Genomic DNA, 72,089 nt, shown 5'->3' on the forward strand with positions numbered 1-72,089 from the left:
CGAGTTGGGACCCATTAGCTTTTCCTATTTATGACATAATCAATGCCCGTGCCAAATTTCACGTTTCTATGACATTGGGAAGCGAGAAAATTCGATTCCGTACGTAAAATTTGGACGCTAATTCTTTGGCGCATAGAATTGAATAATCGAGTTGGGACCCATTAGCTTTTCCTATTTATGACATAATCAATGCTCCTGCCAAATTTCACGTTTCTATGACATTGGGAAGCGAGAAAATTAGATTACGTACGTAAAATTTGAACGCTAATTCTTTGGCGCTTACAATTGAATAATCGAGTTGGGACCCATTAGCTTTTCCTATTTATGACATAATCAATGCTCGTGCCAAATTTCATGTTTCTACGACATTGGGAAGTGAGAGAATTAGTGGCAGTGATGGAAATCGAATGATCTACGTGGGGGGGGCGTAACTGTCGACGATGCTCGCACGCGCGCCATTTATCGTAGGATAGTTGTACTATGCCTATAATCTTCCCAGGAGTGTACTCAACAACTTCCCAAAGTTTCATGGCAATCGGATGAATGGTGTAGTAGCGCATAAAGGACAAACAGACAGACACGCACGCACGCACACAGACATACATTCATTTTTATATATATAGATTCAATGCTCGTGCCAAATTTCGAGTTTCTATGACATTGGGAAGCGAGAAAATTACTTTCCGTACGTAAAATTTGGACACTAATTCTTTGGCGCATAGAATTGAATAATCGAGTTGGGACCCATTAGCGTTTCCTATTTGTGACATATTCAATGCTCGTGCCAAATTTCAAGTTTCTATGTGTGAAAATTACATAGAAACTTGCTCCTGCCAAATTTCACGTTTCTATTACATTGGGAAGCAAGAAACGTAAAATTTGGACGCTAATTCTTTTGTGCATTGAATTGAATAATCGAGTCGGGACCCATTAGCTTTTCCTATTTATGACATAATCAATGCTCCTGCCAAATTTCACGTTTCTATTACATTGGGAAGCGAGAAAATTCGATTCCGTACGTAAAATTTGGACGCTAATTCTTTTGCGCATAGAATTGAATAATCGAGTTGGGACCGATTAGCGTTTCCTATTTATGACATAATCAATGCCGGTGCCAAATTTCACGTTTCTATGACATTGGGAAGCGAGAAAATTCGATTCCGTACGTAAAATTTGGACGCTAATTCTTTGGCGCATAGAATTGAATAATCGAGTTGGGACCCATTAGCTTTTCCTATTTATGACATAATCAATGCTCGTGCCAAATTTCACGTTTCTATGACATTGGAAGCGAGAAAATTAGATTACGTACGTAAAATTTGGACGCTAATTCTTTGGCGCTTACAATTGAATAATCGAGTTGGGACCCATTAGCTTTTCCTATTTATGACATAATCAATGCTCGTGCCAAATTTCATGTTTCTACGACATTGGGTAGTGAGAGAATTAGTGGCAGTGATGGAAATCGAACGATCTACGTGGGGGGGGCGTAACTGTCGACGACGCTCGCACGCGCGCCATTTATCGTAGGATAGTTGTACTATGCCTATAATCTTCCCAGGAGTGTACTCAACAACTTCCCAAAGTTTCATGGCGATCGGATGAATGGTGTAGTATCGCATAAAGGACAAACAGACAGACACGCACGCACGCACACAGACATACATTCATTTTTATATATATAGAAGAAGATAATATCCTTCCTCTCCAGAAAGACATCAAGTCTCCTTTTAAACTCCTCCATGGATTTTGCCATCACCACTTCCTCAGGCAGAGAGTTCCACAGTCTAACTGCTCTAACAGTAAAGAACCCCTTTCTATGTTGGTGATGAAACCTGCTTTCCTCTAAATGTAGCGGATGTCCTCTTGTTACCTTTGCAGTCCTGGGTATTAACAGATCACGGGAGAGATCCTTGTATCGTCCCCTTATGTACTTATACATGGTTATTTGGTCGCCTCTTAACCTTCTTTTTTCTAGAGTAAATAATCCCAATTTTGATAGCCTCTCTGGGTATTCCAGTCCCGTCATTCCATGTATTAGTTTAGTTGCCCTTCTTTGAACCCACTCCAATACCGTAACATCTTTCCTGAGCACCGGTGACCAGAACTGTACGCAGTATTCCATGTGAGGCCTGACAAGTGCCTTATATAATGGAAGGATAATGTTCTCGTCCTTCGCCCCTATACCTCTTTTAATGCATCCCAAAACTTTATTTGCCTTTGCAGCATCTGTCTGGCATTGGTTACTCCAGTTTAGTCTACAATCCACTAGTACTCTCAGGTCTTTTTCCATTTCGCTTTTCCCTAGCGGTACCCCATTAAGTGGATATTGGTAACATCCATTCTTGCTGCCCATGTGCATAACCTTACATTTATCAACATTGAACTTCATTTGCCATTTTCCTGCCCAAGCCCCCAGCTTATCCAGGTCAGTTTGTAGCCGCACATTGTCCTCCATTGCATTAATTATATTGAATAATTTTGTGTCATCTGCAAATATTGATATTTTACTGTGCAGCCCCTCTATCAGGTCGTTGATAAATATATTAAACAGAATGGGGCCCAATACTGAACCCTGTGGCACCCCACTAGTGACTGTGGCCCAATCAGAGTATGAACCATTTATTACCACTCTCTGCTTTCTATCATTGAGCCAATTTTTAACCCAATTACACACGTTTTCACCCAATCCGAGCTGTCTCTTTTTGTATATTAGCCTATTATGTGGCACGGTGTCAAACGCTTTAGAGAAGTCCAGATATACGAGATCAATAGACTCTCCCAGGTCCAGCTTAAAGCTTACTTCATCGTAGAAACTAATCAGATTTGTCTGACATGAGCGACCCTTCATGAATCCATGCTGGTGAGGAGTGATACCCTTGTTCTCCTTGAGGTGCTCATCGATGGCGTCTCTCAGAATCCCCTCGAAAATTTTTCCTGTTACTGAGGTGAGACTTACCAGCCTGTAGTTACCAGACTCACTTTTGGTCCCCTTTTTATAAATTGGAACCACGTTGGCAATGCGCCAATCCAATGGTACAACACCGGTCTTGATAGTGTCTAGAAATATTAGGTATAGCAGCCTAGCTATTTCATCACTTAGTTCCCTTAGTATCCTTGGGTGTATTCCATCTGGGCCTGGCGATTTATCGATTTTAATCTTCTTTAACCTGTTCCGCACTTCCTCCTGCGTTAGGTATGACATATTTTGCGAGGGGTTTATTTTATTCCCCTGTATCTCGTGTGGCATTTCTTTTTCGTTTGTGAATACGCTTGAAAAGAAACTATTTAATAGATTTGCCTTCCCTCCATCATCTTCAATGATTCCTCCTGCATTATTTGTTAAAGGGCCAGTGCTCTCCCTGCAAATCCTTTTGCTGTTAATATAGTTGAAAAATAGTTTTGGGTTGTTTTTGCTCTCTTTGGCGATCACTCTTTCCGCCTCCTCCTTAGCTTGGTGGGTAGCTCGATATCGGGCTGTGAATCATGGCCCGATATTGCCCTCGCCAGTGTGAAGGAGCTCTTAGACCCATGATGGCGAACCTATGACACGCGTGTCAGCACTGACACGCGGCCGCTCACCCCGTTAATGAATACTGGCAGGGGCCGTGGCTCCCCTGCTGGTATTCATTAACCAGCACTACTAGCAGCGCTGATCCCGGCGCACACTGTGATGTCAGTGTGCAGCCAGGATCCTCCTCACCCCATCCCCCGACGTCTCCTACCTGTTGATTCCGCGAGAGCATCCGGGGGAGGAGGTGTCCTGCAACACACTGACGTCACAGTGTGCGCCAGAGATCATTGCTGGTGGTGGCGCGCCGGGCACAGTAGGAGCGGAGCTTCCACAAGGTAAGTACAGGACTCTCGTGGGGGGGGGGCAGTCACCGCTGGGGGGCCTCTGTGGGGGCAGGTAATGCTGGGGGGCCTCTGTGGGGGGCAGGTAATGCTGGGGGCCTCTGTGCGGGGCAGATACTGCCTGGGGGGCCTCTGTGCGGGGCAGATACTGCCTGGGGGGCCTCTGTGCAGGGCAGATATTGCTGGGCGGCCTCTGTGCGGGGCAGATACTGCTGGACGGCCTCTGTGCGGGGCAGATACTGCTGGGGGGCCTCTGTGCGGGGCAGATACTGCTGGAGGGCCTCTGTGCGAGGCAGATACTGCTGGGGGCCTCTGTGGGGGGCAGATACTGCTGGGGGCCTCTGTGGGGGGGCAGATACTGCTGGGGGGCCTCTGTGCGGGGAAGATACTGCTGGGGGCCTCTGTGGGGGGCAGATACTGCTGGGGGCCTCTGTGGGGGGCAGATACTGCTGGGGGGCCTCTGTGGGGGGCAGATAATGCTGGGGGCCTCTGTGGGGGTCGCTGTCGCTGCTGGCAGCCGCTGTGGGGGGTGCTGTCGCCGCTGCGGGTTCATCATTACTGAGATAAGTGAGGGAGAGGCTGGGAGAGGCGAGGGCCTGTGCTATGGGTGTTATGGGTTTATTAAATATAGTTATGCATTACAATTATACATATTTGTTATTTAAACTATAAATATTGCAAGTTTATGGATTTTTTCTCAAAGTGACACACCACCTAAGTTATGCTCGGTTTTTGGGCGAATTTTGACGCACCAAACTCAAAAGGTTGCCCATCACTGTCTTAGACCAAGAAACTTGATCCAATATCGCGCTCACCAGCGTGTTTTTTTACGCAGTTTGCAAGTTGTTTTTCTGGCAAACCGCCCCATCCCTTCTGTGAAGTAGCAATCCTCCGGCACATTAGAGGATTGGCAAGTGTTTCCGATTGTTTTCAATGGGAACCTCGCATCTCGCTCGCATGCAGCTCGCACGGTGTACGATGTCTTTTACTATCCTCTTGAAAACAATGGGCGCTGCGTTTTGAGGAACGTGGATACAGCATGTCGCGCGCTCATGTATGTTCGCGCATGTTTTGTGCAACACACCAAACTTGCGTGAGATTCTCAGCCGTGTGAAACCAGCCTCAGGGTGCATTTACACGAATGTATATCGGCTCGGTTTTCACGCGGAGCCGATATACATTGTCTCTCTCTGCAGGGGAGAGGAGGATGGAAGAGCCAGCAGTAGGAACTGAGCTCCCGCCCCCTCTCTGCCTCCTATCCGCCCCTCTGCACTATTTGCAATGAGAGGAGGCAGGGCAGGGGCGGGGCTAAGTGGCGCAAATTGGTACCATTTTTGAATACACATGACGCTCGTGTGAATCCGGCCCAACATCCAGGACTGGTAGGACCACAATGTAGCCCGCTGTGTTCTTGCCCTGAACAATGTGCTGCTCCACATGAGGAACCTTCCAGAAGCTTGCACAATAGAGGTTAGTGGATACAAATTCGCTGAGTAAATAAAGAGGCAGCAGTAAAAGACAGCAAGCGGAGCAAAGGTGACCCGGAGTAAGTGCTGACCAGCCAGGGGGCGTGGCTTTGAGTGGGGGGGGGGCGTGGCTTTGAGTGGGGGGGGGGCAGGGCTAGCTCTTATAAGGTTTGCGGCTCTTCCCGGAGTCTCCACAGCAGTACTCAGCTCCTGCACCATGGTGGAGGTGGCGCTCTACCTGGACCTCGTCTCCCCGCCCTGCTGCGCTGTCTACTTCTTCGCCAAGGCCAGCAAGATCCCCTTCAAGAACAATGTGGTGCAGCTAGCCAAAGGTCAGTCTGAGGGGGGAGCTGGAGGGGCAGTGGGGGTCCTGTGGTCGGAGTATGTCAGCTGGCAGCTCTAACAAGCAGATTGCGACATACGCGCTCCGGTGCAACTTTTTTGCTAGCGAACGAGGGTACTTTATATCTGTATTTGTGCAAGCAGATGGGTGGGTGAATCACCCTTGTCCTGATTTAAATGGCTATTAACACTTTCAAATCCAATTTCCCTGCCACCCACACGCTCCCCAGCTCTTATTTATTTGGGTCTGGAATGCGTACTGTAGATTCCTTGGAATAATGCTGCCTGTCCATGGGCGAGTTTTCATTGTGAGGTCCGTGGTGATAAATCGCCCGCAGACCTTGCATGACATGCTAACCATGGAAAGTGTAGCCCAACATCCACAAGCGGAGAATGACTGCGATTCTCCACTTGTGGGATTGAAATCGTGGCATGCTGGGATTATCTGCGATGAGCGTATATATTAGGCTCATCATGGAGACCTGTCAGTGTTTCCATCAACCTAATTGTGCGAGGGCTCATTTTGTGCGTTACATCCTGTAGTTTCCATTGGTATCATTTTTGAATACACATGACATTTTGATCACATTTTATTAGATTTTTTTTTTTTTTTTTCTTGGCAACATGGTGACCCAAAAAGAGTGCATTTCTAGCGTTCTTTATTTATTTTTGGACGATCTACACAGTGTGCAATAAATAATGCATTACTTTGATTGGACTTTTACAGATGCAGTTTGTTATTTAGATATATATTGTGAGACAGTGACCGGCAAAGTGGCTTGGACAGATACGTGTCACCGAGCAGCCTGGGCTTGGTGGAGGAAGCCAGCATTTGGGTGTCAGTAACACTAGGTTACTGACACATTGTAGTATAATGCAGTGGCTCCAAGCTGCATAGTCCGGGCTGGCTTTTCCTGGAGTGGTCAAAGCGAAGGGTGGGATGGCCACTCCCACGTACCAGGTGAGGCTGGTAGCAGGCCTTATAAAGCCTGGGCCTGCAGGTCTTGGGGAGATGTTGGCTGAGAGAGCCAGAGAGACGGCTCAGTGGAGCTAGGAGCCTGGCTAGCCCAGTGTGGGGCTGAGAAGGTCAGAGGTTAACAGGAAGACACCCCTAACCTCCACACCTAGGAGAGGTGTGTGCTGAGACCGCTGCAGGTCTGAGGACCGGACTGGCTGTGCGCAGCAACTACTATTTTCAAGTGAAAGTGAGTAGTCAGGGCCGGTCTATGTATAGTAAGTGCTCAGACGAGCAGGTGTTCATTTCTGTTGGCCAGGAGTTAAGGGCTGTGTTGTTTTTTTTTTTTTTTTCTGCAATAAACCCAGGTGGAGCCTGGACTAAAGAGCGTTATTTCCTGGTGTCTCTGGCCATGGTCGCCCCGGTTGCTACCTTATCCTGACGCTAGCCATATATATATATATATATATATATATATATATATATATATATCTATATATATATATATATATATAATTTTTTTTAAATAAAACTTTATTCTTACCTTTTTCTTTTAGTCCCCAGGAGGGACCACAACTAGCGATGCTTTGATCGCTCCTGCAGTATGATGTAATGCTATAGCATTTAGACCTTCTGACAGGAAGTCTGTAAAGCCACCCCACAGGGATGGCTTGATGGGCATTCTGCCATGACAGCCCTGGAGCCTTTCAGAAGGACCCTGGCTGCCATGACACCAGCCTGGCTCTCCCTATCTTACCGCGGGGGGCTGTATGGGACCCCTGAACATCATTTGGGGGATTTAAATGCCGCTGTCAGGTTTGACAGCGGCATTTAAAGGGTTAACAGCCACAATCTGCCAAGTGGCTTGTCGGGGCTGTTGACCGCGGGTGTCAGCTGTAAGAAATAGCTGACACCCATGATGTATGGAGGGAGATTGCATCGCGATCTCCCTACAGCGGCAGGATGTAAAAACATGACAGGGTGGTCACTAAGGGGTTAAATGAGTTGCTATTTATATTCCACCGTGCAGGAGATATCTGACATCGGACCGCTCCTGCATTCTGTAATATACAGAAGAGAATTCCGAGGACGGCCCCCCTCCTGCATCGTGTTCAAAACGCGTCAGACCTCGTCTGACATGGGATATATGCAGAGAAATCTCAGTGTATGGCCGGCTGCACACAGCAGAGCAGGATTCTGCATGCATAATTCGGCTGTGGAATCCGGCTCTGCCAGCAGCGGCGCCCGCCATACCTGCTGTGTTCTCTTTTCATCTGTACTGCGGCTGGTCTGTACGGCGAGCCGTCAAATGTGCGAAGTACAAATTAATTTATTTTAAAACTCCTGCTTTTCCTGCAGAAACCACGGCCTTTCCACAATTACACTGCAGAAGGGCCGTGGATCGGACGGCTTCATTGGTTTCCACAAGTGTGGAGGAAGAATCCACTTCCGGTGCTATTTGCTGCAGATCCGCGGTACGGACGCCCGCAGTGGATTCCACAGCAAATATCAGTTTGTGGGCAGGAGCCTTTAGATGAGGTCTGACACTGGATTGGAAGGGGTTAAGCCAAAAGAGGTGCCAGTGTGCACGGATTTATGCAGCGTATTGTGCATACTTGCGTACCTCCCATAGACTGCTAAAATAGGTCTGCAAAATAAAAGTAGTGAGTGAAATCGTGAGCCGTGCCTGCAGTAACAAGCGCCGGCCACTACACAGATTCTGCAGAAATACAGGAGTTTAAAAAAAAACTGTACTGCGCATATGGTGCCGATGCGCCGACCGCCTCTTCCGCACATGTCCGCAATACAGAAAAAGAAGACCCGGACAGGTGGACAGGGTTTCTGGCCACGGGCAGGGTCTGATTCCACTGCTGGCTCCCACATGCAGAATCCGACCTGCCCCTTGGACATGAGGCCTTAGGGCTCCTCATCGTAGATGTATGGGAATCACCTGCCAACGTCTAAAAGCTGTGAATATGCATAAAGCTATTTGTTGTCTGACTCCATAGACTGCAGTGGACCGCTTCAGACATTGGACCTGGTGTGATAAAAACAATGTCTGAATAATCCAATGCAAATCAATGTGGCCTAGGCCTCACACACACCAGCTGATTTTTGCTGCAGAATCCGGAGAGGGCATTCCGCTCAGGATTCCGCAGCAATAACCCACCATAGCATGCTATGGAAAAATGACTGTTCATGCACACGAGCGGAAACCAATCGCAGCATGCTCCATTTTTACTGCACTTCCTGCATGGATTGCTTCTATTGAAGTCAATGGAAGCCGTCCGCAATTAGCATAGCAGACGGGCTGCAAATACTGCAGGAAAAAAAAAAACAACTAAAATCTGTACTGCACCTGTCCAAATGCGAGGGGTGCGGACCATCCACAGTACAGAGAATTGTGTTCTTTAGCGTCCGGGTCTTTTCCCATGGATCTGTCCAAGCATTGCAGATTTTTCCCTGTTGATATATCTGGTCTTGTACAATTCAGGACTTTTGCGGTCCAGGGTATACGCAGCAGCTCTCGCCAGCACCACGGCTCAAAAGCATCAATTCCCCCCACACACACACACACACACACACACACACACACACACACACACCCAGCATGTCCCCTCATCACTGGACACTGTGACAATGGGACAGTGCTGTCACATCAGTGATCTGGATAATATTTTCCTCCAGCAGATTTCAGGGTATTCTGTAGCTTCCTAATTGTATAGTGTGCACACATAATGAAAGAAACCAATCGGACACAAGTCATCAGCCTTGAATCTCAACCAGCTCTTCCTTGAGTTACAAGAGCCTCGGGTCTTTTATTGAAAAACATAATACCTGCCCTTTTATGGGCATTTAACAGATTACATCAGTAACGTATACATTTTCTTATTCGCTGGGTCATATAGAATTCCCAGCCTCCTTCTCCTCCTTCTCTCAAGTCCAGTGTAGTGTGGACTTTGTCCCCTCAGCATGCGGTCAAGCTGAAGGAATTTCAGTGTATGTGGCAGTCATTGTTTAAGAAGTTTCTGTGTGGGGGCAGGGCTGGGGAAAATCCAAGATGAACACAAGCAATACATACAGCACTGTGATTTAACTCTTTCCTTATGCAGCAGAGCTCCACATTGAGCTGAAGTCACAAAACACACATCTTTCACCATGCCATTGTCCAGCAACTACCATAATGAAATTATGCAGTCATTAGCCTCTATAGAGTCAAATCACTACAGCTGCGTAATACTTCCAGTTCATTACAAATCAATAGACGTTTTACGCTGACTAATCATCATGTCTACTACACCAGTGTCCAGTGATGAGGGGACATGCCGGGGAGATGAAGAGAACTCCTGCTACAGCTGTCAGAGCAGAAGCAGGAGACTGCACTGCTCTTCCATTGCTTTAAATGGGGCCGGGCGGCTGCTGGCTCCATTCAAAGCAGTGAAGGGACTCGCAGAGGGAGAGAGCTATATTGGGCCGTCGCTCACAGCCCGATATCGCTCTCACCATGTCAGTGTGCGTCTCTCATAATGACGCTGGTTTTCCAGTCATGTGACCAGCATCATCGGGAGCGTGCACGCTGAGGAGAGGGAGAAAGCAGTGCATCATGGGAACTACCCAGCGGCGCCATCTTTGAAAAATTTTTCAGGCCAGCTTTATAAGGGGAAGAAAAGGAATAAAAAGGTTAGCAGAATATTGTGTTTTATGTGTAATGCTGTAGTGTGTGTGTGTGATGCTTTTACTCTACAAGGCAATAATGGGGGGTAGGGGGGCATTCAGTTTGGGCTGCGGGACAACCCCTTTAACTGATCTATCTGTATTAACCATTTGGACATTTCCCTTCTTTTGTCACCTTCCACCATTTAGTGCTTGCTTCATTTTGTTTATATTGCGGTTTTAGTGCTGCGGAATAAGTTGGCGCTATACAAATAAAGATTTATTATTACTGTCTTTCTATATATTGTCAAACATTGTAATTCTTTAGACTTCCAAAAAAAGTTTGTGGGGTTTTTCTTGCACACGGTGACCCTTCAGGGTGGTATTTCTGGTAACATTCATGATTGCAGATAATATTTGTCCTCTTTCTTTAGGAGAACACTTGAGTGAAGAGTTTGGCAAGGTGAATCCACTTCGTAAGGTACCAGCTCTCAAGGATGGAGACTTCACAATGGGGGAGAGGTAAAGGACCTAATACTCTGAAGGGAATGTGTGATCTGAATATGGTCCACTCTACTTCAGGTGGGATTTACCAAACTGACCACTAATGGTGCATTTAGGTGGAATGATTATTCACAAAATCGTCTGAATGAAGGTCAACACTAATAGTTCAGTTTAAGCCAACGACTGAACAAGAATCGTGAGGATCTCGTTTGCGTAGTTTAGCCACCATACAAAGTCTGCCAGATCATACAGTTTATACACTGATCATTCAGTATTTCACCCATGAATGGTGAACGAGAAGTGAACGATTCTCAACAAGAGCTGCACAGTCTAAACAGGCTGCAGGAGCTGGTGGGGGCGTCACCAGCTTGTTTGCTCAAGCAATTGATGATCATGTACTTGTCGTTATGCTTAATAGGCGCTTAAGCCTAATGCCTCCCTCACGCAGGGCGTTGGCAGAAACGCAACGTTTTTCAACGCTGCGTTTACTGCAGATTCCGCCCTGTTTCAGCAGCGTTGGCACACTTTATGCCAGCATTTTGGCTGCAGTTTCAGCACAGCTGGGGGAAAAAAGCAATGCTCACCTAGCCGCTGGTCTCTGCCGCTGATCCCGGCTTTCCCTGCACTCCCAAGTCTATTGCCGTAGGCCAGGTTTGAGAACCCCGCCTCCAGCAATAGAGGTTGGTTGTCGGCGCTGGCTCGATGCCCAATCACAGCCCTTCATTGACTGTCTCAGCCAATCAGAGCACGCCTTTAAAAGAAAAGTAAAAAAACATCAATAAAGTTGTATTAATTGAAAAAAAAAAAAAAGGGACAGTAATAAAAGTTTAAATTAACCCCCCTTTTGCCATATCTATAATTAAAAAAATCTAAACCATAAAATAAAAATACATATTTTGGTATCACCGCGTCCGTAAAAGTCCGATCTATCAAATCAGCACATTATTTACCCCGCACGGTGAACGTCGTCCAAAAAAAGGAGAAAAAATACCTCGCCAGAAATGCACTTTTTCAGTCACCCTGCCTCACAGAAAAAAACCCAATAAAAAGCGATCAACAAGTTGTATGTATTCCAAATTGGTACTAATGGAAACTACAGGACATCCTGCAAAAAAATGAGCCCTTGCTTAACTACGTCGACGGAAAAATAAAGTTATTGCGCGCACAAAATGACGGCAGAAAATGTATTTGGAAAAAAAAAAATAGTAATATAGTAAATAAAACTATACAAGTTTTTGCTATCGTAGTATTCATACTGACCCATAGAATAAAGTTATGTCATTTTTGCTGCAGTTTGTGCACCGTAGAAACAAGACTTACTGAAAGATGGCGGAATGTCGTTTCTTCTTCACTTTACTCTACTTAGAATTTTTTTAAAAGTTTTTTTAGTACATTATATGGTACGTTAAATGGCACCACTGAAAACAACTCGTCCCGCAAAAACCAAGCCCTCATGAAGCAACGTTGATGAATGAATAAATAAAGGAGTTATGATTTTTTTTTTTTTTAAAGGGGAGAGGAAAAAATTAAAATTTGGGGGGGGGGGGGAGGGTCTGCGTCATTAAGGGGTTAAGGAACCCCTGGTAAAAAGGGGATGTGGCTGAGGCATGACCTGTCACGATATGACTGGCATAGCAGCCTCTAGTGAGTGCAGCACCGCTGACCACTTCTGTATCAACTGACCAGCGGTGTTACCTTCACTAGAGGGTGCCTGGTGAAGGAGGTGCCAAGAGCACAAACACTTCAGAGGTGAGAGCATCGTATCTTCTGAAATTCACTGCTAATTTTGAGTCAAAATAAACCCCAATGGTGCATAATTAGGTTCTTTGTCTCTTCTAGAAATGCTGTGAATTATGTTGCAGAACTTTTTCCTACTCAGAATCTGCAGCGCTTCCGCTACGTGTGAACCTACCCTGAAGCTGGGTCCACACGGGGCTGACTTGCTGTGAAATGTCCGTAGCGGATAGTCTGCCTCCAAAACCCATTTGGTGCAGAATTGAGAAGAGGTGAATTTTGCCATGGAAATGGCAATAAAATTGACAATGCGCAGAATTCAATTCCACATGTCAATTTCCACACTGGTTTTGTGTGGATTTTCTTCTGCAGTTTGTGGATGAGCTATTTGAAATCTCATCCCCTTTACTGCTACAGTAAATGCCGTGGAATATCTGTATGGAGGGTCCGCACATAAATTCCATGGCAAATCCACCCTGTGTGTACCAAGTCCAAAGGGGTTTTCCAGCCAGCGCCTGCTGACATGCACCAAGATCTGAGTGGAAGCATTGCTCCGGCCCCTGTGTAGAGGCCTGTACTTGCAAGCGCAGCTCTTGCTGAAATCAATGGGAGCTGTGCTTGTTATTGCAGGTGCAATTTTTGCACAGGTAATATGCAGTGAATAGAGCCCTTTATTCTATGTGGGTTTGTTTACATGAGCATAGTTTTTGCCTGACTGAAATGCGCTTATGCTTATGTGAGCAAGCCTCAGTAGTAATAATGTCCCCCATAATAGTCCCAAGAATGCTGCCCGGCCAGAGGCCAATAGCAGCCCCCCTATTGGCGTCTGGCTGGGCAGCATCACTACAGACTACACTCACCCCACCTGCAGCTCTGGTCCAGTGGCAACCGCTGCAGAGTCTGACCTCTCCCTTCAGCGCAGATGTCAGCAGACACAGACTGCTCTGCGCCATCGGAGCTTCAGGCGGAGTGAGTAGAGGCAGTGCCAGCCGGGATACACCAGGGTTGGAGCAGCAGCGCTGTGTAGTGGCTGGCACTCGTAACCACAAGTGCAGGTCTCGTTGAAATTGATGGGATCCCAGGCTGCAATTACAAGCGCAGCTCCCACTGATTTCAATGCAGTGTGTTGGCCCCTAGGGGTCGGAACAGTGCTTCTACTCCGACCCCCTGGTGTATCTGAACAGGAGCTGTCTGGATAACCCTGTCGGCTTAGTGATTCCCAGCATATTGATTGATTATCGCTGCTGTAGACCGTATTGTTGCCCCTTGAAAGTAGTGTTTTCCCAGTTGTCTCCGCGACAGCACCAATTGAGATGGCCTCCTCCTGGTTGGATAGGAACACACCGAGAGCTTAAAAGGCTCCCCCCTTCCCCACTTTCCTCAGTGTCTTCCTGTCCTGCCAGGAGGCAGGATCCCTGAGAGGTGCTGGTAGAGACGCCAGCATGAAGAACTCACCGTGCGTATCGGAGGGCAGTGGGTCAGCCTGTCCTCCCTTCCTGATGAGCGGCTCCAGGGACGCCACATGGGGTGGTTCCCCTGGGCCAGGTTCCTCCCGCGGCGGCCCATAGGGGGTACAAAGCGGGGGCCTTAGCTCTCCTCCTCTGTCTGCGCAGACCTCTTCTTTGGCTGCAAAGGGCCAGGCACGGTGCTCTCAGAAACCCTTTGCCGGAGGGGGGGGGCGCCGCGTCACGTCGCCGGACGTGAGAAGCCGGTGGGGCTTGGCATGGAGGCGCCAAATTTAAAGATTAAAGGAGCCTGAGAGAAGATCTACAGGACAGGTAAGCCATAAGACTGGCATGTATTGCTTCAAAGTGACTGCTGCAGTGGTTGTTAGATGAGTGCACTGGACATAGCTGAATCGTCAGCTACAGCGAGGGCCGTAAGTAGCCCATGGGGCAAAATGTACATGTAAGGTCCATTTGTAGCATGTTGAAATATTGCATCCTTACCGTCCCAGACCAAAACTCAAAAAAATGCGCAGTGTGTGGAAAAAGGCTGACAGCCACGTATGAGAGGACTCTATGCAAGGCACGCGTAGCCAGACTGGTTAAAGAGGAATCAGGGGGATTCCTAGAAGATGTCAGAAAGCTGGTCAAGGAGGAAGTGCGGTCAGCTCTGACATCGCAAATAGCGCCGCCGGCAGGGGCATCCAGGGCTAAGCGCCAGAAAAGGTCGTATAGCCTAGAAGGATATTCAGACTCTGAAAGAAGCTTGATCAGGACAGAGCTGGAAGAACCAGCACCCAAAGAGTCCTCAGATGAAGAGGATTACAAAAAATATCTATTTCATCAGGAGGATTTAGCAGAGCTCATTAAATCAGTGAGGGCCACCCTCAAAATGGAGGAACCCAGAGAGCCGCGTACAATCCAGGATGAGATTTTCGGGGGATTAGGGGAAAGACGCAGACATACCTTCCCAGTCCATAGTAACATTTCCAAGCTAATACAAAAGGAATGGAAAAAACCTGACGTGGGATCCTTCTCCTCTAGGGGCGTTAAAAGGCGATACCCGTTCGAGGAGGTGTGAGCAAGCTGGGAGGAGATACCCAGAGTGGATGTCCCGATGGCCAAGGTGACAAAAAGAACAACCCTGCCCTAGAGTAGCTGGAGCTCCATATATCTAACAATACACCAAGTGAGCAGATTATAAATTCTCTCCCTATTCTGAAGATGGCCACAAATTTTCTGGCAGACACGTCAGCGGAGACGGTAAAGCTCTCAGCAAAGGCGACAGCCCTGTCCAATTCAGCCAGAAGAGTTTTATGGCTAAAATTCTGGTTGGGCGATCTAGCCTCAAGAAAGAAATTGTGCTCGCTCCCATTCTATGGCCAATTTCTCTTTGGCCCAGATCTCGACAAAATTCTCAAGAAGGCATCCGACGGGAAGAAGGGGTTTCCAGAGATGAAAATAATAATGGATCCCAGAGGTCCTACAGCAGGGATACCAAATAGAACTGGGGTCCCTCCCCAAAATGAAATGTTACCACAGCAGGCTCAGCACAACTACACCTACTCCAACAGAGCGTCCGGGACTTGCTACATTCAAACGCAGTATCTTTTGTACCTCCGAATGAAGAGACCCAGGGTCACTACTCCAGACTCTTTCTGATAAGGAAACCATGCGGAAAGTCACGAACGATAATTAACTTAAAACCCCTGAATGCCTTTATCAGATATCGGAAGTTCAAGATGGAGTCAATCTCCTCAACAGTGAAGCTGATACCAAAGGGAGCCTATATGGCGTCTGTAGATCTAAAGGATGCGTACTTTCATCTGCGGATCCACCGGGATTCTCAGAAGTACCTGAGATTCACACTAGACATGGGCAGAAGAACAACTCATCTTCAGTTCAGATGCCTTCCCTTTGGGATTTCCTCAGCGCCACAAATTTTTACAAAGATCATGGCAGAGGTAGCAGCCTACCTAAGGCAAAGATCAATCCTAATAATGCCTTATCTGGACGACATTCTGATCGTAGCAGGGTCCAGAGAGCTCTTAGCGGAACACCTGGTGATGGTTCTCGATCTGCTCTAATTCCTAAGTTGGATAGTAAACTGGGAGAAATACAGCTTAGATCCCAGCAGAGAAAAGGCTTTCTTGGGTGTAGGTAGGGATGAAGGTATTCTTGGGCATAACACTCGACTCAGACTCAATGCTTCTCTCTTTCTGAGATAAAAATACAGAAGATCCTTCAGCTAGTCAGGACTTTTCTACAGAGGAGGTCATGTACAGTCTGTGAGGCCATGGCCCTCCTAGGGAGCCTGACATCCTGCATCCCTGGGGTAGCATGGGCCCAAGCACATACCAGACCCCTGCAGAATGCAGTTTTTCCAGTCTGGGACAGAAGACAGTCCTCACTAGGAACAAAAATACGAATCAAGAACTCGGTGAAGATATCCCTGCTCTGGTGGACGTCCCCAGTGAACCTGCGAAGGGGAGTCCACTGGATTCAGAACCCAGCCACATACATCACGACAGACGCAAGTGCCTGGGGGAGGGGGGGGCGCACGTGGGAGACCAACTTCTACAAGGTCTCTGGCCGCAGGAGATAAGAGGTCAGTCATCAAATTACAGAGAACTCCAGGCAGTTTGGAAGGCCCTCCAACAGCTGGGGGACTCGGTAAACAACACGTAAAAATCCTGTCGGACAATACCACAGCGGTTGCCCACATCTGGCACCAAGGGGGAACAAGGTCACCAGCCCTACAGGGCATCTCACAAAAAATCTTCCGCTGGGCAGAGGGCAGAGGCCTCTCAATCTCGGCAACACATCTAAAAGGGTCGCTGAACCAGAGGGCAATTTCCTCAGCAGAAGGCGTATAGACCTAGGAGAGTGGTCTCTATCTGAGGAGGCGTTCCGAGTCCTGACGGACAGGTGGGGACCCCCACAACTAGATCTGTTTGCAACCAAAGAGGACGCCAAGGTGAAGAACTTCTTCTCCCTCAGACCAGGGGACCAGCCAACAGCGGTAGACACCCTGAGTCAGAATTGGAGCAGAAAGCTTGTTTATGCCTTTCCTCCAATACCGTTGATTCCAAGAGTGTTGCAATACTTCAGATCCCAGAGATGCACGCTGAGTCTAGTGGCCCCCTTCTGGCTGAGGAGGAGCTGGTTCGGTCTTCTAAGAGCAATAAGCATCCAGGACCCAGTCCTCTTCCCTGCTCAGGCAGATCTACTGACGCAGGGACCTCTGAGCTACCCGAATATAGACAAACTCCACCTAAACACCATGGATCTTGAAGAATCCACACTGAGAGGAAGAGGGTTCTCTGAGAAAGTAATCCGGACCCTAATGTCGAGTAGGAAGAGAACAACCAACCTTATTTACCAAAAAGTCTGGAGGAAGTTTATCTCGTGGTGGAGGCAGAGAAGAGAATCCCGGGGTTCCTTTTCGGACACCCCCTTAATCCTGGAGTTCTTGCAGGAGGGCCTGGATATGGGACTCTCTCCAAGCACCTTAAGAGTTCAGATAGCAGCCCTTAGTGCTCTATTCGACACCAAGTTATCAGAGAGCAGGTGGATTAGCAGATTCCTGACAGCAGCAGATAGGTTACGACCCAGGCCCACAAATATATTTCCGGACTGGAATCTAAATTGGGTCCTGAAAGCTATGTCAGCAGAACCAGTCAAATCGCTTTCAATAAGAATGTTCACAATCAAGACAGTCTTCCTGGTGGCCATTACCTCAGCAAGACGGGTTAGTGAACTACAGGCCCTCTCTATCTGCCACCCGTTCCTTAAAATCACCGACACAAATTTAGTCTTCAAATCAGACCCTGCCTTTATGCCAAAGGTGGTGTCACCCTTCCATAGAGCTCAGAATGTAGTGATCCCCTCATTCTTCGCTAAACCTAAGGACAAGGGGGGGAAAAGCCCTAAATTTTCTGGATGTCAGAGTGGTCCTGAGTTATATTAACACCACAAGTCACTGGAGACGAGGCGACAATTTGTTCGTCCAGTTCTTTGGCCCAACTAAAGGGAACAAAGCGTTAAAAAGCTCCATAGCCAGGTAGATTCGCCTGGCCATTGCAGAACCCTATAGGGCCCTAGGAAACGAAGTCCCCTCTGTTCTTAAAGCCCACTCCACAAGGGCAGTAGTGTCTTCATGGGCTGAGCATAGTTCAGCATCTGTTGAACAAATATGCAAGGCTGCAGTTTGGAAGAAGCCGCACACTTGTTAAGCATTGTAGGGTACAGGTGCAGCTGGACGAGGACATGGCGTTTTGGAGATAAGGTCCTCTCGGCAGCAATCCGACCCTAAAAAATTTTAGTTGGTACGTCCCAAGTATTGCTGTCGTGGAGATGACTGGGGAAAAAGGTGTTTTTTTTTTTTTGTTTTTTTTTTTTTCTTTTTATACCTATCTGATCGGGTTTTCAGGAGTCTCCATGACAGCACCTGTAAACCCCCCCCCCCCCAAAAAAAAAGATATAGATTTAAAGAAGTACTAGGAAAAAGTTACGAAATATAATTTCCATTAGGGAAGGTAAAGGGTTAAATACCAGTTAAGTTAAGCAAACCCCCCCCCAAGCAATTTGTTAGAAACCACTGAGGAAGGTGGGAGAGGGGGGAGCTTTTAATCTCTGTGTTCCTGTCCAACCAGGAGGAGGCTATCAAGTGGTGCTGTCGCGGAGATAACCCGATAATCGGGTTGGTATAATCACCTTTTTGTGTGCCCTTTTAAGGTACTAATGTCGCCTGTGTGCTGAACTTAGTTATGGCTCCCTCAAATCAGTAATGGTGCCCCCACACTTCAGAAGAATACCCCCATCTTGGTATCTGTGCCCTTATTCAGCAGTGTCTCCACTCAGTATTGTGGCCTCTTTTTTAGTGTCTTTACTTAGTAATCCCACTATTCTTGTTTGCCAGAGTGAGCCGGACATCATCACCAGCTTGTTCGCGCTCGGGTGGAGTGTTTTAGACTGAAGATCAGCGCTTAAACTGCCCAATGAAGGCATGAGCTGATGTTTATGCTAGTTGAAACTGAAAAACGAACGAGAATCGAGCGCTTGTTGTTCAGACGTTGGCTTACATTTAAGCTGAACAATTATCCTTCATTTTCACTCGTTTGTATGATAATCGTTTTGTGTAACACAGCATAATGGTGCCCTCAATTGGTATAGATGCCCCCTTGGTAGTAGTGACCAAACGTAACAATAGTGCCCCCTTTTAGGGCGCCTGCACACAGATGGATTTTTGCGGCGGGCGTCCGCACCACGGATCGGCAGCAAATGCCATCCATAGCATGCTATGGAAAAACACCTTTTCCTGAACAAATTGCAAATGCCGTAAGCGAAAGGAAAATGGCAGTTTGTTGGTTTTTGGTTTTTTTTCTTTGTGCGGATGGCTTACATTGAAGTTCCATTTAAACTGAGCGCTTATCATTCACTTTCATGGAATCTTATGCTCTATATTAATATCTAAACATATACCTGAAATGAAAACACAGATGCCAGCATGGATTTGGAAGGCTGTGGCATTATTTTAAACGGGGTCACCTTATAAATATTAAAGGGGTTGTCCCGTGCCGAAACGGGTTTTTTTTTTTTTTAAACCCCCAACCCCCCCCCCACCCCCACCCCCCCCCCGGTTCGGCACGAGACAACCCCGATGCAGGGGTTAAAAAAACCACCCGCACAGCGCTTACCTGAATCCCGGCGGTCCGGCGTCTTCATACTCACCTGCTGAAGATGGCCGCCGGGATCCTCTGTCTTCATGGACCGCAGGGCTTCTGTGCGGTCCATTGCCGATTCCAGCCTCCTGATTGGCTGGAATCGGCACGTGACGGGGCGGAGCTACACGGAGCCCCATAGAGAAGAGGAGAAGACCCGGACTGCGCAAGCGCGGCTAATTTGGCCATCGGAGGGCGAAAATTAGTCGGCACCATGGAGACGAGGACGCCAGCAACGGAGCAGGTAAGTATAAAACTTTTTATAACTTCTGTATGGCTCATAATTAATGCACAATGTACATTACAAAGTGCATTATTATGGCCATGCAGAAGTGTATAGACCCACTTGCTGCCTCGGGACAACCCCTTTAACTAAAGAACCCAACAAGTATAACATGTAGACTGAGTCCTACCTACTCAAGTCTACACTAATAACCAATCTTTAATCCATCTTTATACCCACCCACAGGAGGGAGGCAGCATTCCTTCATTTAAACATGCCGTGACAAGCGGGAAGCTAAACAAGAGGGCGGGCAAGAGGAACAATCTTGTGATACTGTATTTAAAAAAACAACCTGAAGCGTCCTGCCAGCACCTCCTTATATCAGCTCTCACTTCCTCTCACCAAACCGCTCCTGTTGTAAGGGCCAGAGCTTCACAGAAGGATCCCTCAGGCTTCTTCCCGCCATTTTCTTCAGACCAATCACCATCCATCCTAGGGCTCCAACGTTCTCCTGGCAACCCCCAGCACCTTCCCGTCTGCTCACAGCTGACCCTGTAGTGAACTCAAAGAACATCTATTAAATAGCTACCTAATAAGCCGGTACTCTAATAATTAACGCCCAAAAGACCTTTTAAGACCACTTCTGCTCAGATTCCATGAGGCCTCAGTCCTTCATTGGCCTGCGGCCATACATGGAATCTTATGCTCTATATTATTATCAAACCTATACCTGAAATAAAAACCAGACGCCAGCATGGATTTCAAAGGCCGGATTTATTTTAAACTGGGTTACCACATAAATATTAACTCAAAAACCCAACCTATCTAACACGTAGAACACGAGTCCTACCTACTCAAGTCTACACAAATAATCAATCTTTAAACCATCTTTATACCTACCCGCAGGAGGCGGGCAGCATTCCCACCAGGCCATGACATAGCAATGAAACACAAGGCTGCTTGGCTCAGGAAGGACTGCCCTTTCTAACATCAGCAAAAGCATCAACAAGAACCATTTCATCCCTCTGACTTTGTACCAAAAGCCTCAAACTGATACATCTAACCCCAAATCATCCAAGTATCAATGATCCACTGCTCTTGGCTGAGCCCCATGAATAAACGATTGTCCAATGATCCACAAAACCGTTCATTTACCACTTAAGGACATGGCCTATTTTTGGGCTTAAGGACGCAACGATTTTTGGCGGGTTTTCATCTCCATTTTTCAAAAGCCATAACTTTTTTACTTTTGTGTCGACGCGGCCGTATAAGGGCTTGTTTTTTGCGTGGCGAACTGTAGATTTTAGCTTCAAATGGTTTTATTAATTTTTTCTCAAACTATTACAGTATAGTAACTATAGATATACCCCTCGCAGGAGGATTTCAAGATGAAAAGATTTATAAAACATAACATAAGAAAGCTTGGTCAAGTATCCAGGCGACAACTTCTGCAAACCATGTAGTGTATTATTGGGGCTAGTTCTGCTGCTATCCATACCTGCCATAGGGCTACTTTATAACTCTCTCCCCTCCCCCAACTTATCGCTAAAGGGCCTCTGAGACCTGGAGCTCCTAAGTAGTCGGACCCCGGCTGCCATGTTTTCAAGAACAGCTCCATCCTGTCTTCTCTGATAGCTGAAAGCTTCTTGAATGCCATCATCAGCGAGATTCTAGCTTTGACCGGGCCTATCTGCAATACAGGCGATAACCATTGTGAGGCTATATATACTCTGGTTGCCATACAGATGTTTTGAGCCAGTTTATGCTGTTGGTGGTTGAAGCCTAGTTGTTTATCCACCAGCAAACATGTCCCTGGGGATTGGTCAAAGGGCTTACCAATCACTGATAAGACTAGGCCAGCAACCTGTCTCGGGAGGGATGTCACCCTCGGACAGGTCCACCAGGTGTGCACAGTAGAGCCTAATTCCGCACAGCTTCGAAAGCAAGACGAGCGGGTCTGCTCGTATTTGCTAATTATTTCGGGGACCAAGTAGGATCTGTGAAGGATCTTAATTGAGGTCTCCACCAATGTGCAACAATGATGCCAACAAGGCAGAGAGAGAGATATTAAGGTCTCTTTCTCATCTAATCAAATACGGAAGTTTTCTGTCTAGACGGGGTTGGTTCATAGATGCATATAGACATGAGATGGTCCCCAGTTGAAGGGGGGAGGGGGGGTCCATAGGCATAGCCTTTCGAATGTGGTGTTATTGGGTATAGATGTCGACCTAGGCAACGATGCTTTAACTATACTGTAGATGTGGTGAAGTTCGAGCCATCGATTGTTGGGGATGCCCTATTTCTTAATAATCTGGGGAATGCTAAGGATCACTGCCCATTTCCCCCACATGTAAACATAGCCCAGCAGTAATAGTGACCACACACACACACACACACACACACACACACACACACACACCAGCCCCAGCGGTAATGGTGACCTCCACCCCACAGCGATAATAGTAACAGTCACCCCCCACAGCGGCCCCAGCGGTAATAGTGCCCCCCACAGCAGCTCTAGTGGTAATAGTGACCCCCAAACCAACAGCGGCCCCAGCGGTAATCGTGACCTCCACAGCGGTAATAGTGACCCCCGCCCCACAGCGCCCCTCCCGAGACTAACATACCTACCCCCTCCTCCTCCTGGTCCCGGCGCGCATATTAACTTTTTCTTCCCAGTTCGGCCGCAATAGGTAATTCCCAGCAACCTGATTGGTGAATCAGCCAACCCAAACAACCAATCAGGTTGCTGGGAATTGCTGATTGCAGCAGAAGTGGGGAAGAAAAAGTTAATATGTTCCCGGAACACACTAACATCAGTGTGCTGCCAAACACCTCCTCCCCCGGACCCTCTCGCGGAACCAAGTGGTAGGAGACGTCGGGGGAGGATCCTGGCTGCACACTGAAGTCAGTGTGTGCTGGGATCAGCGCGGCTAGCAGCGCCGTTTGTGAATGCCAGCAGGGGAGCTGCGGCCCCTGCTGGTATTCACAAGTGGTGAGCGGCCGATGGCGGTGCGTGCCAGTAGGAAGTGCTCTGCGTGCCGCCTCTGGCATGCGTGCCATAGGTTCGCCACCACTGGACTAGGGGGTTGGGAAGGGATTCTGCAAATTATTTATAATAGGGGCAGTCAACCCATCCGACCCTGGGGCCTTGCCCAGTTTTAGTTTTTTGTAATGGTTTCTTTCACCTCCTCTGTCACATCGGGCTGATTTAGATTTGTTGATTAGGGTCTAGCTGAGGTAGGGAAATTCCATCCAAGAAGGATTGTGGTGCTGATGGGTGTCTTTGTGGCTTATGTTTATAAAGGGAGCTGTAGAAGTCCCGGAATGTCTGGGCTATTGTGCGGAGGTTTGATGTGCATGCCCCGTTATTGGATCGGATAGAGTAAACTGTGAGCCTCTCTATTTGCCTGAGCTTGGCAGCTAGTAGTTTATCAGGTTTATTAGCCAGACGGTAATAGTGGGCCTTCGTCCACTGGAGGGCTCTCTCAGCTTGGGATGTGTAGAGTAGGTTTAATTGGAGCTCTATGTCTCTTATTTCTTTAATTAAGGCTAGGCTTGGAAGCTGTTGGTTAGCTTGCTCCAAGGTGCCTAGCCGTCTCTCTAGGTCATTTAATTTTTCCAGCTTTCTCTCGCGTAATATGTGACGCCATTTTAATGATCTGTCTCCTCATGAACGCTTTGTGTGCTAGCCAAACCCAGATCGGGTTGTGAATCAGGGGTGACATTAGTAGTTAAATAGGTTTTGAGTTGATCATTAATTTTAGAGTGAGACACTGGATTTTTAAGGAGAGCTTCGTTAAGTCTCCATCTTCCCGAGTGTGTGCGTGGGAGGTGATCTAGGAGATGGGCCATGACTATATCATGGTCTGACCAGGCGTATAGGATGTGTCTGGCTTGGACCAACACCGATAGGATCGAGGTGGATACTAGGGTCCAGTCTATGTGAGACTTATGGGATGGGGAAAAGAAGGTGTAACCTCTCAGTGCTCCATGTTTCTCCCTCCACACATCTGCTAATGCTGTTTTTAATGAGGCTCGCTGCGCTGGGCTTAGATCGCTCTTATTCAGTCTCGGATAGACTGAGGAGGGGGACTGCACCATGTTAAAATCTCCCATCCAGTAGAAGTCGGAGTCTGGGATATTTCGGAGTTTGTTAGCCACTATAGTAAAAATTTTATGTGGGTTTGTGACAGGGCGTAGGAATAACTATTGTTGTTTTATTGTCATAGAGAGTACCCTGCAGGATAAGAAATCTGCCCTGTGGGTCAGCTTCTATATGGGTGACATTTAGCGGGAGGGCATTATGCACAAGAATGGTGACTCCCTGATGTTTCTTGAAGGCTGTTGAGAAGTATACTTGAGAGTATTGGGGATGAAGGTAAGCTGGCGCGGAGGAGAAGTGGGTCTCCTGTAGGCATATAATATCTGGTTTGAGTTTCAGGTATTGTGCCAGTGCTTCACGTTTTATAGGTGAATTGAAACCTTTGACATTATGGGAGAGGATAACTACCATCTTGTTGGGGTTTTTTTAGGTGCTATTGAGAGCTCAAATATATAGTAAACGTCCCTGTAGCTTCTGCCTATTTGGGGCCACGGGGCTCCCGATTTGAGAATTGCTGGTCTCCAGCAGGCTGTTTTCCTAGATAGTGGTGATTTTGCAAGTGTTGCCTTAGATAAAGATATATATGTTTGGAAGAGCTTGTAATTAACAGTAACATAACAACAATGTATTGGGCTCGTAGGCCCAAGGTGGTCCTGACGTCTGGTGCGTCCCCCATATTATGTGGGGTACTCACTAGGTCCAGAGCGGAGTGGACAACAAATACCTCCATTCCATCCTGGAGCTAAATATAGCTGGGGAATAAAGGGTTAGAAATTCGATCACATCCACAGGCCTCAAACATTAACTATATTTAACATTGGCCAAACTATGTGTCACGTAAATTCTGAGGGTGGCTAAACAGAACAGTCACGGTACATAGGGCCCTATATGCAAACCTTTGGGCAACTAATCGCCTAGTTTAGTCCCTTGTGAAGAGGAACAGAACATCACGGCTTTTTTGTTTGGAGGGTCAGGGAGAGGAGTCTTAAAATCTCTTTAGTTGTTTACAGTCCACTAACATAACCCCCTCCCTATCCCTGATGGTTCAGCGAGGTGCATGTAGGTGTACCGTACAATCTCGTTGTTGAGTTAGGTGCTGTTCTATTGGAAAGGCTGGGATCGACGTGGGGTTCTAGTTGTTGACCAGGTCCTTGTCGGCCTTTGGGCTCTGGGAGTCGCGACATTCGGTGTGTCGAAAGGAATTCTTTCTTCAGGACATGTCTTCCTTCTTCTAGTGTCTGGAGATTATATGTTTGTTGGTTGATTCTGCCGTTCAGTGCAAAGGGGAAATTCCATCTATAGCAGATATTCGCTCTTTGTAGCGCCTGGGTAAGAGAATTTGTTAGTGCAATTTTCGCTATTCGATATACTGTGGGTGCTAGGAATAAAGTACAGGCCTGGAGAGCCTTTCAAAGACCACACGTCTTACATCATGTGTGCCAAAAAGATTCTAACCTTTATTTAGGCGTGTAAAAGTTTAACCCCTTAACGACCAGCCCATAGTGTTTTTACGTCCTCCCGAAGTGGGCCTTATTCTCTGAGGACGTAAAAACATGCTTCCTGCAGAGAATAATGCCCCTCGGGCTGTGGGCGTGACAGCTCCATGCTGTTGGTGTCCGCAGGTAGCTGACAGCATGGAGCTGTCATCCCGGGCTGTTCGGAGCCCCCCCCCCCCCCCCCGGCATTGCGATCGGCGCTATGCAATGGATAGCGCCGATCGCAAAAAAGTAAATAAAAGTGCAATAAAAGTTAAAGATTCAGCTGCTCTGATGGATCGGATCCATCGGAGCAGCTGAAATTACTCACCGATGTCCGTCGCACGACTCCCAGCTGTCCCGATGCTCCGGGCGCCGTAGCCGTCCTTCTGCGCATGCGCGCCTGGCGGCATTACGTCAGCCGCATGCGCAGAAGGCCCGGCGGCGCGGGAGACTTAAAATCTCCCGGCTCCTATAGGTAGCCGGGAGGCAGGAGATGTCAGCGGGGACTGCGGTGAGCGGTCCCCGGTACCGCGATCGCCATTATCCAATGGATAGCGGCGATCGCAAAAAAGTGTAAAAAAAGAAAAGTTTCACCTCCCCTCATGGATCGGATCCATGAGGGGAGGTGAAAATACTCACCTCAGGTCCGCCGATGTCCTCCGGCCGGTGTCTGGACCCCCCGCTGGCTTCTGCGATGTGCCGGTGCGGTGCGCATGCGCAGAAGCCGGCGAGCCCGGCAAATTCAAAATCTCCCTGCACCCGGCTGTCACAGATAGCCGAGTGCAGGGAGATATGACTGGGGACCGCTGTATGCGGTTTCCAGTCATATGATCACCGTTATCCATCAGATAACGGTGATCATATAAAGTTAAAAGTAAAAAAAAGTTTAAAAAGTTAAAGTTTCATCTCCCCTTATGGATCGTATCCGTAAGGGGGGATGAAATTACGTACCCAAGGTCCCGGATTTGTTCCCTGGTGGGATGTTGATCCGCGGATGTTACCCCAGCTTCGGCGCATGCGCCCGTCAGCATGATGGCGGACGCATGCGCAAAAGTGAAAGATTGCCCAAGAAATATAAAATCTCCCTGCTGCTGGCTACAAAAGGTAGCCAAGAGCCTGGAGATGTCACGGGGAGCCGCGGTATGCGGTTACTGGTCACGTGATCGCCGTTATCCAATGCATAATGGCGATCACGTAAAAGTTCTTTAAAAAGTGGCAGTTTCATTTCCCCTCACCGATGCGATCGGTGGGGGGAGATGAAACATCTTCTCGGAGGCTTCCGCATTTGAATCCAGATGCGATTATCCTCCATGGACCCTTCCGGCTGCTGCGCATGCACCCGCCGGCAAAATGCCGGACACATTCGCAGGAGCCGGGAAGCCCAGGAAATGTTAAATCTTCCACCTACGGCTATGTGAGCCCGGCGTTATTCAGACCGCTACCTGTAATCCGTAATTTATAAGAAGCCCCGGGAACGCTCGCCTTCCTGCAGTTCCAGGAGCAGCTTGTTGAGCGCCTTCTCTGTGAGACCGCTGCACCGCAGCAAGATTACAAAGCCTCACAGCGCCACTTTACACCCCATCCCCGCTGCTGAGGTTACGAAATACCCCCCAAAATACATGAGAGGAGGGGGGGGGATACCCGGTTTTCTTGCCCCATGTGCCCAGCCCAACCAGCCTCCGTAATTACCCCTGAATATTTTTAGGAAGTCAATTTTTTTTCCATATAAGTGGGCAATGGGGCCTTGAATTTATTCAGTTCTGCCCTGAAATCCAGCGGGCATTCCCTCCATTATGGGCCTAGCCATGTGTCCTGTAAGTAGATTAGGGCCACAATGGGTATGTTTCTGAACAGGGGACAAACAGGGGTATCCATTTTGGGGTGAAAGTCTTCATTCCTATGTACGCTGTACAAAAAAAACAGTTTTTAAATTGACAAAATTGCCAAACAAATGAAAATCGTAATTTTTCCTTTTGCTTTGCTTAGATTCATTCAAATACTTTGGGGTCAAAATATGCAGTACACCCCTAGATGAATTTGTTAAGGGGTCTAGTTTTTAAAATGGGTCATTTGGGGGGGTTCTCTATCGTTTTGGACGCTCAATGGCTCTACATGTGGGCAATGGGGACTGGAATTTATTCCGTTGTACCCTGAAATCCAACGGGTGCTCCTTCCATTATAGGCCTAGCTATGTTTCCTTTAAGTAGATTAGGGCCACAATGGGTATGTTTCTGAACACGGGACAAACAGGGGTATCCATTTTGGGGTGAAAGTCTTCATTCCTATGTACACTTTCCAAAAAAAACAGTTTTTAAATTGACACAATTGCCAAAAAAATGAAAATCGTAATTTTTTCCTTCTGCTTGGCTTAGATTCATTCAAAAACTGTGAAGTCAAAAAAAGTCATTATACCCCTAGATAAATTCGTTAGGGGGTCTACTTTTCAAAATGGGGTCACTTGTGGGGGTTCTCCATCGTTTTGGTCACTCAATGGCTCTACAAGTGGGCAATGGGGCCTAAATCTCCTTCAAGCAAAATTTCTGTTCCGAAAGCCACCGGTTGCTCCTTTCATTTTGGGCCCCATTGTGCATATAGACGTAATACTACGGCCACAATGGGTATGTTTCTGTGCACAGGACAAACAGGGGTATCCATTTTGGGGTGCAAGTCTTCATTCATATATGTGCTGTACAAAAAAACTGCTTTTAAAATGACAGAATTACCAAAAAAATGAAAATCGTAATTTTTTCCTTCTGCTTGGCTTAGATTCATTCAAAAACTGTGAAGTCAAAAAAAGTCATTATACCCCTAGATAAATTCGTTAGGGGGTCTACTTTTCAAAATGGGGTCACTTGTGGGGGTTCTCCATAGTTTTGGTCACTCAATGGCTCTACAAGTGGGCAATGGGGCCTAAATCTCCTTCAAGCAAAATTTCTGTTCCGAAAGCCACCGATTACTCCTTTCATTTTGGGCCCCATTGTGCATCCAAACGTAAGATTAGGGCCACAATGGGTATGTTTCTGAGCACGGGACAAACAGGGGTATCCATTCTGGGGTGCAAATCCTAATTTTCATGTGTACTATAGAAAAAAGTCCTGTCTTTAAAATGACATATTTGCAAAAATATGAAATTTTTGTTTTTCTCTTCTAAATTGCATTGACTCCTGAAAAAAAACTGTGGGGTTAAAATACTCATGACACCCCTTAGTGAATATGTTAAAGGGTGTAGTTTTTAAAATGGGGTCACTTGTGGGGGTATCTATCATTTTGACTCCTATGAGCCTTTCCAATCTTGGATTGGTGTAGGAAAACAAAGTGTTCCTCAAAATGCTGAAAAGTAATGTTACATTTGTACGTCTCCTAAATGGTTAAAAAAAACGAAAGTTTTTCCAATGTGCGCCCAAAATAAAGTAAACGGATGGAAATATAAATCTTAGCAAAAATTTCTATATTATGTTTGCACATATTTGAGATATTGCAGTTGGAAATGTGAAAAAATGACGTTTTTTTTCAAAATTTTCCCAATTTTGGCGCTTTTAATAAATAAACACAAATTCTATCGGTCTTTTTTTTCCACCTAAATGAAGTACAACATGTGGTGATAAAACAATGTCAGAATCGCTTGGATATGCAAAACCTTTCTGGTCTTTTTCCATGCTAAAGTGACACGTGTCAGATTTTCAAAATTTGGCCTGGTCATTAAGGCGTAAACAGGCTTGGTCACTAAGGGGTTAAATAAGGTTTCAACACAGAAAGTTAGGTAATTTAGGATACAGCTACATTATTTTGTGTGCTGATAGGTTATTCTCATAGGGAAGTATTTGTGAGGTAGGTGTGATATCATTCACCCAGGAGGAGCTTCCCTTGAGCATGCTCTATTCATTCTTGACTTGTGGTCCGAAGGAAATACTTCCTGTTTCTCTTTGTGTGCCAGCCATTTCCTGTCCCTTTACACAAAGACATTCCTAGATAAGTTCTCTGCTGGTTAGAACCAGTTTGACCAGTTTGTGGACACAAAGCACTGCTCCTTCAATTCTTGTGGAGGTGGAGGGGCGATGTTCTCTTCCCCCATAGGATTAGATTAGAGACACAATATAACATCTTCACAGCTGATAAAATACAGACAAAATGGTGAACCTCTCAGCCATCTACCACAGTCTCAGGCTCCTTTTAGCCAGGGTGATTGGGGTGATATCCGCATAGATCTGGACAGGTGGCGATACCCCTGGGAGTACTGTTAGATTTCTTGCGGCTGCTAGTATCTGGTCGTGCATCTCGTCATAGTGGAGTTTGAGGACGATGTCACTTGGTAGATCTAGGTTGTTGGGTCTACTCAAGGCCCGATGGATACGGATGATGCGTAGACTTTCTTGAGATACTTGTGGTAGCAGGGCAGAAAATAAGTTAGTTGCTGCTTCATGGAGGTTGGTGATTGCCTCTGGCATACCTCTGATTCGGATATTTGCTCGTCTACTTCTGTTTCCAGGTCTTCACTTTTCCAGAGCTTCTACCCCCTCAGAGACCTCTTCGCCCTTGGCTCGTTCCTGTTCTAGGGCTTCCACTATGTCATCAGCGGTGCGTTGCCCCAGGTCATAATTCTGGCTGTTAATGTCTCGAAGCGTGGACTGTAGTTCTGCTTTAAAAAGGTGTATACGTAGGAAAAGTGCCATATCAGAGGCAGTGAGTGAGGAATCATCTGGTGTTGGTGGTAGGGAAGCAGATTGGTCTCCCAGTGGTGGTGATGTTGATTCGTCCATATTCGAAGCCTGTGTCTGTGGTCTTTCTAGTTCGAAGTTGGTGGGTTGAGCATTTGAGAAGAGTTCCGGAAGTATGCTCTGGGAAGTAGAAGGTCGTGACTTGTTCTGCTTTTTATTTCTCTGGCATAGTGGTGTGGTATCGACCTGGATCCCATCAAAATGACCACTACAGGATGGAGCATAGGTCACTGATGAGAAAAAAACATTGTGACCGTGTATGTGCCCCTCTGGCTTGGCGGGGGTTCTTAGTGGATCTGCAGTATAGGGTTAGATGTTAAACGTTGCAGTGGACGGGTAATTCATGGAGCCGGATCAATTCCGCTAATTGCGGTCTTTTTCACTTATTTGTATAAGTTGTGACAGAGTACGTTGTCACAGAGTGCGTTATCAGCACTGGCCACTAAGTGGCATCAATAGCTTAAACACAAAAGTGGGTTGTGGATACAGTGCTAGTGTTTGCCACTAGGTGTCAGCAGCACTCTTTTTTTTTTTTTTTTTTTTTTTTTTTTTTTTAATTTAATGACTGCATTCAAAGTCCTGTAACTTTTTTATTTTTCTATGTGTGGAGCTCTGTGAGCGGTAGTTTGTAATGGTACCTTTTGGGGAAATATACGGCTTTCTTGATCACTTTTATAGCATTTTTTTGGCATCTGTTTTTTTATTTTTTTAATATATATATATATATATATATATATATATATAATATATATAATTTTTTTTTGCGTTTTGTCGTACAAATCAAAAAGCATGTGCAACTTTTTGTACACGTCGTTACGGACACGTCAATACCAAATATGTGCCATTGTAAGTTGTTTGGTTTTTGTTTGTTTTTGTTTTTTGTTTTTTTAATGCTAATATGAGAAGCACAAATTTTTTCTTTTTTGTACATTTTTTATTTTTTTTGCACTATTTGTGTCCCTCTGAGGGACTTAAAGCACAGCACTAATGATCGTTGTGATAAGGCATGGCAGGACTTCTGCTAAACTCCCTCCCTCTGTTACCCCCCCCCCCCCCCCCCCCACCTGTGCAGGCTTACCAATCTCCTCCCCTTTCGTTCTGTGCAATGGGAGGGGGCGGAGACAAGCGCCAGTCCGCCCCGCCTCCTATTGATGCTATGGACAAGGGGCGGGATGGTGGCGGAGCTAAGTGCCTGCCCTCTCCCTGCCCCTTGTCCAAAGCCATCAATGGGAGAAGGCGCGGTGGACAGGCAGTTGGCCCCGCCCCCTCCCATTGCACAGAACAAAGGGGGAGGAGGACGGGTAAGCCTGCAATGAGGAGGAAGGGGAAATGGGAGATGGCCTGGTGAGGTTGGCACATTTGCGCTGGCCTCACCAAGTTATATGAACGGGCTCACAAACGTTTGAGTTGTGCGCCGTTCACCCAATCTTTCACTTACAGCGTAGCGTATATCGGACGGCTGTAAAAACGGCCAGACGATATGCGCTCATGTGAAAGAAGTGTCAGTGTGCCTCAGGAAAACTTTATGCCATTCTCATGCTCAGACGCATCGGTGAATAAGAGGAGAGCAAATCACTTTGAACTGCGCCAAAAACACTCAGCATCTCAACGCTCCAAAATACGCTGATAAAAATGCACACTGAAGCAACATCACTTCATAAACTGAGCTACAAACCAAACACTGACACTAGCTTGTTTAATAAGCCAAACGTAATAGCAGACCCTTAAGCCTTGGAAAAAGCAACCACTTTGTATTCTCGGAACCATAGTCTAATTTGCTGAAAAGAATTAATTGGTGACACCCCTAGCCATTTCTGAAAAATGATATCCATGCCATTCATTTCATGATAGACTTATTAGGCAAACCTGCTTTAAATCTAGGAAGTAAACAGAAATAAACAGCTTCCCCTCCTGCGAATGCTTATCCATTTCGAGCTTACACCATGGTGCAGCCGGCCAGTGACCATTCCAGAATACCCCGTAATCTTGCTTACAAGAAAAAGAACAAATAAACCGTAAATAACTTTAATTTGGATGCTAAAAACCTAAATCCACTTGTGAAGCGGAACTACCATTAAACTCTAGCAAAACTGCATCCATGTGAGCAGATCATTCTTCTGAATTGACAGTCAACATACTCACTGCGAAGGTAAAGACCTCTTGTGACTCAAAACCTTCTGAAAAGAAATTAAAAAAATTTACCATCAATGGTGCAACTGTCAATTATAATGCCCAAGAATTCTAATCTGATGCTTGGGGAAAAATGTTTCTCATGACCCAGTAGAAATACCAAAAGAAAACCTTTAAACTGCCTTACAATTGGCTTTATCAGGAGGACCAACTAATAATAATAAAACTTTATTTGTATAGCGCCAACATATTCCGCAGCGCTTACATAGACGGGGAATACAGAAAGACAAAATACAAAAATTACAGAACCACGGTTACATAGTAATCAGTTGATTGATACAATAGGGGTGCAGGTCCTGCTCCAATGAGCTTATATACTACGAATAGTTGGGTGATACAGAAGGTAAAGGGGCTGGAGATATGCACTGTATGGCAAGGTGGAGAGTGAGGGGTGATATACACATAGACAATGGTCAGACATTTAGCTGTGTGATGGCAGAAGCGGTATGACTGCAGGAGCAGTTTATGATGGCTAGCAGGGATTACAGTCAGTAGGGCAGAGAGCATGTTATCAGGCGGAGTACAGAGGGGTTTGTTTAGGGAATGCGGTATGCCTCTCTGAAGAGGTGCGTTTTTAGAGCACGCCTGAAGTTCTGCAAGTCCTGGATTGCTCGAATAAAAATCATCCAAATGTTGCCCCAGGATGAAACCAGCACAATATGAACACTCGTCAGTACTTACAATTCTCCATTTGCAATGATTCCCATTAACTGCAAAGCACATCCCTTTTCACATCCCAGATATTGAGGTGCCCCGAGGATGCACCCTAAAGACCACTTAATTACACTGATATAAAACCAAATTCAGCCATAAACATCCTTCACATCCCATTTTAGATTGGGGTAAATCACCTATTTTTGATGGAATCTCTTGTCTTATGAAAACCAGGAGATCCCAACAATTTGTCTATATGCTGAAACAAAACCTGACCTAGAAGTCGAGGATCGTCCAAACAATACATCAGCAAAAACACAGAAAGCCTGTAACCAATTACTAAAAGATCTGTTTCTTAGGTAATTATCCTTTTATTAGCTTCTTTTACTGAAGGTAACAATGATAAAGCAAGTAACTATAGAACAAATCCGATTAACCCCAGCAGCATTCCAAACCACTGGCTGCTCCAACTCTGCAGCACTCAGAGGTACCGCCAACAGAGTTACCTCAGAAATGCCACCAACTTTCTCTCAAGCAGAGCTCAGAGGTGCCAACTGCAGTGAGTTACCACCAGTTACTAATCCTCTCCCAAACAGTGAGAGACCTCAGAAATCCACCCAGATCAAATCAGATATATAATCTCATACGGAGTGGAATTAGCCCTAGATGCTCCAGTCTACTAACAACCACTCCATTTTTATACCCACAGCGGCAGGCAGCAAGCCATTTTCGCAGTTCCGCACTCCCTATTAATAAAACACATCTGTTAAGACATAAATTCCCCATCTTCCCTGAACCAGCCCTTAGCTGAAAAAGCCTAGGAAGGGTTAACACTGACACATTTACAACTGATCAATCTACCTAAACTAGTATACAGGATAAAGCCTTCTATACACCACTGCCAGTAACCAAGTACCAGTGCAGGACTTGGTGTTGGCATCTGGTGGGCACTGTTCCTTCTGGTGTTGGCATCTGGTGGGCACTGTTCTCGCTGCCCGGTCTCAGTCGCCTCCACTCAGATGACGGTAAAGGGTGTCTCGCTCCTTCCGTGTTCGCTTCGCTGGCGGTTTTCTACCGACAAATCCTCCTCAGATACAAGTGTTCACACAATGTCCTCTGCCTGTTCAGTGCTCGTGACAGGAATTGTGAGAGGAAAGCTTGTGAGGGAGATGCAGCCGCCACACTAGTAGCTCTCCAAGAACTGGAGGAGGCGGTTTCCAGAGCAAAGCCACCCAGCAGGAACCATTAGCCTTCAGTTCCCAATAGAGTCCATAAAAGAGCAAGGAAGTGGCAGCAGCAATGGTGGAGTACAAATAAAAGAATCCCCTTATTGCTCCATGATATACAGGTCTTGTGAGGAGCTGACAGGAACAGGGAGCCTTCACTTGGATTCAGTAACTGCTCACAATCTTGTGGTGCTGTATTAACACCTTAAGGACCAGGTTGTTTTGTACCTTAAGGACCAGACATTTTTTAGGGATTTTAACCATGTGGCGGTTTTACTGCTCCTTTTTTTTTTTTTTTTTTCCTTTAGCTACCAAAATTATTTTTGCTGCGTGTTTTTTTTTTTTTCCCATGACATATAGGACTATTTTTTTAAATATCTTTTTCACTGACTTTTCTTCCCGTTTTATTGGGGGAAAATACAAAAAAAAACTTTTTTTTTTAATGGGGTCCTCTATTTATTTTGGACATTTTGATATATAGTATGTATGGTTTTGGTTTACAGAGCGCGTACGGCAACAGTTTTTGTTGGCGTCTGCTTTGTGTTATTCTTTCTTTTGTATGTATTTTATTGAGTTATTCTGTCTTACAGATGTATGTAATTGTGTTTTTTTTTTTTTTTTACTATCTGTGTCACCCATGATGTTATATAAGACCTCTGGGGGACCTTTTTAAAAAAAAAAAAAAAAAAAAACTTTCTTTGACCCTTTCCCACTGTAGCTGGGGCGTCCATAGGAGCCCTAGTTACAGGGGAAAGCAACCCCTGTGGTGACATTAGTCACCTGCAGAGCTGCCAGGGTCTAGTCTGACCCTCCAGCTCTGCATAGCAGGGAATCCCAGGAGGTCATTGAGCACTGGATATGGGGGAAGCTGGGGGCAGGAAGGGTTAAAAACCCCTCCTGCCTTCTGCTCCGGGTTATCAGCTGTCACTAACAGCTGATAACCTGTTCCTGCCTCTCTGACTGATTGCAGAGGCAGGAGACTTGGAGCACCGCCGTAATTTTACTATCGGCAGTGCTCTAAGCCCAGGACCAGCTGCCGTAAATTTACAGTGGCTGGTCCTAAATGGGTTAAAAAAAAAAAAAAAAAAAGACCTGAAGCCCCCGTCCTGTCAGCACCTCCTTATATCAGCTCTCTCTTCCTCTCACCAATCGTTCCCACCAATCGGCTCCTGTTGGTAGGGCCAGAGCTTCACAGAAGGATCCCTCAGGCATATATCTATATTCATCAGCACTATTCAGCAAATCCAGCAACCTGATTGGTTCTGATTGACAATTCCAGCAACCTGATTGGTGAATAGTGCTGATGAATATAGATATATACATGCCTCAGGCTTCTTCCCAACATTTTTTTTTTTCAGACCAATCACCATCCATCCTAGGGCTCCAATGTTTCCCCAGCAACCTCCAGCCAAAAAACATCTATTAAACACCTATCTAATAAGCCAATACTCTAACAATGAATGCCCAAAAGACCTTTTAAAACCACTTCAGCTTAGATTCCATAAGACCTCAGTCCCCAATTGGCCTGCGGCCGTACACTCATTTTGAACGATGATAGTTTTGTGTAACGCAGCATAATGGTGCCCTCAATTGGTAGATGCCCCTTTTGATAGTAGTGACCACAATTAACAATAGTGCCCCCTTTAAGGCCGCCTGCACACAGATGGATTTTTGCTGAGGAATCCATGGCAGGCGTCCGCACCACAGATTAGCAGCAAATGCCATCCATATCATGCTATGGAAAAACACTTTTTCCTGCACACTTGTAGAAACCAATTGCAGTTTTCGCAAGTGAAAGAAAAATAGCAGCATGCGTTTATTTATTTCCCCCGCGGATGGCTTCCCTTGAAGTCAATGGAAACCGTCCAGCCTGTCCGCAATTAACATTGCAGACAGGTCATGCATTACACATCACCTAGCAATGGCGCTGGTAAAAAAAATAATAAAACTCTGACCTCCACATGTTTGACAGTGAGTCACTAGGTAAATCCGCAGTACAGATGAAGAAGCAAAAATACAGGTACACGTGGATGCCACAGCTGTTGGGCTCTGATTCCACTGAGGGCCCCCACGTGTGCAGGCAGCCTAACCGTGCCTCTATTTAAAAAAAAGTGTGTGTGTGTGTGTGTGTGATATTGCCTACCCCCCTTCCCATGCCAAGTGGAGCTCAGCCTCCGCCGCTTTAGTGAAGGGGATCCCTGCAGCGGCCCACGTGATGCAATGACATCATAGTGCTGGAGACCCATTCCAGTGTTCTCATTGGCACTTGGCCCCAGATGATCCGATGCATGGGGCTAAAGATTCGGGGCTTAACCTCTGAATACCTGTTGCAATTCCACAATCAATTTTACTTGGGGGCAGAAAAAAAAATCTATTATACATACAAGTGAGTGAGATTAGTTTTCAAGTCTCGGCCTTCCGGCTTGTACTTCTAACTGCTACAGAAAGTCTTGCGTCTATTACATGTGTAAATATATAATTTAACTACTTTCTTTCCCCAGCTATGCAATCCTCCTTTATCTTATTAGAAAGTTTAAGACCCCTGATCATTGGTACCCATCAGACCTCCAGAAACGGGCGCGTGTAGATGAGTACCTTGCTTGGCACCTCACTAATGCTCATCCAGGTACTTCCAAGCTGTTTTGGCTCAAGGTAAATATGTCTATTAAAATAAGATGTGCTCCCCACCCCCATGCAACAATGTAAATGAAGTCTCAAGTATTCCATCAATATCCAGAGAAAGCATTCATACTTGGTTTGTAGGGGTGGGGTGTTTGTCCAGTGTCCTGGAACTACTCAGAAGCTTAATGAGAGAGTAAGCCAAGACTAATGTATGCTGCAACTGACCAGGATAAAGCCACTAACAACCAAAACGCTGTTGGAGGAGACTTATTGTCTTAAAGGGATGTCTTAAGTTAATGGAAACCCCTGTCACCTCGTCCCCATGGTATAACACAAATCGGCAGTTCTCCCTTGTTCATCCACCACAAGCTCTAGCCTCCGCAGTCTGTTTACAGACATCAGTGACAGCAGCCAATGACTGTGTTCAGCCACAATCGTCCATCGCTGTCATTGGCTGCTCCAGCTTGTTGGTAGGAGGGCTCGGCATGCAGAGTGACATCACAGGGAGACCGGAGCTGGTTGCGGAGGACGGATGGGGGAGCAGGTAGAGGTGAGTAACATTTATTTTATACCATGGGGATCTGATGATGGGAGGGTGTCTGGAACTCTGACAACCCCTCTGGCACATGTTCTGCCTGGTCTAGTGTTCAACTTACCACGGTGGCAGAAATCTAATTTATTTATTTTTTTTTTTTAATACAAATCTCAATGAGACTTTCTAATGTTAAAATCGCAAGTTTGTGCGCTGCGATTTTCACATTAGAAAGTCCCATCGACATTTGCATTTTAAAAGAAAGCGCTAGTGCGTAGGAGCCTTGAGTCCTATTGGCTATCTACACTCTCAAGCCACATTTTCATACTTGTGCATTTTAGACATTGTGTCCAATTTGACAACCTGTGCACAACATGTACGTTCTTTAACCCCTTCCCGTTCCAGGGCGTAAGTTTACATCCTGGCAGTGGGGTACTTCCCGCAACAGAACGTAAACTTATGTCCTGTGGATAGCGCGAGATCTCGCGCTGTCCCGCAGTGGGAGCCGGCTGTCAGTCACAGCCAGCCTCCCGCTGCAACAGCGGGGGTGCATCAGAGATGCGCCCCCGCTGTTAACTCCTTCCCTGCCGCGATCTATGTAGATTGCGGCATGGGAAGGGTTCACAGAGGGAACACGCTCCCTCTGTGAAGTTGCCAGGCTCTTGCGATATAATCAGAGAGCCCAGCCTGTTGCCATAGTGCCATAGCCTATGATCGCTGTATAAGCGATAAGGCAGGGCAGTAGACCTGCCATGCCTTATCACAGCGATCATCAGTGGTATGGTGTAAGTCCCTCAGAGGGACTCATTGTGTGTAGTAAAAAAATAAATAAAAAAAAAATTTTAAAAATGGAAAAATTTAAAAAAACCTTTTTTTTATGCTTTCTCATATTGGCATAAAGGTATAAAACCCCACATATTTGGTATTGTCGCGTCCGTTACAAAGCGTACAATACGTTGCACATACTTTTGACTGTGCACGGAAAAAAGCGTTTAAAAAAAACTAAACTGAGGCAAAATGCTAATTTTTAGCATTTTGCCTCCCTAAAAACGCAATAAAAGTGATCAAAAAAGCCATATGTATAAAAACTACGACTCATCGCGCAAAAAATAAGCCCTCATAAAGCTCCGTACATAAAAAAAAAAAAAATAAGACTTTGAATGCAGCAATTTAGAAAAAAAAAGATTTCCAAAAAAAGGGTTTTTATTGCAGAAAAGTGGAAAAACCTAAAAAAAGTAAGAATTTTGGTATCCCTGTAACCGTACCAACCTGCAGAATAAATGGCTTGTCATTTATGCTGCATGATTAACACTGTAAAAAAAATAATAATCCATGGCAGAATTGATGCGTTTGCTCTCCCTGCTATCATAAAAAATAAGTTTTACAATATAGTCAATGTACCCAAAAATGGCACCGATAAAAGAGTTCGCCACGCAACAAATAAGCTCTTACACGGCCGCATCGACAGAAAAATAAAAAAGTTATGACTTTTGAAAAATGGAGAAGAAAATCCCCCCAAAATCGTTACGTCCTTAAGCCCAAAATAGGCCATGTCATTAAGGGGTTAATTTAAGCTAGCACTCTAGCGAAATATAAAAACTGCTATATACTCTGGGCAGACTTGCTAAAGACTTCTGACCAACACTGTTTTAACCCAAGATTAAGAAAATGACAAAGGGGGGAGGGGTGTTGATCAGTAAAATATGACTGGTTACATATTGTGGTGGTTTTCGTCAAAACCTCAGAATGCTTGTGCAAAAAGCTTCAGTAACACCATGAGGGTTATAAATCGTTATTTATATTCTACATTACATAGTTAGATTTGATTAACGCAGCACTTACAGAGGTTTTGTCCTCGCTAATCTTCTCCAGTTCCCCGGGTCTCCTCACCACCAGTCAGCCAGATCCTCTTATTATGACGCGTCCATTCTCTGCATTCTTCTTCTGGCAGGTCAGTGTAGGTTACGTCACTAGTGATGTAACGTTCACTGCCTAGCAGGGAGTGCCAAGCTATTGCCGAACTGCGACTGCGTGCTTTCTCGCTGCGAGTGTTCATATGCTGTTGCAGAGATACAGCGTGCATGCACAGTCTCTGCAATAGCTCGGCACTCCCTGCTAGGCTGTGAATGCTACACTACTAATGACGTAGTGTACACTGACCTGCAGGAAGGAGACTGGATGAGAATGGATGCTTCAGCACTGGAAGAATTATTGGACAGCTGGAGGTGAGGTGACTCAGGGGAACTGCAGAAGATAGGAGAAGATGCAGTAAGGAGACTGCAGGGGGAGGAATAGGTAAGTATTTTTGTTTTGTTTTTTTTCTTCTCTTCCTCCTAATGGCAGAACCCTTTTTAACATCAGAATCTCAATGTCAAATCTGCAGTTTAGTACAAGCAAATGGAGTTTAATAAAACATTCACTGTTGTACAGCATTAAAAATATATGGTGTATTAAGACAGGCTGCAGCTAGTAGGGCACTTGTGTTAGAGAAATCCATGCATATGGCAAATCCATCACTTAACTATTCTAAAGTAGCTTTCTTTTTGCTCTAGGGCATGACTCCATATGTCACTGGGCACGAGGTAAACCCTGAGAAGCTAAATGCTGCTCTGTGTGAGTTTAAGACCATTTCGACAACCATTCAAGATGTATTTCTGCAGGACAAACCATTCCTTGTTGGCGATGAGGTCTCTATTGCTGACGTGGTAGCTTTGGCCGATATCGGACAGGTGAGCAAATACTGATCAACCATGATATTAAAGCCACTAATGGGTGACCTGAATATCATTATCTTGTGACAACTGCATCCATCAAGGGGTTGGATTTATTGGGCAGGAAGTGACCATCACTACTTGGAAGTTGGGTTGGGGAAAAAAAAAAGGTCTAAGTAACTTTGACAAGGACTAGATAACTGGGTGTCGGCACATCTCCAATTTGACTAGTTTTGGAAGGACAACTGGCAAGCACTGGATACAAAAAGGACCAGTCTTTGGAAGGACAACTGGCAAGAGTCCTGGGCACCCAAGGCATCAGTGATGTGCTTGTGGTGCAAAGGCTAGCTGGTCTGCTCTCAGAAGAGCTACTGTAGCACAGACTTTTGAAAGGTAAGCTATTGCTGGCAATTCAAAATAATGATCCGCGCCACCAGGAAATAAATAGTGAAAAGGACTCACCTGGTGCCCAGCGGGGTTCCCATAGACCAGACGATCATACGGGAGCTGCCCGCTGGCACCTGTAGTCCAGGTAGACCCGTAGTAAATGAAGAGAATCCCAATATCCTTCGATGAGGAAGGAGAGTCGCCAGGAAAGAAACAAAACCCCAAAGGGAGAAAATCCCCTCAATGGGTTAAAAGATAAAGTTCCAAGGCAAAAAAATCTTTCCGCGCTGCTGTCGAGTTTCTCTTACGAGAAAAAAATGAATATAAACTGTCGTAGCAGACAGTAATTGAACATATAATTCACTGGTTTTAATTCCAAAGAATAAAAATACAAAGCATGCTGCAGGGAATAGCTCTGCAGCAAAGGTCTTTACAACGCGTTTCAGCGTTCTATAAAACGCCTTTGTCAAGTATAAATAACATACAAACAATCCCACATTATATAGCAAGTCTTACCTCTCCGGAGGTGGGAGTTCCCAGTAGTTCGCGCTCGCCTCCATGCCGTGTCGCTATGGCGCGGCATCAAAGCGTCATGAATGAATAACGGAGAGGGTGTTCCGGCGTAAATGTGACAAAGGCGTTTTATAGAACGCTGAAACGCGTTGTAAAGACCTTTGCTGCAGAGCTATTCCCTGCAGCATGCTTTGTATTTTTATTCTTTGGAATTAAAACCAGTGAATTATATGTTCAATTACTGTCTGCTACGACAGTTTATATTCATTTTTTTCTCGTAAGAGAAACTCGACAGCAGCGCGGAAAGATTTTTTTGCCTTGGAACTTTATCTATTGCTGGCAATGATAGACATCAGAACATATTGCATAGCTTGCTGTTGGTTGGGCTATGTAGCCACAGACTGACACCTGGTCACCAGCCAAAATGGCTATAGTGTGAGCGTCAGAACTTGGACAGTGGAAGGTGGCCTAATCTGATCCTTGTTTTCCTCATGTCGCTGGCTGGGTGAACACCTGTGGATGAAATGGTACCAAGAGACACTATGGGAAGTAGGCAAGCTGGCCAGTCATGTGACTTGCTGGCCAATGTTCTGTTGGGAATCTTGGGTCCTTGCATTTACTTGGATGTTACTATGACTCTACCAACAGCCGGCTTCCACTTGTGCGCTGCAGGTAGGTGGAATGAGTATTCCACCTACCTGCAGCGCCCAAGTGGAAGCCGGCTGTTGTCGGTGAGACTACGGGGTTCTCAAGATGGTTATCATAGGTGGCTCTGATCTCTCGCCAACAATGGCAGAACGTGACCCAGCTCTGTCACACGCAGCACAAAAAGAACAGGCAGATGTAAACTATAGTGAACAGTCCTATCAGTGTTGTCATGTAACGCCAGTACTTCTTTTCGAGTAAACTGTTGCTATGGGAGCTGCTGGAAAAGGGAGGGAGTTTAGCAGGAGCTTTGGTACAGTAGCTTCTCTAAGATCTCTTGATATACGGTAAGTGACAACTACTTGGATTATGGTAGAGCAGTATGGACATTACTAAACCGTTTTCTACTCCAACTTTTTGTTTGTTTTTCAGACATGTGTATCTGGGCTTGATGTCTTTGAGGACTATCCTAAGTTGGCAGCTTGGAAGCAAAGAGTGAAGGAGGCAGTTGGAGTAGAGCTATTCAACGAAGCACAGGAGGGAATAGCTAATTTTAGGGAGATGCAAAAACAAGCTCCTCCAGAGATGGAGAGGTTTAAGGCCAGAGTAGAATATTTCAGTCGCTGATAAGTCATTCCAAAAGTTACAAGCTACTTTCCAATCTCTTGTGAAAAAATGCTTTGTCTAATAAATGCCATAACCATCAGTGTGACCTCAGTACATGCTGATATTGCAGAAGTGACCAGCATTTAATAATAAAATTTAAAAAGGTAATAAGTGTGTAGGCTTTCATGTTTGGGGTTTTGCTTTTTTCTTATCTGTCATGTTGTGATAACTGTGTTGGCCCTGTTCTATACCACAACTGTACAAGGCTATCTTATTGCTGCTTTGACTGCAGCATCTCTAGTGCAGAGACCAGGTGGAGCACGAGCCAAGATCTGCCAGTAGTGTCAAGGAAACCACATTGTGGTGACAAGTCTAGATGGATGTCCATGTGACAGTCTTTGGTGCCTCTGCCTGTTTAATAAATACTTGGGGCTCCTTCACACAGTATCTGCATGTGCAATATGCAAAGAATAGACGCCATTGATTTCAATAGGTTCATTTACATGTACAGGGAAATACAGCAAGCTCTACTTTCGTGCATAGTTGCACCCCAAATGTCTCCATAGAAGTCTATGGGTGGGGGTGCAAGTAAATGCATGAGGTATAAGCCTGAAAACTGCACAATTTCACAAGAAAAACATATGGAACTCATTAGGCTAAATACATTTAACTCAGGGAGTGCCTGCCACGTGCAAATGAACATGGCCTGTGAGTGCAAGAAATACGCTGATATGCACGCAAAAGACTTGTTCACAGTGCAAATGCGTCATGCAGAGTTGCACATATGCTCATGTAAAGGAGCCCATAGGATGCATAAGACTTAAACTGAAAGGGGTGTAAACTAAAGCAATTGACTACAAGTGAATGTACCCCTAGGCTTCATGTCCATGGGTGGTCTCATGCGGGAGCCAAATCTGACCATGGCCGAGGACCCTGCGTACCTGTCCAGGTGTGGAGTTCTTCAAACTGCTGCCTTGCCGTGGAATCCGCGGGCCATCTGCAGTGCCAATTGGGGACGGGGTGCGGATCGGCTGGAAGCCGTCCACACTAAAATGAAGCATGCTGCGGTTTTGTTTTCTTTTGTTTTCTTTTTTTTTTGACATGTGGAATCCAGAAAACCAATCCACTTGTGTAAATCCAAGTGTGAACGCCCATGCTTCCCTATGGGCGGCGTGACCTGCGGATCTTCCACAATTCAAATCCGCTGTGAACATAAGGGCCTTGAGCTATGTTTTTGTATACAGTGGATTTTCTGTGCGGCTCTTCTTCAGAGAAGATCTACAGCCTTTACAGGAGCAGTAAAGGGGATGAGATTTCTTTAAATCTCATCCACACGCTGCAGAGCAAATCTGTACAAAACTGAGTGGAAATCAACATTGTGTGGATTTTAGGTCTGCAGTGTCAAGCATTGCGTGGGTTTTTTTGGAATGTCCACTGTGGACATTCTGCAACAAATCATCCTGTGTGGGCATGGCCTAAGGCTGCTTTTACACAGCCGAGAAACTATGAACCTCATTCTCTTCATTGGAATCATAGGACATGCAGTGTGTATGTATCTTCACGTTCCTCAGACCGCATCACCCATTGATTTTGATAGGACCTCTTAATGCATGGCTATCGCATTGAAATCGATGGGGAAACTTCCAGTCCTTTACCGCGTGTGAGGATCTGAATTTCACGGATGCAAGGTGGTTTTGCATGACAAATCACCTCTCGGGTAAAAGGCAAGTACACGAGCACAATATTGGGCAGAGTTTACCAGTTTCACACAGGGTGGAATAGGTCTGTGCTGACAATTGCTGCAAAGTTATCCCCATGGGGCTCAAATTCCACATCTGTCAAAATCCATGTGCCTTTATTGGCAGATTAAAATCTGCTGTGAATTTCTAACATACCAGAGATGGAAATCTGCAATTAGTCTGCTGAAAAGATGCAAGAAACTCTACAAAATGTTCTGCAGAAACAATCTGTGCTAGACAAAATCCACAACTACACGGCATCCTGTGGAATAATCATACCTGTGTAATAGCACCATTTGGGCGCTTTCAGATGCCAGTTCAGTGTTTTTGTTTTTTGTGAGCCAAAACCAGGAATGGAGAGAAGGTATAATAGAAAGATTTGCATGTCTTCTGTATTTTGGACCCACTCCTGGTTTTGGGCTACAAAAAAACAGAACATAAAACCTGTTGCGTGAAAGCGCCCTTAGGGCTCACTCACATGGGTGTATGTTGCCTACATTTTTCATAAGCCTAATGTGTTGCTAAAAGCCCATTGATTTTTATTGGGCTATGGCATTACATCATACTGTGCAGGGACTGGACAGGCTTCTATCAAGCCTGTCCGGTCAGATTGTGGGACACTGTGCGGTTGCTAGGCAGCCGGGGGCCTTCTGAAGGGCCCTACGGCTGCCTATGCAGAGCGCCTATCAAGCCGTGCGCTTGATAGGCCCCAGGGCTGCCTATGCAGAGTGCCTTTCAGAAGACCCCCGGGTGCCTAGCAACCGCACAGCGTCCCGCGATCTTATCGTGGGGCAATGTACGGTTACGGGACCCCTGAACGTCGGGTGCAGACTGTTCTTACAGCGGACATCCGGTGGCAGCGGTTCCAACCAGCCGCGCCGCTTTTTGGAACTGTTAACGCTTTAAATACCGCTTTCTATTCTGACAGTGGCATTTAAAGTGTTAACAGTTCCGACAAGCAGCTCGTCAGGACTGCTGCCGCCGGTAAGCACAGCCAGCACCCGACGTTGTATGGAGCGGGATCCACCCCGCAATCCTTCTCCATACAAGCATTTGTTCGGACATACGAACAAATGTACTTGTGAACAGACTCCTGGAATGGAACATGTTCACAAGTAGGGGACTACTTGTATAGCAAAAAAAAAAGTTATTCCATTCAGTGGTGTCCAGTGTTGTATTGTGGAACATTTTGCAAACCTACTATATAGCCAAGAAACCAGCTCCATACATGACTTGGTTATCAGTACTATTGTGATTGGAAATGACAGAACTATAATATATGCCTCTCTTGAATTGTTCTCCCAGTTCCTGGCAACGAGAAGGATTCCTTTACTAAAGGATGTCATTCACAAGGACCAGATGGGATTCATGCAGCCCAGGGAGGCATGGGATGAGATCATCAGAGATTCATTTAATTTATCCAGCACTTACAACCAACACGCCCATGTTCTTGTTATCGACTGATGCCGACAAGGAGTTTCATCGTGTTAACTGCCATTTCAAGTTTGAAACTCTTGCACCCCTCTGCTGTGATGAGGGTCAATGGTCTTTTGTCCTCTCTGATCTTGATTTCTAACGGCATGCGTCAGAGTTGCCCGCTATCGCCTTCAATACTTATCCTTTGCTTAGAACCCTTTCTCTCCTGGCTATGATCCAATCCAGATATAAAGGGCATATCAACAGGAGCTGTTACATATAAGGTGGCCGCTTATGTAGACAACCTTCTATTTTTTAACTTAGATCTCCTGGTGTCTCTCTCCCGAATTTAATGTCAGAATTGCATGTGTATGCTGATCCCTCCAATTTTAAAGTCAATTACCGAAACTTTGAGGCCCTAAATGTAACTAACAGCAACTCTGGTATCGGATCTGTCTAGTGTTTTTTTTACAAAATGTGAGAGGGTGTCTGTATGAAATGGAGAAGAGGGTCTCTGCAGTGGAGGATAAGATCCAGCCGGTTCCAGCCAAAATACAAACAGCAGTCCGAAAAGCTGATTTATGTCACTCCAAAACAGACGACCTCGAAAACCGCCTACAGCGAAATAACATTCGCATTATTGGTCTGCTGGAGAGAGCGGAAGGCTCATCTCCAGAAATTTTCCTACAACAATGGCTGAAATTGACACTAGGGGATAATGTTTTTACAGCTATGTTTGCAGTTGAAAGAGCCTATAGAGTGCCAACGAAGCCACCTGCACCAGGTGCACCCCCAAGACCCACTACTGGCACGTCTCCTTAACTGCCGGGACAGATAGATTGCCTTGTGACAGGCGCGAGTGAAAAGCCTCATTACACACAAAAATGCAGTGGTGTCAATATTCCCTGATTTTTCAGTGGAATTACAGAAACAATGGGCTACATTCATTGAAATCAAAAAGAAATTTAAACAACGAGGATTTCCATATTCTATGGCATATCCGGCAAGACTGCGAATTGTTTTAGAGGGAAAAGCAGTGTTCTTGCACTCACCGGAGGAAGCTTCGGACTGGCTACGACAACAGATAAGAGACTAACAGAATAAGATTCTTAATATTATACCCATATGGGGAGGACGGGAGAGTAAAGAAAGTCTAAAGTGCAGATGGTACTTTGTTCTCCTGCAGGAAAAAGTTTAAGTTGCCAGATGTTGACTTGTAGTACGGGGGAGAAAGGAAAAATGTTATATTTGATATTTATATGGTGTAAAGGTGGGAGGGGGAACAACAATCGACCCCCAAAATAGAATATACAGACAGATATTGCTACGTTGAACATATATGATCGACCTGACGATCAATGGTGTCTCAGCCGGGGGTTCCCTCTCTATCCGCTGAATACTAGAGTGTCTATAAAACTGTTTTAATACAATAGAGCAGAAGTGAGAAAGGAGGAATAGAACATTTGTTCTATAATTTGCGGATTTTCTGGAAAATGCATTATCAGCTGCACAAGCTGTTTTGTTGATTTAAGTTATGATAAGTGTTGATGTGTTTTGGTATATATATTCCTCAACTGTTACTAGATATACATCACTGCATTTACCGGGAGATAAAAGTATAGAGATGTACTTTCCTAACACACAAACTGATAAATATAGATGTCATTGAAATGTATGACTTGGAAAGTGCGAGGACTAGGTACCCCAACTAAAAGATCAGCGGTGTTTTCCTATATCAGACAATTTACTCCCCATATCATTGGCCTACAGGAGATGCATCTAATTTTAGATAAGCTAGATTGTCTGAAATAACCCTGTCACTCCCTGCACACCTCTTACTCTAGGGGCATTTCGCTCTTGGTCCATCGTACTTTACGTTGGAACCCGATAAACACCCATAGAGACCCAGAGGGTCGATTTGTTTTTGTGTACACCGAGATTAACGCTAGACAGTATGTTATTCTATGCATCTATCACCCCCTACACGATAATATGCATGTACTACAAGCGGCGGTCATGTTTGTACATCAATATCCACTAGCAGAGGTCATATGTATGGGGGATTTTAATCAAATTATGGACCCTACAAAAGACATTTGCTGTGCAGCAGTTACCTGCGGCTACACGTGATTCTCCAATTAAAGAGATGTTTGGTGGAGTGGGATGGGTCGATTTATGGCGTTTTAAACACCCAGATGTTTGCGAATACATGACAGCCCTCAGGTGGAGGGTCCCTTTCTCGTATAGATTACATATTCGGATCACCACACTCACTTTGTATTTGACCTCAATAATACATGGTAATAGAGGGATATCGGATCATTATCCAATCCTGCTTACACTACAGTTCCCAGGAAAGTATTTTACCCCTACCTGGAAACTCAACCCCTTTTGGCTAAAGCTGATAGGAGCACAAGACCGAATACCAGACCAAATAAATATGTTTCTCCAAGTCGATGAGCAAGAAACATGAGAAACATTAAAATGGGATACTATGAAAGCCTATCTTAGAGGCTGTTTTAGATCAACCATATAAAACTACCTCACAGGCTGACCTGATGGAACAACAAGTGGCTGATGCAGAAAGACAATATATTGCAAACCCTACAGACACTAATAAAATACAAGGGCTAGGACTGACTCACCTTTACAAACACCAGCTACATGTAAAAACCAAAAGGAAACTTTTCTTTACAAAACAATATATTTTTTTGAGATGGGCAATCAGTCCAGTCATCTCTTGGTCAATTTAATTAAACAGAATGGACAGTCTAATTCTGTGCTTAAGATTAAAGGGGTTGTCCCGCAAAAGCAAGTGGGGGTATACACTTCTGTATGGCCATATTAATGCACTTTGTAATATACATCGTGCATTAAATATGAGCCATACAGAAGTTATTCACTTACCTGCTCCGTTGCTGGCGTCCCCGTCTCCATGGTGCCATCTAATTTCAGCATCTAATCTCCCGATTAGACGCGCTTGCGCAGTCCGGTCTTCTCCCTTCTGAATGGGGCCGCTCGTGCTGGAGAGCTGCTCCTCGTAGCTCCGCCCCGTCACATGTGCCGATTCCAGCCAATGAGGAGGCTGGAATCGGCAATGGAACGCACAGAGCCCACGGTGCACCATGGGAGAAGACCTGCGGTCCACCGTGGGTGAAGATCCCGGCGGCCATCTTCGCAAGGTAAGTAAGAAGTCACCGGAGCGCGGGGATTCGGGTAAGTACTATCTGTTTTTGTTTTTTTTTAAACCCCTGCATCGGGTTTGACTCGCGCCGAAAGGGGGGGGGCTATTGAAAAAAAAAAAAACCCGTTTCGGCGCGGGACAACCCCTTTAAGGGTGCATTCATACGAACGTATATCGGCTCGGTTTTCACGCCGAGCCAATATACGTTGTCCTCATGTGCAGGGGGGGGAGGCTGGAAGAGCCCAGGAGCAGGAACTGAGCTCCCGCCCCCTCTCTGCCTCCTCTCCACCTCTCCACCTCTCTGCACTATTTTCAATGAGGAGAGGTGGGGCAAGGGTGGGGCTAATTCATGGACCTTAGCCCCGCCCCCGCCCCACCTCTTCTCATTGAAAATAGTGCAGAGGGGCGGAGAGGAGGCAGAGAGGGGGCGGGAGCCTCAGTTCCTGCTTCTGGCTCTTCCAGGCTCCCCCCGCTGCAGATGAGGAGGATGTATATCGGCTCGGCGTGAAAACCGAGCCGATATACGTTCATGTGAATGCATCCTAAAGCTGCTGATGGTCAATTACTGATAGAGGCTCAATCCATTTTAACCATATTTAAAGAATACTACACTAATCTATATACCTCTTCAAATAGCAAGTCGGTAATAGATAGTCTGGGTTATCTGGAAGATCTGGTTTTTCCAACCCTTTCATCAGAACAGGTAGATTTACTAGAGGCCCCAATTGAAATAGGAGAAGTCCAACAAGCCATAGAGGGAAATGGCGTTAAACAAATCTCCTGGACCGGACGGTCTCCCCCTGGAAGTATACCAGAAATGTATAGATCAGCTATCCCCAATATTATGTGATGCTCTACAATGGGGGTATCAGGGAAAATCCCTTTCGTCCTCTTTCTATTAAGCATCAATAATAGTATTGTTAAAACCAGGTAAAAATCCAGTTGAATGTGACTCATACAGGCCTATATCACTGCTCAATGTTGACTATAAATTACTGACTAAGGGTGCATTCACACGATGCAGAGGGGTGGAGAGGAGGCAGAGAGGGGGCGAGAGCTCAGTTCTTGCTCCTGGCTCTTCCATCCTCCCCCCCCCCCCCCCCCCCCCCTGCACATGAGGGCGACGTATATCGGCTCAGCGTGAAAACCGAGCCGATATACGTTCGTGGGAATGCACCCTAAGATATTGGCTACTAGACTGAATAGAGTAACTGTTTTTATAATTCATGATGATCAAACAGATTTCATGCCTGGGAAATTGACTACGATCAATATACGTAGAACTCAAACAATAGTACAGCTAGGCAGAAAGTATAACAAACCCTGGGCAATAGCATCTTTAGACAAGAAAAAACCATTCGATTCTTTGAAATGGAACTTTCTGGAGGCTTGTTTGATTCATTTTGGCTTTGGGCCAGTTTTTGGGATGGATCAAATTGTTATATGGGTTATCTATTGATAATGTAATAGTTAATGGTATACCATCAATGAAATTCCCACTGTCACGATGAACACGTCAGGGGTGTCCCTTATCCCCGGCCCTATTTGCAATAGCAATAGAGGCACTGACCATTCGCCTGCGTAATACCCCCGCTGTGACAGGAGTGCAATGGGAGGACAGGGAAAGTAAAGTTGGACTATATGCGGACGATATGGTTATATATCTCTGCAAACCTGAACACTCCTTCCCACAAGCCCTGAAGATAATAAATTGTTTCTCCAAATATTCCAGGTTGTATATAAATTGGTCTAAGTCAGCAATAATGTATACGGCCCGAGATCCAGTCGTGATCCCCTGTGTGCTTACTAGTGGACTATTGGAGGTAACTAAATTTAAATATCTAGGAGTTAATATAGTACAAGATCACGAAAATACCATAGCTGAGAATATAGACCCGCTATATGAATCAATAAGTGCTAAAGTCAAGATCTGGTCCGGATTGCCTCTCTCGGTGGCTGGCTGCGTAAATTTGATTAAAATGGTAATTCAGCCCAAATGTGTATATTCCCTACAGAATGTGATTGTTCCCAGCAAGAGAAACCACGTAATCTTTTAGATATGATACCTTTTAATGGCTAACAAAAACTACATGATGTAATAGCGAGCTTGCGAACCTCTCGGGTTCTTCTTCAGGTTAAAAATGGAATATATCTGAAGAGGCATGAATATTTATACACACTTATAACATACATACTTATGACAAGGCACAGACATGCATGTGATTGGTTTGCACTTAAAAGGAATTCTGCAACTTTTAAGTGCAAACCAATCACATCCATGTCTGCGCCTTGTCATAAGTATGTATGTTATAAGTATGTATAAATATGCATGCCTCTTCAGATATATTCCATTTTTAGCCTGAAGAAGAACCCGAGAGGTTCGCAAGCTCGCTATTACATCATGTAGTTTTGTTAGAAATTAAAAGGTATCATATCTACAAGATTACGTGGTTTCTCTTGCTGGGAACAATCACATTTTGCTCTACTGGCTAACACGGTACCAAACCTTTGTTTTCATTATACCCTACAGCACATACCCGTTAAGGTTCCAAAGAAATTGTTTCGAATATTAAACTACCTGATCATTCGATTTATTTGGGGCCAATCTAGATCCAAACTGGGACTTGCTAAATTACAAAGATCTAAGAGACAAGCTGGAATAGCGCTATCTGATTTTAAATTATATTACTTAGCAGGACAATTGCGAAATCTTCGTTCCTGGTTCAATGAGGGGGAGATGCCACTGATTGACTATTATTTGGCCAGTGAGGTAGCGGGACGAAATGTAATCGTTTTTTTGGAATACCCAGAATATACGAAGCCATCTAGACTGCTACCTATACATAGGCTGGCCCTATTGGTGTGGCGTGCAGCCAAGGAGGTCCAGCAGTTTACTGACATAATGACTGATACCCCTTTATGGGCAAAACCCACCCTGCTATCACTGCAATCACTGCAGGATGTTGGATATTGGGTCGCTCTGGGAGTGCAAGTACTGGGGGACATATATGAAGACAATATAATGCTATCCTACACGCAGCTGCAGGAAAAGCTACAGATGCCTAGATTACAGCTTTTTAGATATTTTCAGCTAAGGCATGCCTTGAATGCCCAGTTTCCACCAGTCTCTGTCAAAATTTCTAAGTACCCAATAGTGGGAATCCTTAAAAAACAGGGACGTAGGGGACTGATATCAATACTCTACACACATTTGTTGTCGGACAGAATGGACCACAACCCATTATCAGTTTATGATAAATGGAAAATTAATATTCCTACTTTGACAACAGTGGATTGGCAAGAGGCAATGGGATCACACCAACTAATATCACCGGCAATGAATAACAAACATACAATTATATATTATATATCAAGTGTATCTTACACCGTTTCATCTGAATAAAATGGGTAGAATTAGCACAACATCCTGCCATAGATGTCACCAACTAAATGCCGATTTTTGGCACTTACTATGGGAGTGTTCCTATGTAAAGAATTTTTGGGAAGAGGTATTCACTTTTCTTTCTGTGCTTCTGCCAATCCTTTTGGTCCTAGATCCCAAAAGAGCAATATTTGGACTGATGGATGAGGAAGCGTGGACCCGTCATGACAAGATATTCATCAGGGAGGTACTATTTTTGGCAAGGAAGCCGGAGGCTATGGGATGGATGGCAACGAGACCACCCTCCATCTCCTACTGGATGAGGTTAGTTGATACTATTATCCCCTATGAAAAGGTGATCTATCAACACAGAGGATGCCCTGATAAACTTGAAAAAGTATGAGGTTTATGGACAGGCTCACACAATACATTACAAGTCGAATAAATATAATCTTGGTAGCTAAATGAGGAAGAAATTAATACACAATGAACCAAACACATTAAAGGTTTTATTCTTCAAATGTTAAATGCTAATAAATAAGATGATGTATGACTATAACGTGATATAAAATACAGAACTAAATGTAATACTTGTTTTGCAATCTGCTAATAAAACAAAGTTAAAGAAAAAAAGGTTTTATTGTGGACGGAGATTGGATATCTGGCCATCTTCTGGCTAAAGTAACTGAGCCCTGCTTCCTTATGGCATGTCAAATTTTACAAGTTCATAATTTTTTGTCTTCACTGCCTCCTACAGCAGGTTACAAATATAGACGGACATGTTTTGAATACCTCTGCTTGTGACCTGGTGCCATTCAACATTCTCTTGCAGGTCTATACAGGTTACTGTTCTCAAACATACCCCAACTTTGTTTGCAACTGGGAAAGAGATCTGATGATGACATTTTCTGATGACCATAAAACTCATATTTACACAATAAAAATTTTATATAGCACTTAACCACCAGGCAAATGTTAACAGTCCAGTCACACTGGTTTATTCACATGGACAAAAGCAAAAAAGCAACTGTTTGTCTCCAGAATTGTCTCACAGAATTAGTAATCACAGCAGCCATGTTAATAGCTGTAGCAGTAGTGGGAGTAGTAGTAGCAGCAGCTCTCACACAGTTTCCCCAAGGATTTCCTTACAGACACTTGACCCAGCTTTTCAGAGCACACAATTTAAAATCCAGTGCAGGTCTCTCTCTGGCCTTCAGCCAATTTCGCCCTGAGTGTGGCAGGAACCCATACTTTTATATTACTGCCAAACCCACAGGTGTTTTCTCTAATTTCTGCAGCCTAAATGCCTGTCTTCATTCTGTGTACTGCAGTACCACACTCATAAGACTTCTATCGCCAGTAGAGTTCAAGAAGCATGATATAAGGTTCTTTCACATTAGTATTGCTTTCCTACTAATTTACATGTGTTGATGCCTTAACATAGTAACAAAAAAAATAGTTAGAAGCCAATTTTCCTCATTTTAAGGAAAAATTCGTTCCCAACTCCAAGTATGGCATTTGGAATAATCCCCGGATCACCAGCGCTTCTGAAGTAATTGATGACTATAACATATAATATTATTCCACTGAAGAAAGGTGTCCAGGCCTCTCTTGTGCTCTTTTAGTGAGTTTGCCATCACCACGGCCTCAAGCAGAGAGTTCCATAGTCTCACTGCGCTTACAGTAAAGAACCCCCTTCTATGTTGGTGTAGAAACCTTCCTTCCTCTAGACATAGAGGATGCTTTCTGGTTGCCGTCATAGTCCTGGGTATAAATAGTTGATGGAAGAGATCTCTGTATTGTCCCCAGATATACATAGTTATTTGGTCACTCCTCAGCTGTCTTTTTTCTAAAGTGAATAATCCCAATTTTGATAACCTATCTGGGTATTGTAGTCCGCTCATTCCATTTATTACTTTAGTTGCCCGCCTTTGTACCTGCTCAAGCTCTGAAATGTACTTCTTGAGTACAGGTGCCCAAAATTGTCCACAATATTCCATGTGTGGTCTGACCAGTGACTTGTAAAGAAGAAGAACAATGTTCTCGTCATGTGTTCCTAGACCTCTTTTAATGCACCCCATGAGCCTATTTCCTTGGCTTGGATAAACATAATTGGCTATCTACCACAGGATTTTCTCAATGTGGTGTGCATTGATGATTTGTTCTTTTGCAAATAAAATCTAAATCTTTTTCATCTACCGGTCAACAGTAAAAATACAGCACGCCCCTGCTTCTGCAATCAAGAAGTGAAAGTGGAAGTCTTTCTTTCACTATGTGAGTTGGCCGTCACGTGACCACCGGAGTCCCCTGTTACAGCAGAGCTGCAGGGTTCGAGCAGACTCTGATCAGCTCTGCCAGTGACTATTGTCACTAAAGGGGATGTTTTTCCTGTTCCTGGGGCTCCTATGGATTGCCCCAGCTACGGTGGAAAAGTGTGAAATTAAAAAAAAAAAAAACATGTAAATGTCCCCCGGAGGTCTTATATGAGTCTAGGGGGAACTGAGATGGTAAAAAAAAATAATTACATAAATAAGTAAAACAAAATGTCAGAATAAAATAAAAATATATACGGTATTGGTGTACCTTGATGCCACTGGAAGCCAGGGGTTTGACAGGGGTTGCAAGGAGTAATGCCCCTGTCACGCCCCTAGCTCCCAACTGGCAGATTTCTGAAAAATGTTACCTGCATCGGCAGTCTGCATTTGTGCCTGCTCTGGAGGGTTAGTGTTTGTCTTCCAGTTAGGCTAATATGTAAGCCTAACTGGAAAACTAACCCTAACCCTCTAGAGCAGGCACAAATGCAGACTGAGGCTGCTGCTAAGACCTGTATCTGTCCTGCGTCCGCTGCCTGTTGGTCACCTGGTGCCAGCACTGTGGCCAGCTGTCCTGCTGCTGCCGGCTCTTCTCATTTCGCCTGGGCCTGTCCTACTGCCGGCACCGCTGCTGTGTGTTGTCCACCTGCCACTGGCCCAGGCTCTCCTCCCTCTGGCGCCGCATGTCATCCTGGTGCCGCCACCGGGTCTCCTCCTCCTCACACCACCGGGTCTCCTCCTCCTCACACCACCGGTTGTCCTCCTCCTGACGCCGATCGTGTTGCTGCTGCTGCCCATGTTGCCGCTGTCCTCAGCGTGCAGGACAGGACTTGCCCACTGCCGGTCTCGCTCTCCTCCCCGACCAGGAGGGGAGGTAGGGGATTAAACACCCCCTAGCGAATCACAAGCTGGGGGTTGCTAACAAATGTCAGAAGTAGTGTAACTTCCGGTTTTGACATAATACACTAGTACCAATATATATATATATAAAAAAGAAAATAACCCAAAGTCGACACCGACCAAAACAGTCGCCGTATGCACCCTGTAATCCAAAACCTACATATTATATATCAAAACGTTGCAAACAAAATGATGAACCCATTCCTATAGTATGTTTATACAAAAATAAAGTAATTTTAAAAAAAACTATAAATGTTAAAAAGAATCATTTTTTTAAGCTTTATACCCCAAAAAAAAGTCAGTGAAAAAGATATAAAAAATAGCCCTATATGTCACAGAAAAAAAGGCAGCAAAAATAATTTTGGTAGCTGAAAAAATAGGGCAGTTAAGCCACCACATGGGCAAAATCCCTAAAAGGTATTGGGTCCTTAAGGGGTTAATTGTAACATGAGCCATGTGATTTATTTGATTATGTGAACTGTGTGTTTGGTGCAATATGTGGGCTGTACCATCGTCCACATAAAGTTAGACTGGGAACACTCTCAATCCTTTACCCGCTCACTTATCTACTAAATAACCAATACTTACAACTTCTTGTTTCTGCCAATTGTGGGGTAGGCCACAGCTTTTATTTATTAACGAATATCAAAAAACTTTATTGAAAAACTTTATTGAAAAAACCGTCCATGCTGTCCGTATGCTAAAACTTTAAAGTCCGTAAACAGTCCACTGAGGACGTTTGTAAGCCCCGTTCCTTCGGCTTGCAAACCCTCCTCTACTTCCTCACAGCATGGACAAAAAATCCGGGCCAAAACAGCTGTGACAACTTCCAACGATAGTCCTTCATAACCATCCCACCTCTCCCCTATCCCTCCAGGGCGGGTGGGCGGGTGTCTCTTCTCCAGTCTTCTCCCGTCTCTTCTTGTCTCACGACTGAGCTCCTTCCGCTCCCCCCCACCCTTTCTCTTCCTGTCTAAACTCCACCCCCCTTTTGCTCGCTCTACTTAACCCCTGCTGTACCTGTTCCCAGTCATGTGCCGCATCCTTAGTTAGCTCGCGGCATTCAAGACTGGGAACACTCTCAATCCTTTACCCGCTCACTTATCTACTAAATAACCAATACTTACAACTTCTTGTTTCTGCCAATTGTGGGGTAGGCCACAGCTTTTATTTATTAACGAATATCAAAAAACTTTATTGAAAAACTTTATTGAAAAAACCGTCCATGCTGTCCGTATGCTAAAACTTTAAAGTCCGTAAACAGTCCACTGAGGACGTTTGTAAGCCCCGTTCCTTCGGCTTGCAAACCCTCCTCTACTTCCTCACAGCATGGACAAAAAATCCGGGCCACACGGGATGTGCCGCGTTACTACGGCTCATTCCGTCCCCACCCCACCAACCCGAGCTAAAGCTTTCTCAACCCCATCCTGCAAGCCGGATAGGAACGTATCCAACCCTACATCATTGAGGTGAACACCGTCCCTCCTCAATGCCCCCTTTTCCTTCTCTTCCAGCTCCCAATGGCGCACCGCCACCCCTCCGATAGAGTGAACAAACTGCGACATCCGCATGTTGATCAGCCTCCTGGCTCTATCCACCGCTTCCAGGCTCCTCGCTCCATTCCAGAGCCTCCTCGCGACAATGTCCGACCACACAATGATGCATTCGTTAAAACATTCCCGAAAACGCAGTAAGTCCTGCTTCATGATGACCAACAGGTCTCGTGTCTTTGCTTTCCCGAGATCATTCCCCCCGGCGTGAACCACCAACACCACTTTCCGGTGGGTACTTCTGGCTATGTCCACCACCAGCTTCCACATGTCGGGCCATCTTAGCCCCCGGACTCCGTGCCAGGTTACGGATGTTCCGGGTAGGCCTAGCTCCGATCCCAACGGGCGTACTGCTGCCCTCCTTTGTGCCCAGTGAATATAGGAATGCCCGACTATGTGTACCTTCCACGGTTCTGCTGCTGCAAATAAAAAACAAGAAAAACAAAACAAGGGCAACCAACTTGAAGGACACTGCCTCACATTTAAAGAAAAACGAGGGGCCTTTTGACCCTAACTTAAATCTCGCACCGCCAGATCGGGTCGCACATAAGACTTATATGCCTGGGACTTCCATCTCCCAAGCCGTTTTACCCCGTCTTCGTTCATTCCACCCGCATCTGCCGACGTGGCCGCACCGATTCTGAAGGAGTGGGTTCCGAATTCCTTCGGATCGAGGCCCACAGACCTCAAAGCCGATTTTAACCCCGCCGTTACCTGAAACCTGGTGAGGGGGAGGCCGGATGCGTGAACCAAAAACTGCTCCCCCGCCGGCCTTGTTGCCATGTAACTGGCTACCGTATCTACTGGGCACCAAACGGCGCCTAGCCGCGAGATCGGCACCCACTCACCTCTACCGAAAACGTCGGTTTTTGATTTTTTAATCCTGACCCGTAGCCCGTCGTCTACCGGTACCACATCGTCAAACATAAGACCTCCCGGCATAAACTTGCTCTTCGGAACTAACTCGCCGATCCTGAGCGCCGCAAAAAATGCCAGCAAGAACGCCGTCCTAAACAGTAAAACCTCGTACCCGTTGCAACACGTGACCTCCAAAGTGTCCAATAACTTGCACAACAACTGGTAAGTAATCGGGCGGCGGGCATCAGAGCCGGCCTTTTCTTTCTTCCACCCGCGCACTATCTGGCGAAAAACGAACTCTTTTGTAACGTCTCTGAACCCGTGCAACTTTAGCAAAAAAGCGACGCCCGCAAGATGCTTTTTCGCCGCATCCACCGACGCCCGTCCCGCCCGTAGGGACGCTAACATATCCAGGGTAGCTGACCGGGCCCTCTCGCCCCCAGCTACCCTGCCATCCGTACAACACAACCATTTTTTCCACACCGCATTATAGTTTTTCCAGGTTCCCACTGCCACGGATGACTCGACAAGCTTCAGCAGCTCTGTTCTGCCAGATCCCACAAGAAAAGCGGGCAGCGTACTCCCAACGCATCCGCCTGAGGGTGCCGCTCTCTGAACCGCTCCATCTGCGAACGAGAGAGCGCGTCAGCTGCCACATTTTTATATCCCGGCACATGCTTTGACCGTAAATATATATTACGCTGTAAACATCTCAAGACCACATGTCTCACGAGTGCCAACACCGGTGGGGAAGATGAAGACTGCCGATTAATAATGTGCACCACCGCAGCATTATCAGACCAAAAACACACTTTGTGATCTTGTAACTCCTCACCCCATAGTTCCACAGCCACCACCAACGGGAAAAACTCCAATAAAGTAATGTTTTGATTCCACCGCTTAGTTATCCAGGATACTGGCCATGGTTCCCTGCACCAGTGGTTCCGGAAAATAACCCCAAATCCGGTAGACCCTGCAGCGTCCGCGGACAGGCTAAGACCTGTACCCGACCACTCTTCCTTAGGGCACACCACCTGCCCATTGAACGCTTCCAAGAAGATTTTCCATGTGTGTAAATCCCCTCGAATCCCGGGCGTGACTCTAATAAAATGATGCGGCTCCTTTACACCCACCGTCGCTAGCGACAGCCTCCGTGAAAAAACGCGACCCATGGGTATCACTTTGCACGCAAAGTTCAATAAACCCAAGAGGACCTGTATTTGGCGCAGCGTAACTTTTTTACACCATACGACATCGTTAACCGTCTGCCGGAGGCGGGCAATTTTTTCAATCGGTAATCTAAAACCATTTCCTCGGTGTCGATCTCGATTCCTAGGAAAGTTAACCTTGTCACCGGGCCCATGGTCTTTTCCTCAGACAATGGGACCCCCGCCTCCTGCATCAATGACCGAAATGTGCGTAACAAAAACTCGCAGGTGCCCGATGGCTCCGTACCGATAAACAGAAAATCGTCAAGGTAGTGCGTCACCGATGTGATGCCCGTTTCGAACCTGAGCATCCATTCCAGGAATGAACTGAAAAGCTCGAAGTAATAGCACGAAATCGAGCAGCCCATCGGCAGACACATATCATAAAAGAACTGGTTATCTACCTTGCAACCCAACAAGTGGAAACACTCAGGGTGAATTGGAAGTAGCCGAAAAGCCGACTCAATGTCGGCTTTCGCTAACTGTGCCCGCTTACCTGCTGCTCTGACCAAAGCGACCGCCTGGTCAAATGACGCATAAACCACCGATGCTTGTTCTTTTGTGATGCCATCATTTACCGACTCCCCTTTTGGGAAGGATAGATGATGGATCAATCGGAACTTGCCCGCCTCTTTCTTAGGGACTAGCCCCAACGGTGAGACCCGCAAGTTCGCGAACGGTGGTTCGTCGAAGGGGCCCGCCATGCGGCCCGCCGACACCTCTTTGTAGCGAAAAACCGACAGTGGCCCTCATTATAGAGCCAGCATGACCCGTTTTGCCGCGGAGAGGCCGCAGGGGGCTGTTGCCCGCCCCCCCGCGGCCCCCCCTTGAAAGGTAGGTTTCTGCGGGCGTTGGGCTAAAATGAGTTGCAACCATACATCGGTCGCTTTTGTCGCCCAACTCACGGCCGTACCCGACACGCGCCGACGAAAGTCCTCGTCATAGCGCCACCACGCGGTGCCTCCGTGCAACTTATATGCACTGAAAATGGTGTTAAGATATACCAACATCTCGGGACCTTTCTTAGGGTACTGTTGGCATGTAACGTACGCCAAAATCGTAAACGCTTGAACCCAATTACAGAAAGTCTTAGCGACCTTCGATTTTTTATCCACACGATCCGACACCCTCTCTTTATCCACCGTCACATGGTCCGGAGACAACAGAGACCATATATCCACATAAACACCTTTCCGGATCTTATCGAGTAGATCATCCGACACACCGACCCCCAAGGGGGCAACCCCGCAGAACAACGAGTCTGCGTATCTCAACCCTTCCATCGGGTCCACTTCACCTCCGGCTGTTAAGCCACCCTCCTGCCCCACGGGTGGGCCCGCGCCCCCCGGGGATCCACAGGACACCGATAAAACCTCTTTTTTATCCATTTTATTCAAAACCGATTTTAATACTAACACCAAATCGTTTTTCTCCGCCACCTTGGCGGGATCCATTACATTTTTCCAAGCATTTAAACAGTCTGACTCACCGGCACGACCGTCCTCCGGCATCGCCAAGGGCGAGGTCCCTGCCGTCCTTCTCCCAGGGCTCCTGCCTCTGCTGCTCGATGGCTGCCGCGAACTCACATGCGGAGCGTCGTTTGTCGCATATCCTCCCGCTATCATAAGGTGGCCCCGCTCTGGCCGTCCCGGGGGTGTATCCCGCCTCCTGTGGCGTATGTTGTGCCTGCTTGTTGAAGGTGTTGGCGGAGGTTCCGCATGGCGGTAAGTATCCTGGTGGTGCCGTACACCTGGACTCCTGGATCCGTCGCCCAGAGACTCTCCGCTCGGCCTCCTTATGCTCTCGCTTGCTTGCGCTCCTACTCTCGCAAGCTCACTCTCGCGCCTTTGCTGATACCTTGCCCTCCTAGCTCTCTCGCGTTGTCTACGCTTGGCACCCAAACCTTGCCTGTTGCCGCTTGCGCGACTGGCGTAGCCCTGTGAGGAATCCCCCCCACCTGACGATGTTGCCACCACGAAACGTGGGTTGACATAACAAAGTCTCTGTGAGCTAGGGGCCGCTATCGCTTGCTGCTGTGGAAGGTGATATCTGTGAGCCGCGCGACCGCTATGCTCACGGGTCTGGGTGCTGACTACGTACCCGGTGCCAGCGGGCGGGATGTAAGTTACATACCGGCTATGTCGATGCTCATGGATAGGGTGACCCGCATAAGACCCGGCCGATGGACCCTCCGGGACAAGGGAAACAAATGGGATCCCCGCTTCTCCTATAATCTCCCCACTTTCCCTAACTCCCTGAGCGCTCCCTGCCCTGGTGGCTGCACTGCCGGTAGAGCTGGTGGCCGGGCTGTATCCCCTATCCCTCCCCCCCCCAGGGTTATACCTCCCGGGTAATGGGTTTAAGTGCCTGGCCGCCTGGCCCTCTGAGGACGCTCCTCCCCCCCTCCTCCCCGGTACCTGGCGCTGCTGCCTTGCTCTGCCGCCATCTTGCCTGCCTTCCCGCCATGCGTCTGCACGTGGCACGTGCCTCCTTGGCTGCTCCATGCTGCCGGTGTCTCCTGCTGCCGTGCGCCCGACTGCGCGCTGGCTCCTGGACCCGGAGCCCCTGCTTGATGCTGCCGGTGCCCCTCTGCTGTTTTGCGGACTGCCGCCCGGCTGTTCCCGCTGCTCCTCCGCGGTCGCTCCAACCGCCGCGCGATTCGAATTTCGCGCCTCCGCCCTCGTGGCGCGTCCCGCGCCCTGCAACATCTCTCCGCTGCGGCCGCTCCTGCGGCCGACCCTCTTGGCGGCGGGGCTCGGACTGAGCCTCGCAGGGGGGTTCCGTCTTCTCCTCGGGCGGCCTCGCCCGGCATCCCCCAGCTGTTCCGCTCCCTCGGCAGCCGCCGGTAAAGCTGCTGCCGGCCCGACTGGCCTTCCGGACTCCGACCCCGATCTGCAGCTTGCGATGATCTCCTCTAGCCATTCCGCGCCGTCCGTCTGGATCGCCTCCCGAATCTGGGCTCGCAGCTCCTCCATCCTCCGATCTTGGGACTTCTGGATCGCCGGACGCGGTTGCCTTCTCTTCTTCCACGCCGCTTGCAGGTATTTCTTCGCCGCTTCTCCTCTTCTGCTGGATACTCCTTCCCTTTGCCGCACCTCTTCTCCTCTCTCTGGAAACGCTTTTCGCCCTTTGCAATCTTCTTTCTGCTGCTGTCTCTTCTCCAGTCTTCTCCCGTCTCTTCTTGTCTCACGACTGAGCTCCTTCCGCTCCCCCCCACCCTTTCTCTTCCTGTCTAAACTCCACCCCCCTTTTGCTCGCTCTACTTAACCCCTGCTGTACCTGTTCCCAGTCATGTGCCGCATCCTTAGTTAGCTCGCGGCATTCAAGGATTAGAGAACATGTGGCGGGTGGTAACAATCCCATTGCTACTAATCTGTCCGTGACATCCAAGCACTTTATTCATTATTATAATGGTAATATATCTACCTACCTGGCGCTGCAGAGGTATTGTTCCATCTTCCTTATTTGCATATTACCCAGAGGAGCATGGATGGCCTTGTAAAGGCCCTTTTAGACACAACGAGAATCGCTCAAAAATCGTTGAAAAAGCCGTCTTTTGAGCGATTCTCGTTCTGTCTAAATCCAGGGACATCGTGCAGTTTTCGTGCATGAGTTGCTGATTGCTGTGATCAGCTGTTATCAGTGGAGCAGGCTGTTATCAGCCGGCTGCGCTGATAAGATTCTCTGTGCCTGTGTCCTGCTGTGAATTCACAGCGGGCCACGGGCTGTAAGCACAGAGAGCACTACAGCTGTTTGCATATGCAAAGCAGCTGTATTGTTCTATTAGTGGCCGCAGCTGTGCCCCGCTGAGTTTGCATATTCTATAGTAGCTAATTAGCTACTATAAAGTATGCAAAGATGATCGCTCAAAACTGTCACTCAAACTGTCGTTTGAGTGACTTTTCAGCGGTCATCTATCAGTGTAAACGGGGCTTCAGTCTGCTCACTCAACTTCTTGGTGCTCTCCCTAAGGAGTGATGATACCCCTTCCGACCCACTAATCTGTCCGTGACATCCAAGCACTTTATTCATTATTATAATAGTAATATATCTACCTACCTGGCGCTGCAGAGGTATTGTTCCATCTTCCTTATTTGCATATTACCCAGAGGAGCATGGACGGCCTTGTAAGTCTCCTCACTCAACTTCTTGATGCTCTCCCTAAGGAATGATGATACCCTTTCCGACAATTGCGAAATCTTCGTTCCTGGTTCAATGAGGGGGACATGCCACTGATTGACTACTATTTGGCCAGTGAGGTAGCGGGACGAAATGTAATCGTTTTTTTGGAATACCCAGAATATACGAAGCCATCTAGACTGCTACCTATACATAGGCTGGCCCTATTGGTGTGGCGTGCAGCCAAGGAGGTCCAGCAGTTTACTGACATAATGACTGATACCCCTTTATGGGCAAAACCCACCCTGCTATCACTGCAATCACTGCAGGATGTTGGATATTGGGTCGCTCTGGGAGTGCAAGTACTGGGGGACATATATGAAGACAATATAATGCTATCCTACACGCAGCTGCAGGAAAAGCTACAGATGCCTAGATTACAGCTTTTTAGATATTTTCAGCTAAGGCATGCCTTGAATGCCCAGTTTCCACCAGACTCTGTCAAAATTTCTAAGTACCCAATAGTGGGAATCCTTAAAACACAGGGACATAGGGGACTAATATCAATACTCTACACACATTTGTTGTCGGCCAGAATGGACCACAACTAGAGAAGAGCGAACCTACTCGGCCACGCCCCTTTTTCGCCCGAGCACCGCGATTTTCGAGTACTTCCGTACTCGAGCGAAAAGATTCGGGGGTGCCGTGGGTGAGTGGGGGGTTGCAGTGGGGAGTGGGGGGGAGAGGGAGAGAGGGCTCCCCCCTGATCCCCGCTGCTACCCCCCGCTCCACCATGCCTCCCGCCCCCCGAAACTTTTCACCCGAGTACTAAAGTACTCGAAAATGGCGGTGCTCGATCGAGTAATTACTCGAAATGAGTAGGTTCGCTCATCTCTAACCACAGCCCATTATCAGTTTATGATAAATGGAAAATTAATATTCCTACTTTGACAACAGTGGATTGGCAAGAGGCAATGGGATCACACCTACTAATATCACCGGCAATTAATAACAAACATACAATTATATATTATATATCAAGCGTATCTTACACCGTTTCATCTGAATAAAATGGGTAGAATGTCGTGGATTTCCTTTTGCGTCCACCGACTTGATCAATTAGGAATGTCTACACCCTTCCAGATTAATTCTGAATTGATTATATGCGCATAAGAAGGTTTCACACTGACACAGGTTCAGCATGTATAAGCTTCCTCAATTCTACTTTATTGTTGGGCGCGCAGCCTCTTTTAAAAGAGTTTAACATATCTGCCCATCTGGGCAGGTCAAAAGATTACATAGATACAACGTATTGTTTAATTATTGGATAAGCATCTTGCAATTCTTTCATCCTCCGGTCATCTGTGATTGGCCATCAGGTGGTGGACGAGATGAGTGGGTTGTCTTGGACCCACGTGTGGTTCCTTCGATATGATTGGATGTTACATCATGAATTAGTAATTGCAAAAATCTCCCATATTATTTGCATATGTTTCCAGTAAAATTGCTTGGGTAATTATTGCGGTATCTAAAAGCGGTACTTGTCTTAAATGCGGTTATCTATGTCTGATCCTACTTCTTCTAAAGGCAGAAAACAGATGGAAAAATATAGCGTGTCTATGTTAAATATTATCTTGTCAGCAGAGTTTGAGAAAAAGATGTTTCATTACAGGAAGTAGAGATATTGCACAGATGTAAGAACATATTTCTATATTTGTATCAGAACAGAAGGCAAATTCACAAATGTCCACTACCAAAGGCCCACAGTCCAAAATATAGAAATATTGGGTTTCCACTACAGACCCCCCTTGAAACTATCTGTTTCACTAAACTCACCCTACTCTGTCCCACCCCAATCCCCCACCGCTGACCCTAGACTTGCATTGTGTTGTAGACTGGGGCTATCACTGCCATGGGGGTATAGGATGGTTCAACATCATCATATTCTGGATCCATGATGACGACGTTTGCGTTGACAGTGGGCTTTTTGTTGGACATCATAGTGAGACAGGTGGACCAGGCAGTCATCAGGGTCGGAATACACTGTATGCAACAACAAACAGAAATTAGGATGACTATAAAGGTGACAAATATAATTAATAACTTCTTTATCAGGATAAACTCTAGTGTAGAATGTTTTGAAAACTCAGTAGAGTGGCGGTCTTTCACAACTGTCGCCTAGGCTGTAAATGCCCCTCCGATACCTAGGTGTGGGTTCGAAGGCATTAGGTTAGAAGAGGTGCGGCTTTTACTATTTCAGGTAAACACTGCATAACTTGTGTAGAACCAGCCTTCTTGACGCTACCTCAATTCATTGACAAAGAGTGCAAAATTAGGACTATCTAATGACTGATCAACATGACTGAACCTTTGTCTCATTAGTAAGTGCATGATCATATCTATCAGTCTGGAAGGAAAGAGCTACAAGGTGATTATTCCCACTTCCCTTTTCCAGAGGCGGCAAGGTAACAGGACCAGGGGCGTTGTAACACCGGCATGTTGCGTGGACATAAGCAGAGTGCACTGCAGATAAGATAAAGCAAAATCTTAGCGAAAACCTATCACAGTGTTCCAAATACACAATGTTTTAAAAAATTATTTCTTATATATTTTTTCTTCTCCTGTTAGGTACCTTACTGAGGAAACAGACTAAGGTTAGCTCTTTTTAGTTAGTGCGGTCAGCTTCTTAATGGCAATTGCGTCTTTACCTGCGGGTCACGTGTTGTCTGGAATGCAGGTACAAGTCACCCCTATCATCTTACAGACACTCCCTTTTTTGGCTAAAATCGTACCTAATGCCATTCTATTTTGAAAAGTCATAGTCGAGGTAGGTCCTATTGGTCGACTAGTCCCTATAAGGCATCTCTAGTATAACTTATAAATCGCTGCTAATTATAATAAACATAATTAATCTGGTCAACATTTTATTTACCATAATGATCAGGAAAATGGATTCGAAACTAGCTTTAACGTGGTCTCTAATTTTTAAAAACTCGTCAGGTACCCCCCTTGGCTGTCCTATGACGTCAATGTACACGTGTAGGTCAAAACTATCACCAGGAGCCTCTCTTCTCACTCTAGTGTGCTGTTACAATACTAGTAATATGCACAGGTACGCACGGCGTGGGACTCCCTGATCTTCACCCACACCAATGTCCCTCCTGGAGATAGCCCTGATGGTGGACACGTCCAGGCCGCCTACACTGACCCTACACTACCTAGTGACAAGACTGGAAGGAACCGCCGTACCTATGCAGAGAACAAGGATAGACCAACATGACAGGATAACTACCGGACACAGCAGAGTTGGATCAAGACAGAGTAACTATTGGGGGTAACCTCATTATCCTCAATGCTGTCTGACAGGATGTGGAGGAGCATAAGGGCTTTACCAAGGCACACTCCCCTGTCCAATTACCTTCCAGACATGATGTCACATTATTTCACCTATGAAGTGTGTACCTTCGTTTACCTCATTCATTTCCGGTACCCTGTATCTGCAGATTACCTCATTCATGAGCTTCTGTGTGGTTACCTGCTCATTTACCTTAGTATCAGGGTGGGCCTCCAACCTGAAAAAGACTCGAGCAACAACAAGCACATATTCATACTCCCCAACAGGTGTGAGCTGAATGTGGTCAAATTGGCAATCTCTGAAATGGGTAGAGTGATCAAGGCAAGTGTTATATGGCCACCTTTACTTCTGTCCTGACTCGCATATGGCAAAGATCATGTTAACTGGACAAATGATGCAGCAGCTACAGAGAACCCAGGTGTCACCCATTCTTGTTCAGTGTCGACGTCATTGCTGCTTTTGATTCTGTGTACCAGTTGGGCCATCATGGGGGGCAGGGACCTCTGTAGGCAAGTTCTGCTGATTGTTCGCCATACGCCGTCCTGTTCTGTTGCTCCCGTCTTTTAGCCCATTTTGCTTTCCTTCCTCGTTGGCTTGTAACTGTAAAGTCCTTGACATATCAATGTCCAAAGTTTTATCAATGTCCAAAGTTTTTATCACTGACTCATGCTGTCAGTATCTTTTCTTCTTTCTTCCATGGCTTGAGGGCCGCTGCCTTTACTGTGCTGTCGGCGAGGGTGTCGTCTCTCGCTTCTCCATTGTAGAAATCGGTGTGAATTCTCCATTGCCAGGTAGTAGTAGTAGGGTTTCCATGAGACTCTGCACCGCTGCACCATTCTTAATTGGCTGTCCTACTGAGATAACAAGCTGTCTGGTCATCCATATTGGCCGTAATCATGAGCTATGCCAAATGCATTCCAAGAGTCAGTGTAAAGAGTTGCCGTCTTACCTTCTACCACTCTACACACCTCAGTGAGGGCCTCCAGTTCCGCTTCTTGCACTGAGACATGCGGAGGAAGAGCTTCTGCGTTTAGGACATCTTGTTGTGTGACCTCTGCATATCTGGTTCGGAGTCATCAATCCCCACCCTAGTACCATCTACAAAAGAAAACTCAAAATATGCATCATTAATACAGATGAGCGAACGTACTCGTCCGAGCTTGATGCTCGTTCGAGTATTAGCGTGTTGGAGATGCTCGTTATTCGAAACGACCACCACGCAATGTTTGAGTTACTTTCACTTTCATCTCTGAGACATTTGCGCGCTCTTCTGGCCAGTAGAAAGACAGGGAAGGCATTACAACTTCCCCCTGCGACGTTCAAGCCCTATACCACCCCCCTGCTGTGAGTGGCTGGCGAGATCAGGTGTCATCCGAGTATATAAATCGGCCGCTCCCGCGGCTCGCCACAGATGCGTTCTGACATAGCTCAGGGAAAGTGCTGTCTTGCTGGAGTTGCTGTAGGGAGAGTGTTAGGAGTATTTTAGGCTTCAAGAACCCCAACGGTCCTTCTTAGGGCCACATCTAACAGTGTGCAGTAGTGTGAAGGCTGCTTTTTGCAGTGTTGCACTTTTTTTTTTTTTTGTATATGGGCCGTGCAGAGCATTGCGCCCTGCAGTAATTATACATAGTCCAGGGCCAGTAGTGGTGAGGCAGGGACAGAAGACATATTTCTTGAATATAGGCAGTGGGCCTTTCCAAAAACTTTTGGGAAAAAAATTCTATTTGGGCTGCCTGTGACCGTCCTCAGTGTACTGGGTCTCTGCTGAGGGTAGTTGTCCAAATTCATACGCAGCCAGCTAAGTGTTACAGCAGGCTTGCGCAAAATTATTTCCTGGCTCTGTGTTGGCAGTTACATCACCGCTGTATTCCCGTCCACAGTGCAACACTCTGCAGTTATTTTACATACTCCAGGGCCAGTAGTGCTGCTGAGGCAGGGACAGAAGACATATTTCTTGAATATAGGCAGTGGGCCTTTCCAAAAACTTTTGGGAAAAAAATTCTATTTGGGCTGCCTGTGACCGTCCTCAGTGTACTGGGTCTCTGCTGAGGGTAGTTGTCCAAATTCATACGCAGCCAGCTAAGTGTTACAGCAGGCTTGTGCAAAATTATTTCCTGGCTCTGCTGTGCGTTCCGTAAGCGAAGTCAGCCTCCAACCACAGGCCAATAAGCGGCACATTTAATTACACCGTTCTGTTTCTGCACTACTGGTAATACACCATGCTGAGGGGTAGGGGTAGGCCTAGAGGACGTGGACGCGGGCGAGGACGCGGAGGCCCAAGTCAGGGTGTGGGCACAGGCCGAGCTCCTGATCCAGGTGTATCACAGCCAACTGCTGCGGGATTAGGAGAGAGGCACGCTTCTGGTGTCCCCACATTCATCTCACAATTAATGGGTCCACGCGGTAGACCTTTATTAGAAAATGAGCAGTGTGAGCAGGTCCTGTCGTGGATGGCACAAAGTGCATCCAGCAGTCTATCGACCACCCAGAGTTCTGCGTCGTCCACTGCTGCAACTCTGAATCCCCTGGCTGCTGCTCCTCCTTCCTCCCAGCCTCCTCACTCCATGAAAATGACACATTCTGAGGAGCAGGCAGACTCCCAGAAACTGTTCTCGGGCCCCTGCCCAGAATGGGCAGCAATGGTTCCGAATCCTCTCCCACTGGAGGAGTTTGTCGTGACCGATGCCCAACCTTTTGAAAGTTCCCGGGGTCCGGGGGATGAGGCTGGGGACTTCCGGCAACTGTCTCAACAGCTTTCAGTGGGTGAGGAGGACGATGAGACACAGTTGTCTATCAGTGAGTTAGTAGTTGTATTGCTGCAAGGAGCAAGACTTAGTTCAAATTACGCTTTAAAGAGAGTAAGACACTATAAAAGGTTTAATAATAAGAATTCTTATTATTAAACCTTTTATAGTGTCTTACTCTCTTTAAAGCGTAATTTGAACTAAGTCTTGCTCCTTGCAGCAATACAGTAGTAAGGGCAGTAAGTCCGAGGGAGGAGCGCACAGAGGATTCGGAGGAAGAGCAGCAGGACGATGAGGTGACTGACCCCACCTGGTTTGCTACGCCTACTGAGGACAGGTCTTCAGAGGGGGAGGCAAGGGCAGCAGCAGGGCAGGTTGGAAGAGGCAGTGCGGTGGCCAGGGGTAGAGGCAGGGCCAGACCTAATAATCCACCAACTGTTTCCCAAAGCGCCCCCTCGCGCCATGCCACCCTGCAGAGGCCGAGGTGCTCAAAGGTCTGGCAGTTTTTCACTGAGAGTGCAGACGACCGACGAACAGTGGTGTGCAACCTTTGTCGCGCCAAGATCAGCCGGGGAGCCACCACCACCAGCCTCACCACCACCAGCATGCGCAGACATATGATGGCCAAGCACCCCACAAGGTGGGACGAAGGCCGTTCACCACCTCCGGTTTGCACGGCTGGCTCTCCCCCTGTGCCCCAACCTGCCACTGAGATCCAACCCCCCTCTCAGGACACAGGCACTACCGTCTCCTGGCCTGCACCCACACCCTCACCTCCGCTGTCCTCGGCCCCATCCACCAATGTCTGTCAGCGCACCGTCCAGCCGTCGCTAGCGCAAGTGTTGGAGCGCAAGCGCAAGTACGCCGCCACGCACCCGCACGCTCAAGCGTTAAACGTGCACATAGCCAAATTTATCAGCCTGGAGATGCTGCCGTATAGGGTTGTGGAAACGGAGGCTTTCAAAAGTATGATGGCGGCGGCGGCCCCGCGCTACTCAGTTCCCAGTCGCCACTACTTTTCCCGATGTGCCGTCCCAGCCCTGCACGACCACGTCTCCCGCAACATTGTACGCGCTCTCACCAACGCGGTTACTGCCAAGGTCCACTTAACAACGGACACGTGGACAAGCACAGGCGGGCAGGGCCACTATATCTCCCTGACGGCACATTGGGTGAATTTAGTGGAGACTGGGACAGAGTCAGAGCCTGGGACCGCTCACGTCCTACCCACCCCCAGAATTGCGGGCCCCAGCTCGGTGCTGGTATCTGCGGCGGTGTATGCTTCCTCCACTAAACCACCCTCCTCCTCCTCCTCCGCAACCTCTGTCTCGCAATTAAGATGTGTCAGCAGCAGCACATCGGCAGCAGTCGGTGTCGCGTGGCGTGGCAGCACAGCGGTGGGCAAGCGTCAGCAGGCCGTGCTGAAACTACTCAGCTTAGGAGATAAGAGGCACACGGCCCACGAACTGCTGCAGGGTCTGACAGAGCAGACCGACCACTGGCTTGCGCCGCTGAGCCTCCAACCGGGCATGGTCGTGTGTGACAACGGCCGTAACCTGGTGGCGGCTCTGCAGCTCGGCAGCCTCACACACGTGCCATGCCTGGCCCACGTCTTTAATTTGGTGGTTCAGCGCTTTCTGAAAAGCTACCCACGCTTGTCAGACCTGCTGGGAAAGGTGCGCCGGCTCTGCGCACATTTCCACAAGTCCCACACGGACGCTGCCACCCTGCGCACCCTGCAACATCGGTTTCATCTGCCAGTGCACCGACTGCTGTGCGACGTGCCCACACGGTGGAACTCTACGCTCCACATGTTGGCCAGGCTCTATGAGCAGCGTAGAGCTATAGTGGAATACCAACTCCAACATGGGCGGCGCAGTGGGAGTCAGCCTCCTCAATTATTTTCAGAAGAGTGGGCCTGGTTAGCAGACATCTGCCAGGTCCTTGGAAACTTTGAGGAGTCTACCCAGGTGGTGAGTGGCGATGCTGCAATCATTAGCGTCACCATTCCTCTGCTATGCCTCTTGAGAAGTTCCCTGCAAAGCATAAAGGCAGATGCTTTGCACTCGGAAGCAGAGCCGGGGGAAGACAGTATGTCACTGGATAGTCAGAGCACCCTCCTGTCTATATCTCAGCGCGGTGAGGAGGAGGAGGAGGAGGAAGATGAGGAGGAGGGGGAAGACACAGCTTGGCCCACTGGTGAGGGTAGACATGCTGCTGGCCTGTCATCCTTTCAGCGTGTATGGCCTGAGGAGGAGGAGGAGGAGGAGGAGGATCCTGAAAGTGATCTTCCTAGTGAGGACAGCCATGTGTTGCGTACAGGTACCCCTGGCACACATGGCTGACTTCATGTTAGGATGCCTTTCTCGTGACCCTCGCGTTACACGCATTCTGGCCACTACGGATTACTGGGTGTACACACTGCTCGACCCACGGTATAAGGAGAACCTTTCCACTCTCATACCCGAAGAGGAAAGGGGTTCGAGAGTGTTGCTATACCACAGGACCCTGGCGGACAAACTGATGGTAAAATTCCCATACGACAGCGCTAGTGGCCGACGGCGCAGTTCCGAGGGCCAGGTAGCAGGGGAGGCGCGGAGATCAGCCAGGATGTACAGCACAGGCAGGCCAACACTCTTTAAGGCCCTTGACAGCTTTATGGCTCCCCAGCAAGACTGTGTCACCGCTCCCCAGTCACGGCTGAGTCGGCGGGAGCACTGTAAAAGGATGGTGAGGGAGTACGTAGCCGATCGCACGACCGTCCTCCGTGACGCCTCTGCCCCCTAAAACTACTGGGTGTCGAAGCTGGACACCTGGCCTGAACTCGCGCTGTATGCCCTGGAGGTGCTTGCTTGTCCTGCGGCTAGCGTCTTGTCAGAGAGGGTGTTTAGTGCGGCTGGGGGAATCATCACAGATAAGCGTACCCGCCTGTCAACCGACAGTGCCGACAGGCTAACACTCATCAAGATGAACAAAGCCTGGATTTCCCCAGACTTCTCTTCTCCACCAGCAGACAGCAGCGATACCTAAGCAATAG

The 72,089-nt window shown here is 46.7% G+C and overlaps 1 protein-coding gene across 1 annotated transcript; it reads left to right on the top strand.

Moving 5' to 3' along the window:
• Positions 1 to 5,538: 5,538 nt before the first annotated feature.
• On the top strand, positions 5,539 to 42,419 carry LOC136627997 (glutathione S-transferase theta-1-like). The gene is made up of 5 exons (XM_066603556.1): positions 5,539 to 5,653; positions 10,707 to 10,794; positions 36,771 to 36,921; positions 39,976 to 40,152; positions 42,112 to 42,419. The coding sequence occupies exons 1-5, from the start codon at positions 5,539 to 5,541 to the stop codon at positions 42,304 to 42,306; spliced, it is 726 nt and encodes a 241-aa protein (XP_066459653.1). The 3' UTR covers positions 42,307 to 42,419.
• Positions 42,420 to 72,089: the final 29,670 nt, after the last annotated feature.

Source organism: Eleutherodactylus coqui, chromosome 5 (assembly GCF_035609145.1).
Source record: "Eleutherodactylus coqui strain aEleCoq1 chromosome 5, aEleCoq1.hap1, whole genome shotgun sequence".
NCBI classification, from domain to species: domain Eukaryota; kingdom Metazoa; phylum Chordata; class Amphibia; order Anura; family Eleutherodactylidae; genus Eleutherodactylus; species Eleutherodactylus coqui.

Excerpts from the sequence above, each read along its gene's own strand:
- LOC136627997 (XM_066603556.1), top strand. The coding sequence starts at position 5,539 with ATGGTGGAGGTGGCGCTCTACCTGGACCTCGTCTCCCCGCCCTGCTGC. Across the intron at positions 5,654-10,706 it reads TGTGGTGCAGCTAGCCAAAG|GAGAACACTTGAGTGAAGAG; the intron begins GTCAGTCTGAGG and ends CTCTTTCTTTAG. Across the intron at positions 10,795-36,770 it reads GACTTCACAATGGGGGAGAG|CTATGCAATCCTCCTTTATC; the intron begins GTAAAGGACCTA and ends TTCTTTCCCCAG.